General features: G+C 51.1%; 3 protein-coding genes across 3 annotated transcripts in view; 1 reads left to right on the forward strand and 2 right to left on the reverse strand.

Moving 5' to 3' along the window:
• The first annotated feature begins 1,361 nt into the window (after positions 1-1,361).
• HJURP (Holliday junction recognition protein) lies at positions 1,362-17,908 on the forward strand. Its single transcript, XM_022568012.3, has 9 exons — positions 1,362-1,612; positions 1,822-1,888; positions 4,305-4,360; positions 7,736-7,829; positions 10,040-10,104; positions 11,294-11,386; positions 12,852-12,930; positions 15,001-16,595; positions 17,800-17,908. Exons 1-8 carry the CDS (start codon positions 1,517-1,519, stop codon positions 16,572-16,574), a joined length of 2,124 nt encoding a protein of 707 aa, XP_022423720.2. The 5' UTR covers positions 1,362-1,516; the 3' UTR covers positions 16,575-16,595; positions 17,800-17,908.
• A 3,605-nt stretch (positions 17,909-21,513) lies between these two features.
• Positions 21,514-56,446, reverse strand: MROH2A (maestro heat like repeat family member 2A). Its single transcript, XM_089916074.1, is given in 36 exon segments — positions 21,514-21,653; positions 22,186-22,251; positions 22,512-22,614; positions 23,233-23,364; positions 24,820-24,975; positions 25,505-25,687; positions 25,756-25,899; positions 27,092-27,206; positions 27,639-27,776; positions 28,138-28,331; positions 28,403-28,562; positions 30,525-30,676; positions 31,094-31,246; positions 32,047-32,165; positions 32,680-32,803; positions 33,933-34,037; positions 36,694-36,789; positions 37,582-37,691; positions 39,588-39,666; positions 40,688-40,810; positions 41,961-42,019; positions 42,022-42,112; positions 42,904-43,227; positions 44,809-45,086; positions 45,214-45,244; positions 45,247-45,294; positions 45,524-45,576; positions 45,579-45,615; positions 46,721-46,864; positions 47,366-47,517; positions 48,130-48,228; positions 50,913-51,075; positions 51,251-51,385; positions 55,015-55,195; positions 55,428-55,523; positions 56,367-56,446. Coding segments are annotated over 36 exon segments (4,533 nt in total). The 3' UTR covers positions 21,514-21,543.
• A 5,133-nt stretch (positions 56,447-61,579) lies between these two features.
• LOC111171956 (UDP-glucuronosyltransferase 1A1-like) overlaps positions 61,580-70,042 on the reverse strand; it is a 12,755-nt gene continuing 4,292 nt past the window's right edge. Inside the window, exons 2-5 of the mRNA XM_022568014.3 lie at positions 66,241-66,372; positions 65,482-65,569; positions 64,974-65,193; positions 61,580-62,647 (exon numbers count right to left, since the gene is read on the reverse strand). Of these exons, the coding sequence (XP_022423722.1) occupies positions 62,350-62,647; positions 64,974-65,193; positions 65,482-65,569; positions 66,241-66,372 (738 nt within the window). The 3' untranslated portion in view covers positions 61,580-62,349. The remainder of the gene's footprint in view (positions 62,648-64,973; positions 65,194-65,481; positions 65,570-66,240; positions 66,373-70,042) is intronic.

The raw sequence follows: 70,042 nt of genomic DNA on the forward strand, positions 1-70,042 counted from the left end.
GAGACAGAAAACTGGGCCTATTTGTGACAATTGGTCAAGTTACAAATGGGATGTGTGGATTCAGTGGCCACTTGCAGCAAGGTCCTTTGTTACAGGTGGGATTCTCCAGGGAGCAGACAGGGGGACGGAGTTACCATGCAGGATATTATTAGGGAATACCCTGCAGATTGGCGGCTGTGAAAGGAAGGGAAAGACTGGGTGCCCATTAGATTGTCCTTCACTGGCTGAAATGGCCAGGGCTTCAGGCTCCCACCTGGATCTGTCGTTGGATTTGGGCCGCCCTGGGGTTGCAGGATCGTGGGTGAGGAGCTCTCTACAACTGAGGCAATCCTTGAAGAGGCCGACAGCAGAAGGCGCCGGGGTAGAAGCCCTCCCGGCAGCTGCGGCCTGAGGGTGGCCTGGGAATTAGGCAGCATCTCTGTGTCCATCACAATATATTTCCTACATGAGCCCTGATGTTCTAACACCCCCCCTTCTCCCCTAATTTCCGCTGGATCGCATGATAGGATTGGGGTGCGGGCTGAGAGGAGGTGAAGAGCCCCATCTAAGGGTCCTAATCATGCTCAAAGTTATACTCATTTTTTATCACACATTGTGGTAACCGCACAAGCACATAAATACGGCTCAGTGATGGTGCTGAATCATCCATTCTCTAGAGAAAATATTACAAAATTAATACCAATGGAGCCGAGTATACAATAAAAATTATGTACCAAAAAGGTGTGCCAGGAGGTTAATAAAAATACCGTATTATGGGCTTCGCTGGTGGCGCAGCGGTTGAGAGTCCGAGCGGCTGGGCCCGTGAGCCATGGCCGCTGAGCCTGCGCGTCCGGAGCCTGTGCTCCGCCACGGGAGAGGCCACAACAGTGAGAGGCCCGCGTACCGCAAAAAAAAAAAAAAAAAATACCGTATTATATTCTCCTGGATTCAGTGACGTTTATCGTATTGCTCCTCTCTAAATGCATGTTCACTTTCCTGCCTCCTTTCGTATTCGTTATTCCGTGATGTCTTTCTCGGCTCTCCGCTCTCGTAACTGCGCAGAGACCAGAGGCGGCCTAGGCGAGAAAGCCGGCCCGGGGCAGGCCTCAGGGCGACATTCAGGTGAGGGGCTGCCCCCCACCGGCGGCGAGTCCCAGCGCAAGTCACCTGGACATCTCCGGTGCACGACAGGGGAAATCATACTCGTGTGGTCCTGTTGATTAACAAGCACTGGACGTGCGCAAGGAAGGTCACGCCAAACTCCTCCCAGCGTTAGGCGGCGGATCCCCGCCTCCCCTTTCCGCTCAGTGCGCGCGCCCCGGGCAGGGCGGGGTCGGAAGCTCGGGCACGGATTGGCTGGGAAAAAGCTGCGCCAACCTGTTTGAAAGGCCCAATCGGCGCCCGGCCTTTCCGAGACAGCCAATGGAAAACCGGAGGGGCGGGCCGGAAGGGCGGGAGTCGCTATTTGAACCGCGGCGCGGAGAGCAGTCCCCTGTTCGGCTTCCCGTCGAAGTAGGTATTTGGCTGTCTGCGAGCCATGGAGGGCGAGGTTCTGGGAGAGGACGCGCTGCTGCGGAAGCTCAGGGACAGCCGCCGCCGCTTCCAGAGGCGCATGCAGCAGCTGATAGAGAAGGTGCGGCTCCCCCCGCTGGAGGGGAGGGGGAGCGGGACGGAAGGGGAAGGAGTAGGGGCGGGAGGAGGAGGCAGGGTTGGGGACTGGGGGGCAGAGACGGGGGTTCGGGACCCCCGAGACTTGCAGCCTCGCGCTGGCGCCTTCTCAGCCCGGGTCAGGGGTTCCCCTCGGCCCTCCGATCTGACGGGATGCCCCTTCCTCTCCCGCAGTACAACCAGCCCTTCGAGGACGCCCCGGTGGTGCAGATGTCCACGCTGACCTACGAGACGCCCCAGGGTACGAGTCAGCCCCCCTTTCTGAATATTTACGGTTAAGAGTGTAACTAGAATAGTGTCCTACTAGAGTTTGAAATGCTGTCCCTGTTCTCTTGAAAATAAACCTTGTTCACCTAGTAGGTACTAAACCGTCACTAGTTCCCCTGAACGTATAAATTACTTATTTCCAACAGAATTACTTATTAAGACAGAATTCTGATGACACATAGATGCATCCTCATTAAAAATGTCCCCGCCTGGGTTGGTATCCCCGCTGGCTGTCTAATAGCCATGTCAGCTGGGGCCCATTGCTTTAGCCAGGCTGTGACTCAGTTTCTTCACCTGTAAAATGGAAAGATGATGACAATAATATTTACTTGGGGTGGAGATTGTGACAGTTACAGAAGATGAAGCTCTTGGAACAGTGCCTGGCACTAGTAAACACTCGTATTGACTGTTATTTGACGTTCTGAGTACTTTGGAATTTGACCTGAATCTAAGGAGAAGGACCCATTCTGTTTAATGGTTGATGCTGCAAACTGACTTAAATCTCATGGATTCTCTTTGGTAAATAGCTGGAGAAAGTTTGCACTGGGTGAGGTCAGTGCCTGCCATTCAGCCTCATTCCAACTCAGTATTACCTACTAAGGAAAGTGAATCTCAGAGCCGGTTCTGCTGTGCACCGGACAGACAGACACCAAACAGTTCGTAATTAAATGAAATCCTATCTCTGCTCTTTCAGCTGGCCTAGCCATACCCTGGGTGAAAATTTTATTCAGGCAGAAGCTAAGGTATTCCAGTAGTAGGTTTCTGTTACTCTGGCCTCTGTCAGGTGGTGACAAGTCTAACCCGGATGCAGGACTCAGGAGTGTGTAGGAATCATTCCTAAGGGTGCTGTCAACGGGCTTCACAGTGTCCTCACGGCCTGTTCATGCAAGGATGGGCAGTGTCTGGAATGTTTTGGTCAGTTCACATATCTTGAACACCACTAATTTCACCAGTGAAAACTCATTTCAGACTCCAGTTTGATGAGGACAGTTGTCAAGCATCAAACACTTTAGCATGTGGAGGACCTGCTGAAGAGCTTGTGGAAACAGATTCCTGGGGCCACTGACAGCAATGCTGGATGTGGATTCAGTGGGTCTGTGTTCTAACAAATTTCTAGCTGATGGGAGTGCAGCTCCCTAGACCCGTAGCTTCCCCTGGAGAGGCACTCAGTTAGGAAGTGGACTTTTTGATTAAATGCTAGCTGGCCACTCTTACAGGGTGAATTCCTGCAATTTAAGGCAAAACCATAGGGGGTAGATTGGAGCTAACAACCACACTGATTATGGTGAAGACAGCAGGTGAGTAAGAGTCATTCACATGTTGACAGCTAAGCATATATCTGTGCTTCTAAGAGTCTCAGGTTTCTCAACACCCTGCGAGGTGGGCGCTGTTAGAATCATCAGTGTTTCCTAGCAGAGGACACAGCAGAGAGAAGTTAAGGAACTTGCCTGTGGCACTTAGCCAAGGTGGCAAAGCTTTGGTTTGACTCCAAGCGCCTCTGTTCAAGCGTCGCTCTGTTCTGGAAAGGCCACACAGCTCAGTGGTCAGGACCCCAGAGAGTCACTCCCCTGGGTTCACAGCCTGGCCTCACCACATGGGCAAATGGCCTGGGCTGGTTATTTCACCTTCTCCTTGCCTCTGTCCCCATCTGTACAGTGAACTTCATGAGTATCTATCCGAAAGGAATTAAGAATACCATACAAGTTATATGTCAGTGAGTTGTAAATGAGGTGTACTTGGAAAGGGATAGACTGGAGCCTGGAAGAGTAAGCACCGTGTAATTATTGCTGCTGTTACCATCAACAACCACCTCAAGCCTCGCAACCCAATGATTGAATTTACCTGGAAGCCAACGGAGGTTTAGGGAGAGATTAAGTATCTTGCCCAGATTCTGCTAGCTAGTAAGTGTAGGACTCCAAAACTCAGTGTTTATCCCCTGTGCCGAGGGCTTGCTCTGTAACGTGTACATTGTCCTGAGAAAGCACTTGCATGGTACATGGGGTAGAGAGGTTGCCCTCGAAAAGTGATCTCTCTCTCTGTAGTATATGGATTACTCTCAGTATATGTATTTTGAGGACAGTACTTGGCATACATACGTTCGTTGTTTCCATTTAATTTGTGGCTTAATGCTGGATTCAATGAGCTGCTTGCTGCCTACCAGGTAGGAGAGATTTTCATTAATGACAGATTTTTGTCTAGTGTTGATTTTTGAAAAACCTTCAACCTCACAAAGACGAGAAACAGCAGAATATCAGGAACGTGGCTTGGTTATGTCTTGGTTATATTAGATCTTTCTGTTGCCTGTCACTTTGGTTTTCTTTGAATTCAGATTGAACAGAAACTCAGTGTTCATGATTACTTAAGTAGTCATTTTTATTTCTTTTCTTAAGGATTGCGAATTTGGGGAGGAAGATTAATAAAGGAAAGAAATACGGGACAAATCCAGGTATTCAATGTCAAATTTTATTGCCCCCATGCCTTGCCGTGGAGGAAGGTTGATGTGAATGAAGGTGGAGATGAGCTGGAACTGCGCCCAGGGCCACTGCAGGTTGTCGTTCCACAGTTTTCTCACCCTGACTGCCCTGTTTTCTTGTGTGTAAGGATTTACTGAGACGCATGTCTTCTGTTGCTTGTCAAGTGCAGGTAGGAGCATGTGATGCTTATGCCCCTTGCATCCCCCTGTGTTTCCCCTGCCATGGACCAAGGGGCTCTGACAGCTGGAGCCCACCTGTAAGGTGGAGCCAGCTGGATAGACCTCCCCCATCCCCAGCTTCAGCCACAGCTACCAACTTGCTTTGCCGGGTCCTTACAGGAAAGACCAAACCCAGGTCCTTCCGGGAAGGAAAAAGGCATCTTTCCCTCTTCTGAAAGGAGCAAGAGATTAGGGAGAGGGTGCCCTGTGCCGTTCACTACCTTTTAAAACCCAGGTGTGTTTTTCCCGAGTTTATCCATGGACACAGCAGCTATGTGATCTGTTACCTTCATGGGAGGGGCCTTCCTACTGTGAGACCCAGGGTGTCTTGTTTTTTTTGTGGCAGTGACTTTTGTAAGGATGTCTGGTATCTTCTTAATCACCATTTCTCACCATGTGGTGCTTCCTCGTGGCCTGTTGGGGAGCCAGTGCCCAAGAATGAAAACATCAGCATTAGGGTTACATAACAATTAACAGCAAATCTGAAATCAAATTTCCTCCGGATTGGTTATTTTAACACATAATACATTTAGTCATAGAAATGTTAGAAATACATATAACTACTGAAAATTAACCTGACATGTATATGCAGAGATAAGAGATAGTCACTAATAATAATAATATTTTAGTATACTGTGACACCTGTATATGTATTTATAAATACACATTTCTTTATCCCCTTTTTTCTTTTAAATACACTTTTTTTTACCCTCTTTTTTCCACTTAATACATATTGTGAAAACTCCTCTTTGTCATCTGTTGTATAATTCAATCTCCTTTTTAAAAATAAACCTGCTCTCTCATTGCTAGTCATTTAGCTATTTTCACTTTCCTTTATTATAAGTCAGGATCAGCGCTCTTTTCCTGCAAAAGTCTAGATCAGGGGTCCCCAACCCCTGGGCCATGGACCGTACCGGCCGCATAGCAGGAGGTGAGCGGCAGGCCAGCCAGCGAAGCTTCATCTGTATTTACAGCCGCTCCCCATCGCTCGCATTACCGCCTGAGCTCTGCCTCCTGTCAGATCAACGGTGACATTAGATTCTCATAGGAGCGCAAACCCTACTGTGAACTGCACATGCGAGGATCTAGGTTGCGCGCTCCTCATGAGAATCTAATGCCTGATGATCTGAGGTGGAGCTGAGGCGGTGATGCTAGCGCTGGGGAGCGGCTGCAAATCCAGATTCTCATTAGCAGAGAGGTTTGACGGCACAGAGACCATAATAAATCAGTTGCTTGCAGACTCATATCAAAACCCTATCAGTGAGTGACAAGTGACAATTAAGCTGCATCTTATGGAGTAGACTGGACATAAGCAACACACTTCAAGTGTCACTGTCTCCCATCACCCCCAGATGGGACCATCTAGTTGCAGGAAAACAAGCTCAGGGCTCCCACTGATTCTGCATTATGGTGAGTTGTATAATTATTTCATTGTATATTGCAACGTAATAATAGAAATAAAGTGCACGATAAATGTAATACACTTGAATCATCCCCAAACCATCCCCCCAACCCTCCCGCCCCAGTCCATGGAAAAATTGTCTTCCACGAAACCGGTCCCTGGTGCCAAAAAGGTTGGGGACCGCCGGTCTACATGATAAATATTTTAGGCTTTGCTGCCCACGTGGCCTCTGCTGCAGCTACTCAGCTCTGCATCGTAAGGGGAGGAGGCAGCCAAGGGCAATAGGCGAACAGACAGGTACAGCTATGTTCCAATAAAACTTTATTTATAAGACCCCTGTTATATACAGAGACAGAGAACCGTTCTTATCTCTTCCCAGTGCTGTCACCCCTGTTCAGTAAATGCCAAGAAGTGGGATCATTATGTCAAAGGATATTCATTCTTTAAATTATACATAATAATGGTACCCACTGATCAGCCAGTGCTTGAATGGTCTTGGTGGCAAAGTGTTCTCATCTGGACATTTATTTAATGTTTTTACTTAAAAAATTAGGAGGAGCCCTCCTTGGAATCTACGGAATTTTAAGCCCCTTTCCTGGGATTAGAAAACTGGGCGTGGTCTGTGATGACAACTCTGAGGTCTACAGCCTCACTCAAGTCACCACCTGCTGCCTGCCCTGGGGCAGTGGAAGCCGTAGGCCCCGTGGGCTGTGCATTGACTCAAGGGTTTGTCCTATCACGTGGCCTGGGTTCTCTTTCCGACCCCAGAGCTGCCTGTAGTTAGACGCTGGTGTCGATTGGCTGCTTCCCCATGATTCTCAGGCCAAGTTCTTCGATGCCTCCAGACACAAAACAGCTCCCCCAAGGCAAAGGTGGTGACATCCCCCAGGCAGGATTCACAGACACCTAGGAGATGATGCCTGGGCGCTGCCCCAAAAGGGACAGGCCTCACCACGTTCTCACTCCTGTTCTTGCAAGCCTGGGGTGGTCCTAAAAATATTTTAGCCAATCTGGCATCTTGAATTCTCCAGTTTCCCTAATGAGAGCCCATCCATGGCATTCGTTATGGTTGTTAGAGAGGCCAGTTGTGCAGATGAGGCTCTAGAGAGGGAAGCACGGCCTCCTCGGGGGCGGTCCACTGACTGCCCTGTGGGCTGAGCCCTGGTCAGGACAGCTGACCACCCCGTGGCCAGAGCTCAGGTTGAAAGTGGCTCCCCAAGCCAGGGTCCCACCACATGCTGAGGCTTTTAAAGGCATTGTGGGTCTCGTGACATGGAGATAAATTCACTGTTAAGATAAAAAAGTAACAGAAAGTCCCCCAGGGGCCTCTTGAATTTCCGGATTCTACCTGAGGATCTGGTGACAGTTGTGTTCTGTTTTGGCCTTGGCCCTGTGCTCGCCTCCAGGCCAGGGCGTCCTGGGCCTGTCCACTCGTGCCCCTGTTTCCCCACTTTCCCTGCTCCATCACTTACCATCCAAGTGGTTTCTGAGGCAGCAGCCCTTGGCACGGCCAGAGGAAGAAAGCTCTGTTCTTTTTCCAAGGGAAAGGCTTGTCTATCTGCTAGGAGTTTTGAGGCCTTTTGTACCATAATATTCTAGAAGAGAAGCCCCAGGAAACTTCCTGTTCTCTCATACGCTAAAGGAAGAGGAAGGATTGTCAGTGTGTTACTTGACAGTGGCTTTGAAATGTGTTATGACCGAATCAAGCGTATCTTATCGACTTCAAGGGCTCCCCGGTGAAGACGGATGACAGGACAGATGGACCCACGCGAGTCCCAGCTGGAGGTCACGAGCTTCCCTTGCCCTGCACACAAGTTGAGGGTGAGTGTCCTGGCACTAGAAAGCCAGGTCCGGAGGGACGTGGGTTTTTTGTCAGAACGTTTCAAGTCTAGATCCCTCACTCTGACTTTTTCCAAGGTGTATTTTAAAAACTAAAACATTTGAAAGTGCCCTGTTACTTCTTTCTAAGCTCTTCTAAGGAGCTGTTTCGCTCACAGTTACATTGTGGTACTTGACACATAAAGGGTACTCAAATATTCTAGAATAATAAAGCCCTCACCCCCACCCACCCATTTTGTTTTGTTTTGACCTTTTGCCAAAAAATAAAATTAATCTCAAGAATTTATTAACAGTAAGACTTTGATGTGCCCTTGCGGGCTGGTGTCATGGACCACTAAGTCCTACGTGCCCTGCAGGCATCCTTTTTCCTGCTTCCTGTTTCCGTGGGGCCTCCTTTCCCTTCCTCAGACTAGCCGTGCTGCTGAGCCCCTGGCCCAGTCTGTTTTCTCAGAAATCCACCCATCATCTTTCTTTCTGTCCCAGCCTCTCCCTCTACCCTGGGTACATCCCATCAGCTCTCACCTTGAACACACAGAACAGAATTCGTATCTCCCGTCTTGGGCCCCTTTCTAGCTGCCTCCCTGTGTTCACCTTCCCTTCACAACCCAGTCTGTACCAGTGGCCCGTTTCACCGCCTCTGGTGTTCTTGCCCCCGTGCACACCTCAGCTGATCCCCTTCTGGCTTCTGGCTCCGGCTCAAAAGCACACCTTGTGGTGAGGCTCCCGGCGGCCCCGTGGCTGAATCTGGTTGGCATTCTTCTGATTTTTATCCTGTTGTCCTCTCAGTAGCATTCAAAGCTCCTGGAAAGTCTGGCCGTGACCTCAGTGCCCCTGAGCTCCCCGGGCTTTCTCCCTCCTGTCAGCCCCTCTATCGTCCCACCTCCCACCTTCGCTGGTGCCCTTTCCCAAGAGTTGGGCATCTTTTTCCCTCACTCCAGTGGAATCCCCTGCCCAGACCCGCTCTGGGTATGTTTATTGCCAGCGGCCTCTCGCTCCTTGAACTCTGTCTGCACTCTGCATATCTCAGCTCAAAAAGCCAACCCAACAGACCTGTCCTCAGGACAAGGCCACCACCGTCTTCCCTGTAGAATGAGCCAGAAACCCAGCATCCTCTTGGCCTCAGCCCCTCCCTCTTCCTCATACCTGAGACAGCGCTGTTCCGTGCCTTTGCCACCACCGTCTCTCTTGCCGGTGCCAGCTCCTGTCTCCACCTTGCCTCCACCCCGCTGACACCTTTAAACGTGCGAATCTGGTCACATGGCTTCTCTGTTCAAAGCACTGCAATGGCTGCCCATTCCTCTGAGAGTGAAAAGAGTTCAGACCATGCCTGACCTGCCCACTGTCTTTTCGCTGCCCCCTGGAAGCCCCCTGGTCCCCAGATCGGAGCATACTCCCACTTTTACCTGTGTGCTCCACACCTGGCTCTTCCCCTTGTGGCAGCTAACCAGCTGAGTAATTACAGACTTTGTAATTGTTCTTGAACACCCATGTCCTGTGGGACTGGCCTTTCTGCGGCCTTTGGCCGCCCTGCCCAGGCCCTTGCCCACACTGGGCAGTCAGAAATATGGGTGGAGTCCTAAAGGGGAAACCGGTGGTCTTTCAGATCAGAACTAGAAAGAACTTGATGGAGATGTTTACTCATGGGTGTTATTTGTATCAATCCGAATTTTAACTCCATAAAGCCTTGGGTCCATGAATTTCCTGCACTGCTTGAAATCAGTAGAAATAGTTCTTCTTGAGCTGAACTGTCCAGTGTGGTAACCACTAGCCACCTGTGACTATTCAGATTCATTGAAAATTAAGTGAAGTTTAAAATTCAGTTCCCTAGCCTCCCTACCCGCATTCCACGTGTTCAACAGACACGTGTGGCTAGTGGCTGACATCCTGGACAGCAGCTGGGGGACCTTCCGCCATCACAGAAGGTTCTACTGGACAGTGCTGGCCTAGAGGGACTCAGCTTCCAGGATCAGAGGCCATGGAAAGAGCCAGAGGTGATACAGAAGTTGCTTTCCCACGTCTCCCCGACTCTGGGCGTGTTCCTGTTCTGATGGTTTCTCTGCATGGTGACAGATGGCCATGTCCCTATTAAAGGGGGCCACTGTAAGGTGTACTCAAGCAATGCAAAAACTATCCTCGAGAGAAAAATGCAAGCTTTCTTTAAAAATTCTGATGGAAATCTCCTTTGCTTTTAGATTCAGTAAGCAGTGATACTGATACAACTTTATTCCAAGAAGATGTGGTTGCTGGTAACTTGATGGTAAGACCTGTCTTTTGTAATGAAGGGACAGAGTTGAGGCTTGGGGACAAGTACACATTCTCATGACCTGCATCTTCCTGTAAGTCCCCTTCTGAGGCTCGCTCTTTGCTGACATCGCCCCTCAAGTCTCTGTCCCCACGTTCAGATCCCCTAAGGCAGCAAGTCACCCCTTCTCGGTTTAGCACGTACTGCCCCAGTTCAAGCCTGATTTACTGAACTTACGTAAATGTTGGGTGACGTTCCCTCTGCAAATAGAACAATCCCGGTGTGCCCTGGGCCTTGACCGACCTCACGGTGTAGAAAGTTGGGTTCTGAGTCGGTCTTTCCCCATAGAGACGGTGTCATAAGGGAGGCGCTCTGGGGAGCATTTCCAGGTCAGCCCTTGGGATGGACGGGAACACACAGGACAGAATCCACCCGAGCCTCTGACCTCACCCCTGGGTCAGACGCCAGAACAGCTGGCGTGGGGTTTTCTTCTAAAAGCACTACTTTTGTACAGAGGTTTGCCCACACACCCGTGTGTGACTTGTAGTGTCTACCTAGAATTAGGTGGTGGCCCTAGGGGAGGAAAGGGGTGCGTTGTGAGGTGTTGTGTCGGGGTGGCAGTGAAGGGGAGCAGGCGGCCCTGACAGTAAAGGGCCAAGGTGTCAGCCATTCCCCGGTGTGTTCCTGTGTCTCCCCGGTCTGCAGCCCCAGGCCCTGACTAAGCCCCACCGGGGTGCACAGTGGAGGCTGAGGTCCCCCATTTCCAGTGTATGGCAGGTGAGGGATAGGAGAGGCAAGGGTTCCTGCCCCCTGAGTTGGACACTGAACTTCTTTTCTTAGAAACATACCAACTGGGGTCAATTCCAGTAGTTGTGTCCTAAACTCACCGAAGAATATTGTTTCTTTTTTTCTCTTGTTCTAGTAATATTGTCATAAACTTCTCCAAACTGGTATGTTTTGTCTTTCTATTTTCTTTCGGATTGTTACCATTGGGTCAGTTCCCTAAAGTCGGATTCCAGGGTCAGGTAGATTTTCAGAGGGGGCTGGACCACTTTGTGCTGCTAACAGTAGGAGGTGAAGAAGTGACTTCGAGGAACTTCATTTAAAGACATGTACACTAACGGGCTTGCCAGTGTGTCCCAGGATCCCAGAGCTCGGCCGTACCCAGCAGCTCTTACGAATACTGACTTCTCTTTGGTGTCAGCCTGCAGTGCCCTGGAGCCCATTGAAAACTGAGCTAAGGAGGAAGTACTTGACACAAGTGGATATCCTGCTGCAGGATGAAGGGTGTTTGGAGGTAATGTTTCCTAGGGCGTGTCTTCATATAAGTAAACCATGAACAAGAGACACACTGAGGTGTCATCTCGTCTTGTTCACTTGCTACAGAGCCTGCAAAGAGCATTTCAACGGCTGCTTCCAAACCGTTTCGCTCACAGGCTCCCCAGTTCCTGCTCTTCCTGAGTAAACACTCTGGGACCCTCGGACAGCGGGATCGGCTGCCCGCTATGCTCTGGGCAGCTCACAGGATCTAGTAGGGCCCCCACCCTCAGGCAGAGGGCTTTTAAGCCACAGAATTAGGGAAGCTGTAGCGCCCACCTCCCTCCTTCCCTGCCGTGACCGGGGCTGCCACGGGCCACAGGGCACCTGTTCTGCCTGCTTTGGCCGTGATGTTGGCGAGATCGGGGGCTGCGGTGGACCCCGTGGGAGGTGGGCAGCTCATCAGCCCCTCTCCCAGGCCTGGCAGCCAGTTTCCTGGAGCTTTGCCTGAAGGAGAGCAAAAGGCTAAAGGTGGAGTTCACGCAAGGATGCCAACTCTTTAGTTTTCCAAGTTCTGTCAGTCTCATCTAAAACAAAGGACATTTTTTTAAAATTAATTTTATTTTTTGGCTGTGTTGGGTCTTCGTGTCTGTGCGAGGGCTTTCTCTAGTTGCGGTGAGCAGGGGCCACTCTTCATGGCGGTGCGCAGGCCTCTCAACTATCGCGGCCTCTCTTGTTGCGGAGCACAGGCTCCAGACGCGCAGGCTCAGTAGTTGTGGCTCACGGGCCCAGTTGCCCCGTGGCATGTGGGATCCTCCCAGACCAGGGCTCGAACCCGTGTCCTCTGCATTGGCAGGCAGACTCTCAACCACTGTGCCACCAGGGAAGCCCCCAAAGGACATTTTAATACCAAATAACTAGGAAGTATGTGTTCTGGAATAAATAATTCATCTCAGAGGCAGCCAACTCAACAGGAGCGTGGATATTTTCTTACGCTGCTGCTGACAGAAGCCTGTATCTGAACGAGTGGATGTACGGGAAATGCCTTTTTCCTTAGTCTGGAAGCAGCAAGCGTGGCCTTTTGGTCGCCCTGCCTGTCGGGGAAGGAGGCCAGGGCTGGGACCAGCTCCGTTGTCCCAGCAACAGGTTCTCCTTCCCTCCATCTACCTGGACCGGCCGTCCTTGCTGTCAGAGGATAACGGTGGAGGAGGAAAAGCCGCCAGACCTCCCGAGAGAGATTCTGGCAGACGTGGGGCAGTGGTGGCCCTTGGGCGGTAGGGGGCGATACCTGGAGGCCATGGGGGCAGAACTCCTGGATCTTGCTAAGACAGCTCTTCCCACCACTGCTGGAGGCCCAGCCAGCCGCTGTCTGTCATCGTGGTCGCGCATGTCACCACTGCAGCCGCAGATGGATGCGCCGTCAGTGGTTGGGAGAGCAGTTGGGGCAGGAAGCCCGAGCCAGCACCTGACAACTCCTTTGTTAAAGTCATCTGCTTTGATTTCAGTGTGCCAGTTACGGAGAGGGAAAGGACACCCGTACGACCCTGGTCCCTTCATTGGCCTCGCCCGCCAGGCCTGCCCGAGGTGAGTGTGACGTAGAAACTTTGCACGGACCATTCACTTGTGGTAGAGCCACAGTGCCCTGAGCTGGGTATGTTTCATCACCACGAACTGTGAGAGACACGTGCACGTCATAGGTAAATTATTAAGTGTTAAGAAACAAAGTGCTCCTTCCTTCTGGGACTCGCATGCTAATTGCTAATTAGCTCTTTATCCCAACTTAACATTTTGAAAATTTTTGAATCTCCAGAAATGTAGGACTCATACAATAAACATCCTTTCCCGACATTTAGCAATTCACATTGTGTCACGCTTGCTCTATCGCTCCCGACATACACGCACGTACACGTGTATGTATTTGCGTTCGTGTATATACCATCCCTAAATGCTCCAGTGTCTCCGAAGAACAGGCTGAGTCCCCTCAGAACCACATTAAACTTGGCACACGTTGAAATGTCACAGTGACACGATACAGTTTTACCCAGTCGCGCCATCGTTGTCATTTGCAGCCTTTTTTGTTTGTTGAACCAGCTCAGGACCCACTGGGGCACCACCTGTCGTGCTGACTGTCTCCTTCAGTCCAGAAGGGCCCCTTGGCCTTGCCGTTGTCGCCATCATAATCTTTGCCATCACTGACTTTCTTGAATAATCCTGGCCTCCAGTAGATTTGCAGAATGTCCTTCAATTTGGACTTATATGTGGTTAAGTTTATGTTAAACATTTTTGGCAAAAATACTACACAGGTGACGTTTTTGTCCTCTCGGGACGTCCTGTCAGCCTGTCCCATTGTTAGTGACTTGAGTCTGGTTGCACAGTTGAGGCAGAGGCCCCACCAGTTTTCTCACTGCAGAAGTGCCTTTTATCCTTGGAATCATCTGTGGATGACCCCTTGAAGTTGCCTGGTAGCCTTTTCCCCAGAACCCTCGCACCCCATGGTTTTTAGCATCTCGCCATGACCGTTGCCTGAGCTGCGGCCGAACACAGGCCTTTTCTGGTTCTGCCATTCCCCCTGCCTGCATTCGTTGGCATTCTTGTATAAAGAAGGTTGAGCTGTCTCCCTTCCATTTCTTTTTTTCCCTTCCTTTATCCTCCCCAACATGCTTTTTCTTTATTTAACTTTTCCAGAATCAGTAAGAACTCATGGACTCTTTTTTTTTTTTTTTAAATTCACATAAGAATCTGTTGACAGTTTTCATCACCCGTTAAGCCTGGAGGAGCCCCTTCCGTGCTGGCTTCTGCGTCCTCCGACCTGTCCCCGTGGGGTTTTGAGCTCTTCCTCCCCCACCCTGATTCCAGAGTTTTCCCCCAGCCCCCGCTGGCTCCTCCTTAACAACGAGGCTCATTTGGCCAGTCGTGCAGCACAAAGTAGCCTCAGAATCACAGCACCTGGTACCACTCTGCTCAACAATGCTGAAGAAGGTTCCAGATCTCCAAGCAACATTGTCATCCTCAGATAATATCCCACTGAGGGAGCACGTTCAGAGTTATTTGGATTCTATTTTCTCTTTTGGTTGTTGTCAGTCTGACTTACAGTCAGGGTCATGTTCCCTGTCTGTATTCAGTTTTAGAGTTATCCCCATCTTTGTTGGTTTAATTTTATTTTTCTAATATGTAAAACATTTAACATGATGCAAAAGTCAAAGCCGTGTGAAGAGGTGTGTTCAGGAGTCTTCTCCCTTCCCCACCCAGCCCTGTAGGCAAACAGGGTCATTATTTTCTGGTTTCTAATTAATCTTTGACAAGGCAACCGATTTCCAAACCATCACACAGGGAAGGAGGACTCCTTTTAGGAAGGTCAGTGGAGAGTAAATTGTTTTGGTAGCTAGAAAGAAATCTCTGAGAAGAGTCTATTCCCAAATATTTGTGAATTTTTCTTTTGCTTTTGTTTTTCACATTGCTTAAAAAGAACTCACAATGTTATGTTATACTCCTGAAACTAACGTAATGTTATATGTCAGTTATATCTCAATTAAAAATAATAATTAAAAAAAAGTAAAAACCCTGGTCCCCATCCAGCCTTCGGTTCCCTGATCTCTGCATGTGGTCGGTTTTAAATGGTTAACGCGCCTTTGCCTTGTGTGTGTGTTTCTCCAGGATACTATGGTGACATCTCTGAAGAGAGCCCCGGTGGCCCATTTCAGCCAACTTCATTGCCCAGAGAGGGTGATGCTTTGCGCTCTAGCTCAGCAGGCCTGGCCCTGGTGCCGAGGGGTGATGACATCTCCTTACAGGGAGGGACGGGTGGCAGCAGCTTCTCAAGCGGCCCATGCTCTGAGGCTGAGGACATCTGCAACGCGACACTCAGCGATCTGTACGCGGGCATGCTGCACTCCATGAGCTGCCTGCTGGGTGTGAGGCCCTCCTGCGTCATCTCCACCAAGACGTTCATCCGCCAGAACTGGAGCTCCAAGCGGAGGCACAGGTGTAAGAGCAGAATGGACAGAACGAGCTGCAGAGGAGGCGGGCGCTCTCGGAGGAGCCCCCGGGAGAGACGTCCACCCGGCTGCGAACCTGCGAAGGACGTGGCAGTGTTAAGAGATCGCGAGAACGTACTCAATGTTTCTGGCCATAAGATGGGTTTAAAACTGGGAAGGGCTTTTCTTGAAGTAAACCAACCCCAGATCCACGCATTCGCGTCACATTGGAAGGAGCTTCCGAGAACGCCTCAGAAGCATCATTCTTCATTGACTTACTTAGACTCCAATGCAGTGTATCATCTTGATCAGGAAAATAGATTCATGACATTAAAGTGGTTGATTTCTCCTGTAAAAATAGGTTCTAGACCCAGAGTACCGCCGGGCGAGGGAGGGAATCGTTATAGGGAGATCGAAATCAGATTTGACAAGCTTCATCAGGAATATTGCTCGAATCTTAGGAAGCAGCCCTGCCTGACATACCTTCCCGGCTCCTCGGCTGTGGATGTGTACAGAGGTGGTCCAGCAAGCCCTGGGAGCCCCCAGGGCATAGAAGCCCACAGGCCGAGTAGCCCTCTCCGCAGAGCAAAAGCTAAGAGGTTGAGTGAGGCTTTTGAAAGCCTGGGCAAAGGATCTATCAGAGAGGGTAGCTGCCCACCAAAGAGTGACTCCTTCCCTTCACTTTCAAAGACCAACTCCACACGTAGCCCGGGCCGCTCAGAGCAGACCTCTGACCTTGCTTGTCAAGGAAATGATCTGGGAGGATTTAGGAAGTCGGTATCACTCAACAAAGCCATTTCAGTACCCAGGGTACAGCCTCCAGGCTGTGCCAGGGATCGTTACGATGACATTAAAGAAAAATTTGACAAGCTTCATCAAAAGTATTGCCAAAAATCGCTTCAGCAGACGCAGGTGCCTTCATGTACCAGAGCATCTCCAGATAAAGCAAGTGTGGGAGTTCGGTATCAAAAAGAAGACTTCTCAGGAAAATTCCATCCAGACTCTGGCTCCCAGGACCCCCCAAACTTGTCATCATCACCCCAGCAGAGCATTAAAAGTCCCCTCGGCTCAAACACAATTAGGGCCCCTCCATCTACAGGTTTTGCTCTCGATGCCAGCTGGGGCCATCAAGTCCCCACAAAACGACGCCGATTATCAGACCCTCAGGTGTGCAGACGGTGGACTGGACCCTGGGATTTCTCACCTGTGGGCAGAGCCATCCCGAGGCCTGGGGAAGAGGCTGGTGCTGTATAGGCCACCTGGGAAGAGAAGAAGGTACGTTTCTGTTTGTCGAATGTGGGTGTTTTGCAACAGGATCCTTAGGTGTTAATTTTCCGAACTTTCTCCCAAATTCTTTTCCTTCCTCTAAAATCAGCATTTTTACACGTTTTCTATTGGAATGCATTTAGGGGATGTTTCTAAAAAGCTTCCCTTAAGACACTCTATCCCATCCTTGTCAAACTGTCACTTCCAGCCTCTTCACCTCACACTCAGAACGTAGCTGTTGCAGGCAAAACTGATCTAGAATTGACGACTCTGACCCCTTCTGGATCCCTCCTGGGGACAGAGCAGGAGTCGGCCCTTGGAGAACCCCCAGCAGCATCCCACACACGTGAGGGGCCGGACCACACGCTGCTGCTCGGCCCACGGTCTCCTGTCCTCCCCACTGAAGTCCATCTGCTCCCCAGCCTTGGCCACGGTTTAGCTTGTGCAGGTGCCTTAAGCTGCGCTTTACCCTGCATGCACCATTGTATCTTCTCCAGAGGGAAGCCGCCCTGAGTGGTTAAATTTTCTCACATGGGTGCCAGCTTTCCCAGCGTGCATTTCAGCGTGTCGCACGCAGGGATTTGGGCGATGTATCCCGAGTCCATGTCACTTGTCCACTGGCTGATGGGATCTGACTGAGTTTGGTTTGGCCGGCTCCTTCTGGAACTACAATATAAACATACTTAACCATTTTTCTGTATTTTCTTTTCTTTCTCTACTTAACATTATAAATTTCTTGAGGAAAGGGACCGAATCTGCATGAGCTGTGAACACAAGGAATTTTAAGGGCTAACCTCTGAGTGCCCTCTGTGCTCCAGGCCGTGTTAACCCTTTTTCACACCTTCCTTCCTTAATCCCCATGTGAACACTTTGATTGGATAGGCTCTGCCCAATAGGCAGTGCTAGCTCTTCTTCTTATAAATGAGGAAATGTAGTCTTAACCGCTGAATCCACACAGGCAGTGCGTGGCTGGGCCGGGATTCCAAAGCCCGTGGCCTTAACCACCAGTTTGCACGGCCTGCCTGAGGAGTTACCGTTACTTTTTTTTTTCTTTACGTTCTGTAGGGTATTTATTAAGCATCATAGCATTCTCTATAATGGCTCAAATATTTATATATATTCGGTGGAGTTGAATACAACAGTTAAGCTTTTGGGGGCAGGCAATGGGAATTATAATGGAATTATACTGAAATCCTTTTTTTTTTCTTTTTAGAGGAAAGAACCACACATCTTTCAGGATGGAAGAGAAAAGTGATTTTGTGTTAGAAAACCTCAAAGCTGAAAATCTACTGCCAAGTTATTCTGAAGTATTCCCTCTTTCCTCTCTGATTTTTGTGTATTTTTTTAAATTCTCAAGAATATGTGACAACTTGCTTTGCTTATCTGCCCTTCAAAGCAAATTTCTATGAAATTGGTTCTGTTGAGATGACTCTCTGGGTTCTTGGAAATTATTTGAATAAAGTTGACCAGTTAAAAATTTTAATGATATTCTTTATAGGCCGATTTTTCTCATGTTTTCTTTGTTACATTTAGACGTGACCAGAGAATCCTCCCTTACATTTCCTATTTCCTTAGAAAAATCATTTGCTATGAAACCTAAGTTTCAGCCCTGGGTACAGTGATCCTGGAAGGAAAATACAGCTGCTTAGTCTTTTAAATTCAGACTCATGGGACTTGGTATCTTCCATAATAGGAGGTAGCAAATTGAACCATCATACAACTTAACCCATAAAAGTAATTCCTAATATTTTTAGATGAAAACATAAACAGTCCTGTGATGGTCCCAAAACACACTTGTAGCCACTCAGCACCCATGACACAGCACCCATGACACCTCATGATTTTTATTGGAGCTGTTTATAATAGAATATCACAGTGACTTGCTTTTTTGTTTTTGGTTTTTTGACTGTTTTAACTTCTATGCCCTTTAATTTTGTCTATATTTTTGATACACATAACATTTAAATTTTTTAATTCTTGTTTTCGTTTTTTCAGTTGTAGAGACAGTTTCTCATCTGGGCCACCATAAGGTCCAGAGGGCTTATTGGCTTGTACTGGAATGGGCCAAGGTAGACACTGGGAACGTAGGGAGCTCTGGCAATTCACTGGTTCTCGCATCTCTCTCTGGTGGAATTTCAATGATCTCCAAGTATAAATTCCCCCCTTATAACTTGGCCTTGGACAGTGACTTTTTTAGATAAAATATTTCAAGTACTCAGAACACAGTGACAAAACCCGTGTACCAACATCCTGAGTAAATGGTTAATACATTGCTGTGTGTAATGGATTTTTTAAGTAGAAGTTTAGAGATGAGATCGAGTTGCACACCTTTCCTTTCCACCCTCCGTCCCTAGGTGACCATTCTCCCTGTATTGATGTACCTTTCCGCCCACACCTTGTTTCACTAGGACATTACCTGTGTGTTTTACTAAGCTCTGGCTGCCGTAACAAAATACCAAAGACTGGGCACTTAAACAGCAGGAGTTCGTTTCTGGAGGCTGGGAGACTGAGATCAGGGAGCCAGCACGGTCGGGCTCTGGGAGGACCCACTTCCCGGCCCACAGACAGCCACCTTCTTGCTGTGTCATGTGGACAGAGGAGGAGCTCTGGTGTCTCTTAGGAGGGCACTGATCCCATCATGGGGGCCCCACCTTCGTGACCTCATCCAAACCCGATTACCTCCCAAAGGCCCTGTCTCAGCTACCATCACACTGGGGGTTAGGGCTTCCACTTGTGAATCTGGGGGACCATGTTCAGCCCACAGCCCTGTGAACCGGGAGGGCCTGCACTGCCTGGAGTCGAGAGCCTGGCCGAGAGCCTTACACCTTGCAGGAGGTTCATTTTCCCTCAGTACAGGCTGGCAGGGGACTGCTGGCTCAGACCGGATGGGTATGGCCCTGCAATTCTACACCTTTCCCGCGTGCCTGCGGCTTCCTGAGAGCACAACCCCCGTTTCTCCTTCATCAAGAAAACTATCATCCTTGCCCAAAACTGCTTGTGCCTGGCCTCCCTCCCCCGCCCTCCATACCTAGCAGTCGTGCGAAGTCTCACTGGCCAGGCCTAGCTGCCAGAGGCTGGAAAACTGAGTTTGTGATGCTCTATCGTCTAGGGGAGGAAGGTGTGGCAGAAGGGCCTAGAGGAAGTTGGGTAGATCCTCTCAGCCAATTTATAGGATCTGCCAATAAAGGACCCAGTTAACTATACAGAATGGTATGTGTTTTTAACTTTCACATAAATAACTCGGGACTGTATGCACTGTGCAACTTTGTCTCACCAAGAGGTGTTTGCATTTGACAGGAGCTGACTGATGAACATGGGTCTCATTGTAGAGTTCCTTAGGTAGCTGGTGTGTCCCACTGTCCCACTGGGTGTTTGCTGCTAAGAATACTCTTCAGCCACCATCCTTGTGCACATGTGCAGATCGACCTGCAGCCCCACCCAGAGGTGACTCGGTCATGTCTTCAACTTCCATAATTATTGCCAAAGTCCTCTCCCAAATGCCTAATCCCATTTGCACTCCATCCAGCAATAATAAAAGATCCCATTTCCCCACACCGCTGCCACTAGCCAGCGCCACTGCTGTGGGTGTGAAATGCACAGCATTGCAGTTCGCAGGCCTTCCTGGGGGGACTGGCTTTTCAAGCACTCTCTAATGACACTGCTTTTTAATTTGCTGTATTACTGATGTGGGCATATTCTGTATGCCAATTCAATTATATGAATCAATCTAGTTTTAAATAAATTGCAAGTAACTTCTTCCATCTGCGACTTGTTTAACTTTACGATATTTTATCGTACGGAAGATATATTTTAACATAGAAAAGTTGATGCTTTATTTTTGCTGGCTTCTATTACTTTTAAAGGAAAACCTAGGGTAGGTTTAAGACAATACTATGTTGTCTTAAATTTTTGCTTTCTGAGTTTGGGTCTATAAATCATCTGGAAATGTTTCGCAGGGGCATTAAGGGAATTGATCAGAGACCTGATTTTACAATTGTATGGCTTCCCCCAGGACCTGTACCGAAGGGCACATCCCTTTCAACTGTGTCAGTGGGACTCAAGTCTTCCGGCAGCAACGATCTTCATCACTTGGCAGGAAATAACTTCACTGTCTATTCCACGGGAGCCGCCAAACAGTGTGAGAGCACGCTTCCCAGAAGCCTCTGGTGCAGGTTGATTTCCGGGACTGCTCAGCAGCACCTCCGCCCATGGTGCCCAGGGTGGTGCCTGCTTGTTTCTTGGGCTTGGAGATAATTCCTCCTTCTTGACCCTCTGCTGGGCTCTGCTCCAGGCCTTGCTGGGTCCCTCCCCATCCTGGTCCAGCAGGCCCTGATGTGGAAAGGGTGAGGGTAGAGGGTGTGGTGTCACTTCCTCTCTGAAACCGCCCCCCCCACCGGATTACCTCCTGGCTGTGAACACTCCCTGTGTGCTGCACGGGCACCAGCACTGCCCCCACTGGCGGCCACCCTCCCTCACCATGATGCATATCATGGTCACTGGTAGATGCCTCCTGTCCCTTTAAGAGCGGGGTCCCTGGAAGCAGAGTCCAGACAGCAGCTGGGCTGCTCTGGTTACCCCAGCACAGTGCCTGGCAGTGAACACACCATCCGCATGGGTGGAACTGTGGAACTGAAATGCGATGAAGGCACAAAGGGGGCTCCAGATCCTCTGGGCCGAGAGGAGCTGCCGGACGTACACACACTCGGGGGAAGCGGGAGTGAAGTTGCCCTTTGTTCCACTGTCTTGGCTCTGGGGCGACATCACCTTACAGTCAGGAATCTGCTCTCCAAATGGCAAGGGAGGTTTATTTCAATGGGAGGAAAGAAAGGGACACTGATTATTTAAGAACAATGCTTTTCTTACAAACTAAATTAAAAGTGGTTTGCATCGCCGTGGTGGGGTTGGCACGCTGGGGAGAGGCAGGTACATTCCGTATTCAGACCACCTAGGAAATTCCTTAGGGTGAAGCCAAAAGCCAGTGATGACTACAGGTATCCAAGATTTTGAGAGTCTCCAGGGATGCCCTCCGGACCCCAGGATCCGAGTCCAGCTGTAGCTCCTGGAGAGCTGAGAGCGAGCTTAATCAGGAGAGGATGGGGACCCTCGAGGCCAGGCCCGCGCCCTCTGCCTGCCCTGGGCAGTGTGTGCTGATGAAAGCCCTGCCCGGGGAGCTGACTGCGGGTCGAGGGGCTCACAGGGGCTCTGGACTTCACCCCCCTGTGTGTGAATTCAGAAGGTGGCAGGTGCAGCCACGTCTCCACACACATCTCCCATCTCTGGGGGCTTCCGTTACGTCAACAGGGACAGAAAGACCACCCACAGGACCCAACTGCTGTGTGGATCGGCCATAGGAATCAGGGCGAGTTATTTCATCAAAGTGTGTGGCAGGGAGGGGGCAGAGAGCACAGGGAGCCCTCAGAGCTGTCTTGCTGGAAAGCCCACCGCACGTCCCGTTCATCCACCTCTCTGTGCCCTGGCTACACCCCTACCCCCAAAGACAACCAGGGTCAGCTGCCTCTCCCCTCAGGCGGTTTCCCTAAGCTCCCAGATGAGCTTAGTGGACTCATTTTTGACTCATACTTGAGTCTCCATGACTCACAATTCCGTAATGTAGGAACGTCCAGCTTTTTCAGGTAACGTGCAGACATCTGCTTCATAATGATTCCTGAAATGAGAGCCAGGAAATGTTCATCACACGAATATTAGGTCAGTGAGAGATTTGGTTTCACCTTATGAGGGTCCCTGTTGAGGGTTTAGTTGAGGATGCTTAGTTGAGAATAGGGCATGTAGGAAGCTCCTTGGGACACACAGACAGGGACTTCCACCTGAACCCAGGTCCCAACACCTGTCCCCCTGCTCCAGTTCTGGGTCTGACCTGATGGCCTTCAAGCTCCCTCCTGCATCAGGAAACACTTGCCTGCTCACCTGCCAGGTTACATGCAGCGATTCTGATCCTTGACAAGTTATTTTTAACATAGGTCATTGTTTCTAGCAAGAAGCTGTAGAGAACGGCAGGCTTTCTCTGAGTCTGCAAAAAACAAGTGGCACCCAGAGCCATGGAGGATGAGATCCTGGAGACCAGCTGCTCACAAAGAGCAGTCCCATCTGTCTGAGGCTGAAGGGTCTGCCCAGAGAGGGCAAGTGCACATATCAAAGTCACACAGCAGATTTGTAGTTGAGCAACTTAAGGACCTTCAGTCTTCAGTTATTCTTCTCTGGCCCAGAGAGATTACATTTGCTCACAACCTGCACTGTCCAATATGGTAGCCGCTGACCACACCTGGTCCTTGAGCACCTGAAATGTGGCTAGTCTGAATTAAGTGTGAAGTGCCTCCTGGATATTGAAGACACTACCCCAAAAAGGTAAACTATGACATTTATAATTTTATATTGATTGCATGTTGAAATGGTGATGATTTGGATCTACTGGGTTAAATAAAATCTACTACTAAATTTGGTTTCACCTCTTTTCACAGTTTTCAACAGAAATCTTCAAAATGGGTATGTGTGTGGTTTGCATTCTCTTTCTGCTGGACAGAGCTGGTCTCAACACCTCACATCCAGAAGGTGAGCGCAAGGCCACAGGATGAAGCCCCAAGCCCCCGGGGGCCACCTCCCATGGAGCCATCCCCCTCAGCTTCTTCACCAAGACAGAGCACAGGGTTATCTGGAAACTGGTCATGTCCTCGGGGGCAATGGCATCACTTTGGTCCGAGGAGCTCTCCCGGGCCTTCCAGCCCCAGAAGTGCACACACTGAAACATGGTAGCCACACAGGCCTAGAGGGACACAGGACAGGACAGCAGGGGAGGTGTCAGGCAGACCCAGGGGGTTCACACAAGGGGTGGGGCTGCCAGGACTGGCGTTCTGTCAGTAAACTCGAGGGCGGCCCCCAAAAGCCTCAGAGAGCCAAAGAAGGGCAGGCTGGTGGGCCCTGGGAGGATGCCTGGGACCCAAGCCCACCAGCCCACGTCACGCCTGTGTGCATAGTTACTAAAACCCCTTGGGAGCAGATGCAGCCACACTCGCCCCCTCAGCCATTAGCCAGCACCTTGGTGCCGTCAGCAGCCCCACCGGGGACCTGCCCCTCCAGGAGACTGGGGGTCAGGGGCCTGGCTGCGATTGCCACGATGGGAGTGAGCTCTCTCATCCCCCCAGATCCCCTCCACCGGTTCTGCCTGTCCCTGTGCCCTGCAGCAACCAGGCCCCCCAGTCTCCGGCTTCCGGTGGGGTTAGGCCACAGGAAGATGCTGATTGGAGGGCCGGGAGGGAGACTGGGGTGTCTATTCCCCCGGGAGTAGGACGGGCAGCACCCGCTGGGGTCCCAAGCCGTGTTGGTCTCTCCTCTCTGTGGCCCCCTCATTAAACCCTCTCGGTCACCTTTCTGGGTGTGCTGTCACTTCCTCCCTCAATCCCCACCCCTACGTGGAAGTCTCAGCTCTCAGCAGCAAGATTGAGGGGACTAAGCTTGTGGCCCCAGAACCGGGGTTAAGACAGTAGTTGAACACACTCTGTTGAGGACGCCTCGTTTGGGGCCAGCCGTATCCCCACGGCTCCTGAGGGGCAGCAGGACCACCCCTCATCTCAGCCACCATCCCCTCCCCAGTCCACAGATGGAGACAGGGAGCAGGGAAGACAGAGGTCAGGGTCATGGACGGCACAGGGGGCGAGGGGCTCCGTACACGTGTGTCCCCAGGCAGCCAGTGTTAGCCTGAGAGGCGGGAGCTAAGCAAGGGGGTGTGGGCCTCCCCCAACCCCAAAGCAACAGAGCAGCCGGGCCTCGGAGAAAGGGGAGAAAAGGGGTGGGAAAGCTAGGCACCCTCCAGTCCTCCCGGCAACCTCAGCACGAGCGTGCCCCACAGGGAGCCAGAGAGGACAGATTTAAGGGGAGTGTTAAACCTGACCAAGTCATAATTCCCAAAAGGGAAAGCAACTTATAGAATCTGGTAAAAGAAAGGGCGGCTGGTGAAGGCCCCTGGAGAAGAAGGAAACTCCACCATGCTTCCCCCCGCCCCAGAGCCCAGATTCCTCAATAAGCCGGTTTGTGGGTCATCTCGACTGGTGCCTTTCCCAGCCTGGTGCGAGGAACCAGCAGATCATGGCCTTTGGGGTCTCGGGAAGACTGAGCGAGGAAGGGGACACCCCAGCTAGCCGGGCTGGCAGCCCCAAAGCGTGTGTTCCTTTTGGGGACAGCGGGCCCTGGACTTTATACACAAAGCCCAGGTGTCTCTCACCTGGGCTGCATTGGAGCAGGGATCCTGGCAGTGCAGCATGAGGGGGACCCAGGCTTTCTTCACTTCCTCTTTGAAGAAATGCTTCTTGGAAATCCTGACCACCTTTACCAGCTTCCCGAAGAGGACGAAGGCTTTTAAACGCAGTAGCTCGCTCTCCTACAGCGGAGGTGGACAAACAATTTCTGAAACTTGGGAAGCAGGAAGCCCAACAAAACCACAGCCATTAAGAGGTGGACCCTCTTAAATGCCTCAGGCCCTGCGAAGCCTTCTGGGTCATTCCATCAGGATGGAGTCTCTCTTGCAGGGCTCTCGGGACTGGGCGTTATTCTGGTGTTTGTGATCTTCTCTTCCCTAGATGAGGGCTGCGCTGGATCTGATTGCCCACCGCCGCCTAGCGGAGTCCCCATCTCGCATGCCACAGCTGTCCAAAGAGCATTTGTGGCTGCGAGGAATTAAAATCGGGGAGAAGGGTCCCATGGGCTCTAAAACAAGATCTTTTATTTTTTATCGGATGCCATGATCAGCCAATCGAAACATCAGCAACAAGTTAGACCTTGTACCCCTTTTTGTTCCAGGGTGCGTCTCTTCTTTAGGGGATTAGAAGTGGCCACTCGTCCACTCAGCAGCCATTTCTGAGGGGCCCCCATGAGGGTCAGGGCTGAGCAAGGCTCCAGTGCGGACTCACGTGGTCAAAGAAGGCTCTGCACCGCTCGGAGATGGCATGGAAGTCGGACCCCACGTCCCCTTCCCGCAGCTCAGCCAGGACCTTGGCCAGGGTCTCCATGCCCTCGGAGGTCACGCTGGTGCTCACAGGCCCCCTCAGGGAGCACAGGCACTTCTCCAGTAAAAGCTTCTGGTACTGCCTCACCTGGGGGGCACGGGAGCCATCAGCCCGAGCCTGGTTCCCCGGGACACACCGGCATTGGCCCCTCAGACCTTCTTGGGGGCACGGAGGGCCATGTTGCCGAGGGCGCGCAGGGAAAGCACCCGCAGGGCCTCGTCCTGGTCCACGCCCTTCTCCAGCATCAGCAGTGCCGGCTTCAGCATCTTCTCCTGGTACAGGATCGGGACACTCATGAACTGGAAAGAACTTCTTACAATCACCCCTCAGAGAGGCCCATTTCTCAGCCACAAAACAGGACGTGTGATGACACTCAGTGCGCGGAATTGTCTCTCTGTGAACAGGAGAGGATTCTGAGCCCCAACTCCCAGGACCAGCTCTGGGCTCCTCCGCCTGCCCCCTGTGGGGCCCTGGCAAGTGCCTCAACCCCTCTGAGCCTCAGTTTCCCCATCTGTAAAAAGAGGGCGACACCAGTACCTGCTTCATAGGGTCGCTGTGAGGATCCGATGAGGAAATACGTAGGAAATCCTAGGTGAGTGTGACCTATATTAATACACTCATCCGTCATTTATTTCTTCAGTTAACATGATGGGAATGGCCACTGAGCACAAGAGCCATGCCCACTGTGTTTGAGCAGAAAAGCACAAGAAGCATGGATTCCACTCACCTGGGACTCAGAGAGTCACTACTGTCCTAGCACCCAAAATGCCAGGGACTCAGGCCTACAGGGAGCCCTCTGGCATGCGTGTGTGCATGCGTGTCAGTGTGTGCACGCACACATATGAGTGTGTTTTATTAAAACGTAAGAAAGCTTAACACCAAATTGGTGGCCCCAAAATTGAAAATTGATTCTCTGGCCCTTTACAGAGCATGTCTGCCATCCCCTGCAGCAGGCCAAAGGTTGGTTCTTACGACATACTGGGCATCAGGCAGCCAAGAAAATTTCTCCTAAAAGGTTTCTGGCCAGTTCCCTCAGGACCCCATAAGTGCCCCAGCTGCATGGAAGGGTAGCTGGGCCCCAGTGGCTCTGACTCCCTTCCCGGCCTTCCTGCCTGGCAAAGCCTGGTTCACAGCTCAGAGCCCTCCTGCAAGGCCTTCCCCAGGGAAGACCTCCTCTGGACCCCGGGTGTTGCTGGCACTCACCACGTCACACATCCCTTGGTTGCCATGCTTGAGGGCACAGGCCGGGTCTCAGCCCTTCTTTCCCCACAGTGCCCGCCCCGAATTATCCACGTGATGAACGAATGAAGGAGTGAATGACTGAACGAACACACAAATGATGGATGTTCGCCTGCCCAACTGCCCCTCCCCCCCGACCCCTGACTCAGAGCCTGTGCGCCTGCCCTGAGATGAGCCCCCAGGACAGCCCCACCCTAACCCGGCCCGCCCCGCCCCCCAGCCCTCCGCGCCGGCTCGGCACCGTGGCCTCACTTCCACGCAGACCGTCATGCTGCTGATGCGATAGCTCAGGGCCTCCGAGGCCACGCCCCTGAGCACCAGCTCCGACAGCCCCTGCCGGTAGCCCTCGGCGTTCTGCACGCACAGCCTGCAGGGACAGCACCGCAGTGGGGACTTCTCAGCTCCTGCCGGGCACAGCTGCTCTGCAGCAGGGTGCCCAGGGGGCAGAGCTCCTAGGCCAGGGGGTCACTGAAGTACTGACTCTCCATCTGCTTTTCATAAAATGGCACCAGAATGAGGGCCACTCAGGAGAGCTCAGGACCCGGGAAGGAGCTCCCAGTCCTGCCATCCTGGCCCAGCTCAGAAGCCCCGTGTGGCCTCGGGCATCCCCACCCACCTCGGACCTCACTTCTTGCCTTGGAGCAGGAAGGGCTGGAAGAAAGATTCCCTCTGCCCTGCACCCTCCTGCCACCCAGAGCCTGGGATGCAGGTCAACGTGGCAACCCCCCGGAGCGAGGCATGCAGCCACGACCCAGATCTTCCATCAAGGACATGGAGCCCCGCGGAGCCGGGCGCCCACCTGGCCAGCAGGCTCACTCCCTGCAGGAATGTGGAGCTGCTCTCCAGGAGTGCCCACACGCCCTGCTCTTCCAGGGTGCGAAGCAGCGGCTCGCTGTTGAGTTTCCGGAACAAAAGCTGCATGGATTTGATCGTGATCCTGGAAGAAGGCAGGGCCCCATCAGGACACGGCTACCCCGCCGGGAGCACCCACAGAACCTCAGACAGGTAAGCTCCGCACCCAGGTCTGTGAAGGGGCATCCAATATACGCAGGGCCTCGGTCAAGGGGCCAAGAGCAATCCTGTGAGACGGTGGTCTGCAAACTCCAAAAACCACACCATGCTGGACTCGTGGGAAGGAAGATCGTAAGATCAGCTTCCAGAAAGTTCTCCCCACCAGGAGGGGAAGATGAGGGCCTCTGGGTGGAGGTGACGCTTGGAGTTCAGTGACTTCTAAGAGGCTGCGTCCAGCCCAGGCCCTCTGCCTTACACCCCACGCATGCCCCCACCCTCGAGAGCACCTTTGCAGGTTGATCTCCTCAGGGAGGGTCCCCGTGTGGACGAGTCTCCACATCTTCAGGACGGGCGACATGGCCTCCAGCCCCTGGCTGCTGCCGAGCTGCAGCAGGAGGGTGTAGATGAGGTCCGGGAAGAGGTCCAAAAGCTTGTCATCCTGGTCCATCTTCTCAATAAGAAGGTGGATGGTGCACAGGGTCTGCAGATAGAAGGGTGGGAGGCATGAAGACTCCTACTGAGGCGCCAAGGAGGGCCCGCCCCGTGACTCACCATCAGAGGGTCCACTGCGGCCAGGTGCCAGATGTCAGCCTTGGAGGTGGTGTCGGCCCTGGGCGTGAACCTCGACTGCAGCCGACCCATCAGTGCATGTAGCATCATCCGGGCAAAGGGCAAGTTCTCAGCCACAGTCAGCCACACCTCCGTCAGGTGGCTAGCCAAAGACAGGGGGCAAGGACTGTGGGTTTGGGGCCATGTGCCCTGGCAGGTCAGAGCCCCTGTGGACTCCCAGGCGGCCCCTTGAGTAGGGGCTGGACTCTGAAGACTGGATCTCAAGGAGGTGGAATGAGCCGCCAAAGACTGCACAACCAGAAGCCTGGTCCCGACTCCACGCTCAGAGACACGCCTCCGCCCACGGTACTCCCGGGAAAGCCACAGCCCCTCTCTGGAGCCCCAGCTCTGCTGCTAGGTGACCCCGGGAGTCCCACCGGACCTGTTGTGTGATGACTTTGTGGACATGTCCGGTCATAGCCTCCCAGTGCCCAGGTGTGTCAGGCGGGCACCAGGCAGCTTGCTGGTGTGCATCACTTACTCCTCCCAACACATTTGTGTGGAAGGTGCCTTCATCTCCATTTCCATAGAAGAGGAAATGAGGCCCGCAGAGGTCAGGTAACATGCCAGGCTACAGCTTGAAGCCGGCTTCCCGACCCCCAAGTCCAAGCGCACGGCCCTGCTGAGAAGGGAAGGGCTCCCGGCACAGTGATGCAATGAGCCTCTGTGCACGGGTACAGGCAGGTGGGGTCTGGTGGGCTCTGAAGGGCTAAAACCGTGAGTCCAGCAGGATCAACCTGCCTGTTTGAATCCACAAAACCAAATACACAAGTGCGGAGGTGAGTTTTGTTGAGGGGGGAAGGGGAGATGCAGCTGGGGCCTGGTGGCAGGAATTGAATGGAAGGGTGGGCACAACACGCTCGTTCACAACAACTTCTCAGAAAGAAAACAGGAGTGTAAGGAAACAAGAAAGTGGGGACCTCAGTCCTGTAACTCAAGAAACAACCACGTGAGCTTGAAGGAGGACCTGGGCTCCAGAAAGGAACGCAGCCCGGCCAGCACCTTGACTCGGGCTTGAGACCCTGAGCAAAGGCCCCAGCTCAGCTGAGCCCAGGCTCCTGACCACACAAACCAGGAGATGATAAATGGCTGTTAACAGTTCCAAGCTCCCAAGTTGGTGGCAGTTTGTTACACAGTGATAGCCAACCAATACAGTGAAAGCCAGCCACCCAGAGGCCCCACTCAGCACTGCTATGAGAGGGGCTAACTCTCCTTCAATCAAGCCACCTGCTGCACTGCCATCCTACCCGGACCCGGGGCAGGGCTGACCTTATGAGAGGCAAGTCCACGGCAGAGCCAGGCCTGCATTTCACACAGGGCAGCCTGGGAGGTTCTGGATCTGACACCTGTGCTCAAAACTTTTTTCTCTGCTGTGCCATCTGCCACGTCTCTCTCCACCAAGTCCCAAGGCTGCCCTTTGCTCCCCGGTCTCTGCTGCTCTGGGGACGCCTGCCCACCCCTTATGGGCCCTCCCCAGGGAGTTCCGGTTCCGCCCCAGCACACTCACTCCCCAGACTGGTGAGATCCTACCAGCTGCCTGTGCGGTGCTGGGACAGAGACACAGGGACTGGGCACTGTTCATCAAACTGCCGCAAGAAGGAGGGTTTGCACTGCTTTACTGTGAGGCCACCTGAGGGGCCTGAGGCTCTGTCATTTCATCCCTTGGGCACCTGGACTAGTCACTCCCCTCTCAGGGCCCCATTTGGAAAGGAGGAAAGACAGAGCGGAGCTTCTCCAGTGGCCTGCTCGGGCCTTGGGGCCCATGTCCTGTGGTCTATCCGGCCCGGAGCTCTGTCCTCTTCAGGGAGGAAAGGGCTGCAGAGGGGAAAGCCCAGAGTCGGTGACCAGGACATGTAAGACGCTGCGGGATCCTAACTCCAGCTTGATGGGATGGAGCTGTAATGCTGAGGCTCTGGGTCTGAGGTTCCAAGAGGCTGCACCTCCCACGGAGACGCAAGGAGAGAGTTTGACCCACCCCAGGGTCGGACGGGCCCCGGTCTTCTGGGACACGCCGGCGGTGGCGAGTTGGGCACAGTCTGGGTGACCCCACACCCAGGGCACCCACCTCTCCATGGGCAGGGGCTGCCGCAGGAGGGACATGAGGCCAGTCTCCTGGTGGTAGTGCGCCAGCAGAAGGATGCCCTCGATGAGGAGGTGCTGCACCTCCGGGTGATCCACTACTGGCAGGACCAGGATGGCGCCCAGGATCTCCGCCACCTGGGAAGGGGTGGGGCATCACCGGGCAGCCCGGCCCTCATGGACCTCCTGCCCTCACCCCACCCACCGTACATCCCTTCTCTTGCCCAAGCGGATGCTGGGTAGGTTAAACCTTCAGCACCCATTCCAATGCATCCTCTCTGGTCCCTTCCAGGATTTTATCCGATTTTCAGGAGGGGCTGTGCTCCAGGAGAGCAAGCCTCAGGCCTCCAGCCCATCGTCCACTTACTGACCGAGTCACCTTCAACATATTCTTTCTTGTTCTAGAACCCTACTTCCTCCTCCTCTTTACAACCATGGACTTGGGGGTGGGGCTGGAGAATCCTGAGCACACGAGGCTGGGCCCCTGCCCGGCCCTCTAGGTTGGGTGCACCAGGCAGCTGCAGGCCCCAGATGACCTGGCCACAGCCCTGTCACTGTGTCCTCCAGCTCCTTGGCCCGCATCTGGAGGAAGGTGCCTATCCAGGTGACGGAGGCCTTGTCATGCTGGAGGTTCATGGCCCCGATGTTCTCACAGAGCTTCTGGACGAGCGAGGCCACCTCATCGCAGCTAAACTGCAAGCACGCCACCTACAACCAGAGCAGGCTGTTCCCGGGGTCCGACAACCAAGCCCAAGGACTCCCCTGCCTGCCAGTCTCCGCTCTTCCGTTCCATGTCACAGCCCCAGCCCAGCTGCATCTTCTCTCAAAGCGCTGCCCCAGCCTCCTCCCCGCCGCCCAGCCCCCCAGCCTCTCGCGTCTCAGTCACAGGCCTGCTTGGATGTCACTCAGCGTCAAGGCCACAGGGACGCACGCCAACACCTCCCTTTCCTCGTCCCCTGCCCCCACCCCATCTGAACTCCACGCAGGAAGCTTCTCCCCAGATCCTCGCTGTCCTGACTCTACAGCCCTGCAGCCTTCCCTCGGGGTGTGCCCTGCGCCTCGCTGCCGATGCACAAGCCTTCCACTGCACAGGGCCCCCTCTGGCCCCTGAGGCAGAAGAGACCTCATCGCTCTGCAACCCTGAGAGTTTGGATGGCTCTGGACACTTTCAGTCACCAGTGTGCCATCAGCCTGCCCGTGTGCTGACACCTGTGGGCAGGGTCTCGTGTTCAATTCTTTCTGGGGCCCCCTCAGTGTAGCACATGCTAGGGACAACGAGAACACAGCTGGGGTCCTTTAAGCACCTACCGTATGCCAGGCACCACAGTAGGGATCTTACACATCACAGGCCATTTAAATACATATGGCGTGAGGTGGACCAAGGGCCGTGGAAGCCATGACCCCCAGAAGAGGATGGGGGCTGAGCAGCCAGGCTGAGCAAGGTCCCACCCCCCAGTGATGGCCCAGGCCCCCAGAGACTATGGCCCACACAACCTTCCCCTCGTCACCTTGGCGATTCTGGAAGACGCGCTGAAAATCTTCTCCACGTCCGAGCCCTGCAGCTCCGCCTTACATTTCACAAGCTCCAACTCCCTGGAAGCGCCCCAGGAGGAGCAGTTCTGGCTTGCTGGTGGGAATACAATTTCAGACACGATCGGTCAGGACAAAGGGTCCCCATCGTGGTGGCCTCCTGCCCCAGCCCTCGGGGCGCCCTGGTTCCACAGGCCTGGACCACCCTCCAGCATCTGGACATCCTAACCCATTGCCTCGCCCCTCTGTGCACAGGTCAGGTGGATGCTCTGCCAACTTCCAGCTGCCACCGCAGAGGTCAGCTCTCCCCGTCTGAAGGTCTCCCAACTGCATCCCCCTCTGAGCTCATCGCTGGCCAGTTCTGCCACATCCTTGGTATCTGTGAGCTGACCCTGTCCCACTGGGGCCCCTCAGTGCCCAGCACATGCCCTCAGTGAGTCGAGGTGACCCAAGGAGCCTCTCCTTCCAGAAGCTTCCATGGCTTCCCAGTGAGCTGTGAACCCCCTCCGCCATCCCTGCTGGTCACACTTGTTTGTCTACACAGAGAGACCACACTCCCCTCCAGGACAGCCCCATAGCCGACACCCCTGGTGTCGGCGCCCTCTCCATACCATGAAAATCCAGGAGGCTGGAAAGGACTTCCATGGAGGCCAGGCGGGTTCTTCTGTGCGAGTCACAGGTGCCTGGGGCGATGAGTCCGACCAGAGTGCCAAACTGCCCCAGCTGCAGAGGGATCTGAGGGACGGGAGACCTCAAGGCTCACACGCTCTGTCCAGCCGAGCACACAGAGGGCAGTGCGACCAGTGGCCAGAGAGGGTGAACCCTGCTCTGAAAGCACCCCTGTCTGGGAAGCCCGAGCTTCCATCCCCAGGTCCCACAGCTGGGCCCCGGGAGGCCGAGCAGCCAAGATCTGAGGAGTCTGCCCAGGACGCACCCTGTCAGGCCGGGGCCAGGTGCTATGTCTGGGCACCCCTCTCATTCCTATAAATGAGGCCTGGCTTCAAATCTGGACTTCCCCGCTCACTAGCTGTGTGACATGGGTAGGTTCTTAGCCTCGGGTCCTCTTGTTCCTTATCTGTAAATCAGAAGTGATGATGGTGCCCCTTCTTTCAGGGAATGCCCTGAGAATTGCGACAGAGAATCCAGGTGATGCACTCGGCACAGGACCTGGCCTCAAATGTTACTTAGCACTAGTCTTGGCCCCAGCTTCGCTTTACTGGGCCTGGGTTCCACCTCAATGGTGCTCCAGGACTGGAGTCCTGCCCACCTTGCTCTCACTCTTCACCAGCCCCAAGATGCGAGTCCTGTCCCCACACCCCAGCCCCAGGACACCATCGTCCTCCTGCCAACGCCATCCCTGATGACCAGACAGTCAAAGAGTATGAGGCCAACAAATGTAGGAAGAGAGGTCTCATGGAGCTGTGTCACGTGCTCTATCAGCAAAAAACCTTGTTGCTTTTCTAGATTTCATGATGTTAGTGGTATTTGTCAAGCTTTGTGAAATTTGTGATTTTGTAGTGATTTATTTTCTCATTCTAGTAAATACTCACTTTCCTAAGCAGTGTGGCATTCATAGCTGAACCCCTTTTCCTTACAGAGTCCTCACCCCGTGTGAACCTCAGGCCCCACAGAACCCGGAGCCACACCAAACCCGGCCCACCCTCTTCCTCAGCACCCCCGAGCCCCAGGGCCAGCATCTCCCAGGGTCTCCTTCGCCATTGCCAAGTGAGGCAGCCTCTTCCCAAGGGACTCTCTGGGGGGCAGAGCTTGATTTCCAAAGTGTTTCCTCTTCTGGGATACAGACAGGCATTTCCCTGTGGGTGTCAGGGCGGCAGGCTGGGGGGTCAGGGGCTCCTGGACTCACGCAGACACCGACGCTTTGGACGTAGATCTGCATGAGATGGAGGTGGAGGTTGATCGCCTTCTCCCGCTCCCATTCCTTCTCTGACAAGATCCACTTTTCCAGGAGCTGTGGGGAGAGCCCGGAACACAGAAGGGGACGTTAAAATCCTGAGGCCAGCCCTTTCCTGGCCACCACTGCTCTCCTTGTCTTTCCCACTCAGAGTGTGACTTTCAAAGCTCTGAGAGGTTCCAGATACTTCTGATTTCTTCCCAGCCCACCCCCACCTCCCCGCCCCACTAGGGAGATGAGGCTATGAGCAAAGAGACAGAGGCCCCAGCATCCTCACCAAGAAGCTGCTTGGCTGATGTGTTTGGCTTTGTTCCAAATGTTTGTCTGGAGGTAGAAAGGCCAGGAGCACAGCCCACCCTGCACCCCAGGGCCTACATGTTCATGCACCTAATAACACAGCTTAACAAAACACGAAGCAAAAACTGATAGAACCGAAAGGAGAAATAAACAAATCCACAATGATAGAGACTTCAGTACCTCTTTCTCGGTAACTGATGATCAAGAAGACAAAAGCAGGGGCTTCCCTTGTGGTGCCAATGCAGGGGACACCGGTTCGAGTCCTGGTCCGGGAAGATCCCACATGCCGTGGGTCCACTAAGCCCACGCGCCACAACTACTGAGCCTGCGCTCTAGAGCCCGCAAGCCACAACTACTGAGCCCACGTGCCACAACTACTGAAGCCTGCGCGCCTAGAGCCCGTGCTCCACAACAAGAGAAGCCACCGCAATGAGAAGCCCGCGCGCCGCAACGAAGAGTAGCCCCCGCTCGCCGCAACTAGAGAAAGCCCGCGTGCAGCAATGAAGACCCAACGCAGCCAAAAATAATAAATTAATTAATTAAATAAATTCATTTTTTTTTAAAAAAAGAAGACAAAATCAGAAAGGATATAGGAAACTTGGACACCACCGCCGGCCAACTTGGCCTAACCGATATTTAGCAACACACCACCCAATGCAGCAGAAAACTTTCCAAGTACACACAGAACATTCACCAAGATGGGCCGTACCCGGGCAACAAAATAAGTTTCAGTCGATTCAAAAGAATTTGAATTATACAAAGTATCTCCTCAGACTGCAATGGAGTTAAGTCAGGAATTAAAACCAAAAAGATCTCTGGAAAACTCTCCAATATTTAGAAATTTCTAGATAATCCATGAGTCAAAGGAGAAATGAAAGAGAAATTGACATGCATTTTGAACTAAAATAAAATTAGAACACAACATATCAATATTTGTGGGGTATAGCAGCAAAGAACAAAGTCGGTGGACTTATACTCTCTTGTCTTGATTCCAAGACTTATTATATAATATTGTAGTAATCAAGACAGGATGACATTGGTATAAAGACAGACAAAAACATCAGTAGTGCAGAATAGGTGTCCAGAAATAGACCCATACATATATGGTCAATTGATTTTTGACAAAGATGCAAAGGTAATGCAATGGAGAAAAGACAGTCTTTCCAACAAATGGTGCTGAAACAACTGGTTATCCATACGCAAAAAAATAAATAAAATAAACTTTGATCCATATTTAAAAACAACTCAAAATATATCACAGACGTAATTGTAAAACCTGAAAATACCAAGTTCTAGGAGAAAACTAGGAGAAAATCTTGGGTTAGGCAAAGATTTCTTAGACATGACACCAAAAGCATGATCCATAAAAGAAAAAAATGATAAATTCGACTTCATCAAAATTAGAAACTTCTGCTCTTCAAAAGACATTGTGAAATCAATGAAAAGGCACGTCACAGACCAGGAGAAAATATTTGCAAATCATATAGATGATAAAGGGCTTGTTTCCAGAATACGTACAACCTCTGAAAAATTAATAAAAAGAAAGCAAACAATCTAATTTTTTAAAAAAACCCACCCAGCACACTTCAAACATACCGAGATTATGAAGACAAAGACTGAGAAATTGTTCCAGACTGACGGAGAAAGACTAAAGACACATGACGATGAAATGTGATTCATAATCCAGAGTGGGTCCTGGGTCTGGGAGGAAATAACTGTAAAGGACATAATTGGGACAGTTAGTGAAATATGAATATAGAACGTAGATTAGAATATAGCATGGTATCATTGTTAAATTTCATGATTTTGAACATTGTGTTGTTATATGAGAACACTCTTGTTGTTGATGTCTACAGCTGACTCTCCATGATTCAAAATGGTGTGTGTGTGTGTGTGTAATGAGAAAAAAAAGAGAGAGAGAAAAAAAGAAAATGTCACAAAATATTAAGAATCATGGATCTGGGGACTTCCCCAGTGGTCCAGTGGCTAAGACTCCAAGGTCCCAATGCAGGGGGCCCGGGTCCGATCGCTGGTCAGGGAACTAGATCCCACATGTCGCAACTAAGAGTTCACATGCCGCAACTAAAAAAAAAAAAAAAAAAAAAAGGAAGATCCCACACGCGGCAGTGAAGATCCCACATGCCACAACTAAGACCCAACGCAGCCAAATAGATAGATAAATAAACAAATAAATATTTTAAAAATATTTAAGAATCGTGGATCTGGGCGAAAGGTATACAGGAGTTCTTTGTAGTATTCTCACAACTTTTCAGCCAATTTGAAGTTTTATCTAAATAAAATTACCAAATCAATTTTTAACGCATACCCCTGTTTCCCACTGAGAGTCTGGCCCTCAGGCCAGTGTTCTGGGAGGGGTGGCCCTCCCTGGCTCCTGGCCCTCTGCCAGGCAACTCACATGCACCATCTCCTGCAGCCCCTTGGGGTCCAGCTGCCTCTGCACGAGGCCCTCCATCAGCTGCTCCAGGGCATGCAGGGCATTCACATACAGGGTCTGCGGCCAAGAGAGGGGAGAACTGGGCGGCAATGGGGGCTCACACAGCCACACACCAGGACTCTGTGCCGGTCCACACCAGGGAGTGTGAGATGGCCTGATAACCGCCCTTTGATTTCTGCTCAGATTGAGTTCTTTATACGTAGCTTCTCATGTGACATGTAAGACAACCTCAAGAGGAGCCCATTTTGCAAAGGAGGAAACCGAATTCCTAGAGCCCAGTTCTCCTGACCCCTCACCTAGGGCCAGGACCTTGAGACACAGATGGCTCCCTGTCCACAAAAGATTCGTCCTGCTTTTCCACAGCCTTATTGGGAAGCAGCCATGCAGTCAGGGACTACATTTCCCAGGACCCCTTGCATCTAGGTGGAGCCATGTGACTGAGTTCTGGCCAATGGAAGGCAGGCAACACAGCTCATAAATCCTCCAGGCCCTCTCTCTCAAGCCGGCTATCACTACCCACAGGGACCTTTGGAGCCATGCACTAGATACGGTGAGGCCTCTGTCAGCCCAGGTCCCTGAAGAACTGCACGAAGCAGCCCCCTCTCCACTGCTGCTGCCAACTGGACTTCACTTGAGTGACAAATACACTTTCATCTTGTAAAACCGTGAAGATTTCGGAGTTTATCTGTTACAGCAGCTAGCATCACCTTACACTTACTGATAAAGCCTGCTGCACTTTGCCGCCTCTGACCACTCACAGGTTCAGGATGGTAGGCTCTCGGCACTGCTCATGTTAATGTAAACTTCTAAGTCCTGACCCAGCAGATGAGGTGGCCCAGAGGGACCTACCTTAATGGACCCATCGTTGTCCCATGGGGGCTGGAGAGAAATGACAGAGTGTATACTAATCTCCACCAGCTCACTGTTTTCCTCTGTGGAGTAGAAAGGCTTCAGTTTGCCAGGGAAAGAAGTGACAAGAGGAGTGGTCGGTGGAGAGGTGAGACCCTGCCACCCGCTGCCCAGTCTGGGGTGTGGAGGCACGTCACAGAATGAGGGAGAGGCCAGCTTCTCTGGCTGGGGGTTCAGGCAACCATCTCTCCCCAAGGGCCCCGGCTCCACCCACTGGTGGCCAGGGACTGTCTGTGATTGAGCGGGAGACTCAGGGGTCCAAGGCCACCTCTCTCCTTGTTGCCTGCTGTAAGCCTCCCCCTCTCCTATTCAGAACCATTCCATTGGTCCTCATTGAACCACAACCATAGGCTCTGCCTGCCAGGCTGGTCCCGGCCCAGGAGTTTTCAACTGTAATTCCTGGACCACCAGCTGCAGCCCCTTGAAGCTTTTATTAGAAACGCAAATTCTACGGCTGCACCTCAGAGCTACTGAATCAAAAACTCAGGAGTGGAGCCCAGCCACGTGTGTCTTCATAAACCTTCGGGGGTGGTAGCTAGCTGCTTGATGCACACTAGCTCATTCTCTCTTTCTGTCCCCTTCATAGATAGATCTCAAGCCTACGTGCACGTTAGACTCCTAGGAGGGCTTTTTAAGGGGCCCAGGGGCCATGCCTGGCTCCAAGAATCCTTATTTAAAGGTCTGCAGTGGGGCAGGGTATCGGAATTGTTACAGGTTCCCCATCGGCTCTATTGTGCCTCCTATATTTCACCCTGCTGGGACCTCCAGCTCCTTCCCAAATCCAGTAATCTTTTTAAAGCCCAGGTCAAACGTCAAAAGCCAACTCCCACGCTAAGCCCCTTGACAGCCCATCAGCTGAATCACATCTTGTTAGTAGCCCCCTTTTTGGTCTTAGATTTTTTCCTTTGTGGTTCACCTACAAATACTCAGCTCTGACCTATAATTCCTTGTGTATGCGTTTCTTATCTCCAAGTCCCTAAACGGATGTATGTGAATTTTATTTAAAATCTGCCTAAGGCTTCCCTGGTGGTACAGTGGTTAAGAATCCACCTACCAATGCAGGGGACAGGGGTGCGAGCCCTGGTCTGGGAAGATCCCACATGCCGCGGAGCAACTAAGCCCGTGCACCACAACTACTGAGCCTGCGCTCTAGAGTCCATGAGCCACAACTACTGAGCCCACATGCCACAACTACTGAAGCCTGCGTGCCTAGAGCTCATGCTCTGCAACAAGAGAAGCCCCCGCTCACCGCAACTAGAGAAAGCCCGCACACAGCAACGGAAACCCAACGCAGCCAAAAATAAACAAATAAAATCTGCCTATGTACACCCTTTTAAAGCGACACATAGTTCTGCTATGCGCCGAATATGAATATGAATATGAATCTGCCCCAATAGAAGAATTCCTAGCAACGACCCAGCCACCTCAAGTACTCATTTTACAAACGCCTAACTTCTTCCCACTCCCCCTGCCCCACCAGTGGATGGACAATTCCAGGAAGGCAACCGTCAGGCGTTCTATTACTATGTATTACCTGTATCAATACCGTATCAATAAACAGACTTCTTGACTGAGCCCACCCCGGCCTGAAGGATGCCATCTCCTGGCTGTGCTAGTCTGTGTCACTGTGTGATTTCTAGCTCAAAACATCCCCTGATGGACCAAAGGACAACCCACCCACCTGCCATTCACCTCCCAATCCAAGGAGAAGGGCCCAACTTGAAATACTGCTGAGAATTATTTTAAAAAGAGCAGGTGGAAGCAGACCCCCATCTCCTAGGAAGACCCACTCTGCCCCAGGAGCTGCCACCCAAGACTCCAGCTACAAAGGCAAAAAGGGAGGGCAAAGGAGGTGCAACCTCCCCATAAAAGCACTGAGGGGTTGTCTCAGACTTTACCTCCACCCCAGAGAGGCGCTTGGGGCCTGGTTAGGGGCCCAGCTCACCTCAAGTACGAGAGGGCATCCATGGCCATGATCCGCACTGGAGAAACCAGTCTGTCAGTTGGTTCTGCCTTGATGATCGCCTGCCCAGATAGCAGGGCAGTGAGCCATCAAGCCACCCAGAGTCCCGGGATGGGCAAGAGAGGGGCTTGGGCCAACAGTGACCACGATGGCAGCCGCACTCCCAGGGTTAGAGCCAGGAGGACCTGACATTGTATGACGGGCTCTAACACCCCATATCGCCTCCATTCTTTTTACCATCAGTTGGTCTTTGACATTTTAGGGGAGGCAGCAAAGTCTCGTGGAAGGAGTGGGGCAAAGATGGGCCGATGCTTCTCACTCAGGTCTGGCATTTACTGGCTGTGTGCCCTTGGGCAGGTCACTTCCCCCGCCTGAGCCCTGATGTGTAAAATGAGGACTTGGGGGCCTGGTTCACAGGGCTGGGCCAGGCTGGCGTGAAATTACACGTGCGTGTAGCGCTCAGCCCCGAGCAGGAATGTTTGTTTCCTTCTCAGCGCCTCCTGTTCTACCTGCATCTCTCTTCCGTCCAGGCTGCTTCCAATGCAGCTGGAGCAATTTCCAGGGGCCAAGACATTGCAAGGGAGTGGGGAGGCCTGGGGACGAGGGACAGTGGTCGCCCCACAGTCTCATCGGCCCCTGCCATCGCCTCTTGCCTTTGGACAGTTGACACTTTCTAGATCTTAACAAAGTTCTGTGCAAAAATAGCTTTGTCCTGCTTACAGCAGAGCCCTGTCCCCTGGTCCCGCCTATGGAGAAACCTCAGGACTGAGCCCGTGGGCCTCTGTCTCCCAGCCCTGAACCAGCCACCTCGGTGGCAAATCAGGGCCCAAGAGGGGAAGGGTCTTCAGCTCTGGCTTCCGGAATGTTTCCTGGCCGTGAAACCCTTTATCGGACATACGAATGTCATACCCAGAACTCCTTCAGTTGGATCAAAGCAGAACTGAGACAGGAGGGGCTTCAGAGACCCCTGCCTGCCGCCTTGTGCCTCAGATGCTCTCAGGACCTCTGACCAGGGGGAAGCCGGTCGGCAGAGTGAGACCCCCAAACCGCCCAGGATGGAGGAAGCCCCCCGACCCAGCTTACCATGATAATGCCAGTAAGGGTCGCCTTTGGGGCAAGTTGGAAGTCCTCCAGGTCTTTGATGTTCTTGACAGCGTCGGTGACCTGCACCACACTCTTAATGAAGGCCATTTTGAGGCAGATGTCCTGTGCCCAGACCATGACGAGGGACAGGCTGTGAGGGAGCCCCGAAGACCCCAAGCCCCAGCCTGAGCCCCCGGACCCTGCGGCCACATAGAATGCTCCTTCCCCACGCCAAAGAAGAGGCAGTGCCAGGAGTGCTCTGAGAGATGGCTAGCCCCACTCTGTCTTTCAGCCACCTGGCGGAGACGTGGGCCAGGTGCTGGACAGGGCACAGCCCTCCAGTGCCCCCCAGCAGGTGCTGCCTCCCCGAAGCCCTCCACGCTGTGCCTGAGGACAGCAAGCCAGTCAGGGGACACCTTCACTGACCAGGGGCTCTGCGCCCTGTGCGTCACCACAGAGGCAGAATAAGTTATGGACATCAAATCGTTTTTGCTTTTAAGGCAGGAATGAACCCTGAGGACATTATGTTAAATGAAATTAGCCAGTCACAAAAGGATGAACACTGTGTGATTCCAGTTATACGAGATACCTGGGGCGTCAAATTTATAGAGACAGGAAGCAGAAGGGCGGGGGCGGGGGCTGGGGAGGCGGAATGGGGAGCTGGTGTTAGGGGGACAGAGTTTCAGTTTAGGAAGACGAAGAGCGCTGGAGATGAATGGTGGTGATAGTTGCACAACAGTTTGAACGTGCCTAACACCAGTGAACTGCATGCTTAAAAATGGTTATGATGGCAAATTTCACGTGATGTGTACTTTACCACAGTTTTCAAAACAATAATAATAAAGTCACTTCTCCTTTATTCTCTGTGTTTTCTCCTCCTTGCCTTTCCAAGAAAGTAGCCAGTCCCTTTGCACCTCTGAAGACAAGCCCATTCTTGTCCCTTATGAAAGGGCTTGGGTCAGGTGTCAGGGTGGAGGGCAGAGGTGAGGGACGGAGTGCGAGGGGCTGGGAAGAGTGGAGGGCTTGTCTTCAGGGACCCACAAGCATCCCGCCCAGTGCTCGCGGGAGGGCTGCCCCCCCTCCCACTGCAGCAGAGAATGGCGCAGATCGGGGCAATGGGCTTCCCAAATGCTGGGTGTCCGGTAGGACTCCTGGCTGTCTCCTGGGTAGGGCTGGCAGTGCCCAGATAACGATGCAGAGCGACTCTCCGCCAGCCTGGCTCAAAGAGGGCATCCCCTGGGCACTGTGGGTCCATGGCGTCCCGGGGTTATACCTGGCAGCTGCTGGAGTAGTGGTGAACGATCTTAGCAGTGATGGGGTTGTCCACGTGGTTAGGAGCATCTGCGGGTGGCAGTACGAGGCCACGCAGCTGTACATCACCATGAGGGCACCCTTCACTGTCTCCTGCCTCCAGGGATGGTCCTTCTGTGAGGCCAATGAGAAGGGGAAGAACAAGTGTTGGCGGGGCGGGTAGGGTCTGCTCCTTCAGCTTTTTCCTGGGTGCCTGAAATGCTCACTCATTTATTCATTCATTCAACACATCTTTATTGAGCACCTACTATATGCTTCGTCCTGGCTGTACAGTAATGAGCAAGTCAGACCAGGGCCATGACCTCCCATTAGCAGGGGGTTTGTGTGGAGCCCCTAAACAGAGGCTGTTGTGTCCTCCTTCACACCTTCACCTGACAAGCGTCTACTCTGGGCCAGGGGTTCCTGTGTCGCTGGGGATCCAGTGGGAACAGAGAGCCTCAGCCGTGCTCTCCTGGGAGGAGGTGCTAGAGGCCGCCCAACCTACCGTGGAAGGAGGGGCAGGGTTGCCCATGCTCTCCAGGCCTTGAGTAGAAGAAATCCAGGCCTCAGGTCCCACTCTGTGGAGAAGCCGAAGAAGCCTGGACACTCCCGACTCTCTCCTTCCAAACTACCAGACCCCCAGGACAAGGGTCCGAGGTCAAGGCCAAAACCTCGGAGGCATCGGTGACTCCAGGCGGTTGCCCACTGGGGGCTCAGCCAGCCCAGGGCACTGTGCCCCGTGGCTGGGAGGGGCAGCCTCCAGAGGCTGGCCACTGGCTGCCTGGGTCCAACTCCCCACTTCACTTTGGTGAAGGAGACACAGAGGGCAGCTTCTTACTGAGATCTAGTAAGAGCCTTGGTTGGGGGCTGAGAACACTGCTCCAATAGGCCCCCGGAGACCTGACTATGGAGCAAGGGTGTCTCACCCGCCAAGCGCCTATCTGCCAGGACTGCTCCGACTCCTGGATCCTCTCCTCAAAGTCGTGGAGCACGTTCAGCACCGTCTTCACCTGGCCCCGGGCACACAGGCCAAAGCACAGAATCACACCCTGCAGGGAGACCCGGCCAGGCAGGGTAGGGTGGTGGGCCAGGGGGCCGGGGAGGACCCCCCATACACACACACACACACACAAGTAAACACACATGCATGCACACATGTACACACACCCATGTACACATGCACACACCATGTCCGCCGAGGGTCCAGACGGAAATGAGGTTGGGGTAGAAGGTGGCAGGCACCAAAGAATCTAAAAGAGTGGATATATGTATATGTATAACAGATTCATTTTGCTGTACACAACATTGTAAATCAACTACATCCCGATAAAAATTATAAAAAAGAAAAAAAGAAAGGGAGAATGTTACAATTTAAAGTTTTTATCTCCAAAATGGAAAACTTTTTTTCTGATTATAAAAATAGTATTTGTTGGGCTTCCCTGGTGGCGCAGTGGTTGAGAGTCCGCCTGCCGATGCAGGGGACACGGGTTCGTGCCCCGGTCCGGGAGGATCCCACATGCCGTGGGGCGGCTGGGCCCGTGAGCCATGGCCACTGAGCCTGCGCGTCCGGAGCCTGTGCTCCGCAACAGGAGAGGCCACAGCAGTGAGAGGCCCGCGTACTGCAAAAAAAAAAAAAACAAGTATTTGTTCATTGTAAAATCAAAATAAAAGATAACCACCCTTAACAGTTTAGGTGTATCCTTCTAAACTCATTTATGCATAAACACCTAGACTTCTTTCACATAACTGAGGTCATGCTATATATACTGTCTCATACTGTATTATTATACTTAATATATAAAGGGCAGTGTTTCCATGAAAAAGTGTGGATTGTATAATATTCCATATGTTGCTATACTATCATTAATTCCACAAATTCCTTATAGAAGAACATGTAGGTTGTTCTTAATGTTTGGCTTTTATGCCCAACGTTATAATGAACATCTTTATCCAGTTGCTTTGGGGCAATTATTTCCTTCAGACAATTGACAAAATGTTAGATCTTTGAGCCCAAGTTTTGGGCCCTATCCAACTGAGAACCCAGAAAGGTTTAATCAATCTACACCCCCATCAATGAAGTATAGAAGCCTGGTTTTTTTGTATTCTAGACCAGTGATTAGCAAAGTACAGCCCTAAGGCTAAATCCAGCCCAAAGCCTGTTTTTGTGGATAAAGTTTTATTGGAACACCACCACTCTCTGCAGTCTATACAGACCATGCTTTTGCTCTACAATGCAGGGTTGCATAATTGTCACAGGCCATGTGGCCTGCAAAGCTGAAAATGTTTTTGTTATCTGGGCTCTTACAGAAAAATGGCTAGGCCAGCACTAGTCATTATCTTTATCATCTCTGCCCATCAGATGGGTAAAAAGGGTCTCACTGTTGCTTAAATTTGCATTTCTTTAAGAAAGGGGCTTACTGGCAGCAGAAGGTGGTTCACGTACAGTTGCCCAGTTTGTGCACTGTGCAAGAGCACCCAGCTGAAGGACTGAACTGAAGCCACCCATGCTCTTCTCGAGTCATGCAAGACCACATGCTGCCAGTAGGGGGCACCTTGTTCAAATTCACGCAAAGGTGCTCTCTGAGCTGGTGCTGTTGGGGACAGTATTTCCCTTTATCAAGGCCAGGTTTAGGATTTGGGCTTAGGGATTTAGAATCAGGGGTTCAGACTAAGGTTCGGCACTGGGTCAACAGAGCTTTAGGGCTACGTCTATATGGTGTAACTAGGCTTTATATTCAGCCTTTGACTTAGCTTTGGGGGATTCAGGTAAACAGCCTGAAATTCAGACTCAGGTGGAAGCTGGGATTCGGGATTTAAGGAAAGGGGTGAGGGTGTGGAGGGTGGGCTATGTTCAAGGATAGAAAACATGAAGCAACCCAGAGCTGTGATTTCTTGGCCCAGCCAGTAGTGTCTATAAAAGAGGAAATGAAGGAGGTGCAGATGTGGCTGAGACCCATCGCCCCTAACCCCTGTACTGCTTCCTGCCCTCGCTCACCATGTGTGCTCACCGCTGCCCTAATCAGGGTCAGGGTCCCCACGTGGATGGCCTCCTTGCTCATCTCCATCTGGCTGAGGAAGAACTTCATCAGCTCCTTGGGGTAGGAGCGGGCTGCAGGGGGAAGGACCGCTTTAGTCGTGCCCCCTGAGCCAGAGCAGCAGGACGAGGCAGCCCCAGGCCCAGTGCTCAGAGGGGCTGGGACTCCCGTGGGCTCACAGTGGAGCTGCGGGAGCCTCACCAAGGGCTATGAAGCAGTGCACGACCTCCGTGTCATGTTCCGGCTGCTGTACTGCTGCTGGGCGGGGGCCTTGAAGCACAACTAGGGCGGGGTCACGCAGGGAGGGTGGGTGAGATCTCAGCCGGACAGGGGACGCAGCTGCAGGAGCACCACGGCCTCGCCCTCAGAGGGATGTAGGAGACACGTGAGCGGGACGGGGGCCCCACCACTGTCTCACCCTTCGCCCTGGTGGGCCGCGCCACCTGCCGCAGCCCCCTTCCCATGGACCCACCCTGATCAGGCCACGCCCAGCACAGCCTGCCAGCCTCACCTGGACATGCAGTTCCGTGAAGATGGTGTGCAGCTGCATTTGGGGGACAGGGTGTTAGTGGTCACTGACATTTCCAGGATCTGCCTCAAGACCTGCAAAAGGTGGGAAGTGGTGGCACGTGACCTTCTACCGACTCAGGGTCAAACTCCAGACCTTTGCTACTCTGTGTTTTCCGTCAACCGGATGTATCAGCTTTCTCTGGGAGCTAGTTAGAAATGCCACCTCTCACGCCCTGTCCAGACCTCTGAATCCAACTCTGTTTCAACCAGCCCCCGGTGATTCCCGTGCACAGTAAAGCTTGGGCAGGGCTGCACTAGGGCCACCAAGCGTGACATTCAAGGCCTTCTTCCCCTTTCTCTCCTAGTCACTGGGAGGTGAAGCCCATCTTTAGACCGAATGATCTACACATGGTTCCCCAAACCCGTCCCATTCATTTCTGCTCCCAGCTCTTACAGCGAAGAGCCTCGCCTCGTCTGTAGATGAGTGACCCCTTGCACAATATACATCAGCCCAGGTCACGCCTCCACTCAGAACCTTGCAAAGGCTCCATCTCACAGGAGTTCAAGGCTGGCAGGGGTCGAATGGTGTTCCTCCCAAAATTTGTGTCCACCCAGAACCTCAGAATACAGACCTCACTTGGAAATAGGGTACTTGTAATTAGTTAAGGATCTCGAGATGAGATCATCCTGAATTTAGGGTGGGCCTTAAATCCAATGACTGGTGTCCTTACGAGAAGTGGAGAGGACACAGAGAGACACAGAGAAGATGGCCATATGAAGATGGAGGGGGAGGTTGCCGTGATGCAGTGCCTGGGGCCACCAGAAGCTGGAAGATGCAAGATTCTCCCCTAGAGCCTTCAGAAGGAGCACAGCCTGCCAACACCTTGATTTCGGACTTCTGGCCTCCAGAACAATGAGAGAATAAATTTCTGTTGTTTTAATCCACCCACCTCATGGTTCTTTGTTACAGCAGCCCTAAGAAACTGACACAAAGGCCGTGACCTCACTGCGGCCTCCAAAACCCTTTGGGATATCATCCTTTCCACCTGGAATGGCAGCGTTCATTTCTTGGAAATCCTACAGGTGCCAGGCCCCATGGCTCTATCTCCCACCCAGATGACACTCCCCACCCGGGACACTTGGGAGCCCCAAATGCCTCAAGCCTCCAGCCCAGGCCGCTACCCACTCGGCCCCTCACCTGTGTGATGAAGAGTGCCTCCAGGTGGGCCTGGTACTCTGCCAGCAGCAGGGGGATGTAGTCGTACACCTGCTCACGCACGTTGTTGCCGGGCAGGATGAGGTTCAGCATAGGCTTCAGGGACTTGATGAGCCCCAGCTTCACCTACCACAGAAGCAGCGTCTCCAGACCCCTGGGCCCAGGACTCAGCAAGGCCCAGTGATGTCAGCCCCATCCACAAGACAGAGCTGACCTTGGAAGTAGAGTCCAGGCCTCCCCCAGGCCCCAGAGGTGGGCAGTGAACCCAGACTTTCCCCCAAGTCCTGGCTCTGTCACTTAGGTAACTGGGCAGACACTTGACCTCTCTATGCCTCACTTTCCTCAGCTGTAAAACAGTCCTATGGCACAGAGTTGGCATGGAAATCGCTCCCATAGGTAAACCGCTCAGAGAGCGCCTGGCAGGCATGTGAAAGGGACCCTCATCTAGCACCTCCAGGGACCTTTATCAAGCCGCCTTCTGACGCTCCGGGCCCACGTGGCTCCACCATTGATCAGTTCCTCATCTCCCTGGACCATGTGGTATCTCAGCCCCACCAGCACCGCAGGCTGGGGAGCCATGACCCAGGGACCATGTGGGCCCCCCACCCCCGAGCAGGGCAGTCTCACCTCGGGGTTGTTGTCCCTGAGCCACAAGGTCACAAAAGAGCGATACATGGGGAACAGCTTCACAGCAAACTGCTCCTCAGTCATCACGGGGTACACACTGTCCTCTAGGTGCCTCAGGTAAAACTGCACGTTCTCGCAGAAGGTCTCCATGGCTGTCCGTGGGGATGTGCAGTGAGCCCAGAGGGGCAGGAGGAAGGACAAAGGCTCCGCAGGCCACCTTCTCAGGAGGGAGCCCTCGTGCACTTCCATAACCAGCAGGTCACTGAGATGGCCAAGGACACTGCTAGAAAAATCTCCTGAGTCCCTCCCTCTCTGCCCTTCCAACTCCCTCAGAGCCCCCTAATGTTTACCCTGCATGTCTGTGTGTGAAAGACTCCCCGGAGCGGGTAGAGCGCGCAGGTGTGACTCGGCACCAGCCCTTGATGCTCATGTGCCGAGGTCAAAGCTGGGGCCTGGAATAAACCTCTTTTTACTCACATCCTGGGGATTCCACTGCAGAGGGTGGCAAACACATTTTGCCCTAATTTTCTCAGGTATTGGGGATTTGGGTCCACAGAAACATTAAGTTATCAAAACCTGGGGCAATGTGATCAGATGTAAATGGCATCAAAGACCTGCCCAAGTCAAGCCGAACCTGGAAACATGTCCCTGGTCACCCCCTCCTGTGAATCCCATCACCCTTCCATCTCTACCTGTTTACTCCACCTCCCCAGCCCCCAGCACCCCGACTGGGCCGGACCTGCGGGCCCAGGTGGGATACGTACCACTGCAGATCACCTGGCGCATCTCGGCTTCATCGGTGAGCCTCAGCATGGTGAATATGGTAGCCAGGGTGATGCCCATGTATGGCATGAACTCAAACACTGTGGGGCATGGGCAGAGGTCACGAGGCGTCAGGGCAGGAGAGTCAGCAGAGAGGACAGCCCCGCCAGCTGCACCTCCAGCCCCGGCGCAGAGCCAGGGAGCCGCTTTGTGCCGGCTGGGCCACAGGGGAGAGTGGGAGGCAGGGGAGGTAAGAAGAGATGGAAGCCGGTGAAGGGGGAAGGAAGTGGGAAAGAGAGGAGGAGGGGAGAGAGGTGGAGGAGGAGGAAGAGGAGAAGGAGGAGGAGGGAGAGGAGGGGGAGGAGGAGGGGGGAGGAGGGAGAGGAGGAGGGGGAAGGAGGGGGAGGAGGAGGGGGAGAAGGGAAGAAAGGAGGTAAAGAGGAAGTGGAGGAGGGGGAGGAGGAAGGGAAGGAGGAGGAGGGGAGGAGGAGGAGGGGAGGAGGAAAAGGGGGAGGAGGGGGAGGGGGAAGGGAGGAAGGGGAGGAGGAGGGAGGAGGGGGAGGAGGAGGGGGAGGGGGAGGAGGAGAGGGAGGATGGAGGAGGGGGAGGGGGAGGAGGGAGAGGAGGGGGAGGAGGAGGAGGAGGAGGGGGGGAGGAGGAGGAGGGGAGGGGGAGGAGGAGCAGGGGGAGGCAGGCAAGGGGGAGAGGAGGCAGAGTGTGGGCTCTTCCAGCCTCTGACCCCTCTGGGTGTCCCACAGACGTTCTGGGATGAAGAACCAGAGGCTGTGAGTGAGAAAGTGAAAAGGCAACAGGCATCAGGAGAAAGCAGAGAAAGAAGGGAAACTGCAATGGGAGGGGGAGAGAGAGAGAGGAGCGGCGACAGACCACACTCACCTCCAGCCCCGCTCCCACTAGCTCCCCTTTCAGATCCGTCACCCGCTGGACCCCCATTTCTGCCCCTCTCCTGGCTCTGGCATCAGCCCACACACAGGCCCCGCCCGCCCTGCCCCCAGAGCCCCTCCAGCCATGATCTCATTTCTTTCCCCTCCTGCCTTCACTGCCTCTGCCCCCATCCCTCGCCTGCCCCCCTCTCGACCAGCCTCCGTCCCCAGGAAGCCACCGCCTCCAGCCTCATCTTCCCAGGCGCCCCAGGAGGATGGGCCACGACTGGCCCCTGGGCCCTTCCTGAGTCCTTCTCCTTCTCGCAGGCTCCAGGACACCACACTGCCCTCAGCTTGCTCCTAGATCTTCCGGTTCAGTCCCCCCTGAGCCTCCTCGGGTCCGGGGTTCCTCAGGGCTAGGTGCTGGCCCTCTTCTCTCCTCCCTGTACTTTCACCCCCTCGGTGACAACAACTCTGGACACCACGTACACTCGAGGCCCCCTGCCCTCTGCACTCTGCTTCCCGCTTGATGACCTTGATGACCTCTCCACCTGGACATCTCTCAAGGGATGCAAACTCAATCCACGCAAAAGAAATTCATCTGAGCCCTAAGTTCTCTCTCCCCCAGTGCTTCCAGTCTCAGGAAATGAACACACTATACATGCAGCTGTTCAAACCTGAAAACCGAGTGTCATTCTTGGGTCCTCCTGTTCCTTTGTCTCTCACACACACTCCATCGGCAAGTCCGCCGACCAGAACCCCATCTACTACTCACGTCTGTCCACTTGCCGAATGAGTCCCAGCCTGAGCCACAGACACCTCACAGTTACACACCTCCCACCCCCTCTCCGTCCACACCACAGCAAGAATGGGCTTCCTGGGAGGCTTCCCAGGTGGCACAGTGGTTGAGAGTCTGCCTGCTGATGCAGGGGATGCGGGTTCGCGCCCCAGTCCGGGAAGATCCCACATGCCGCGGAGCGGCTGGACCCGTGAGCCATGGCCGCTGAGCCTGCGCATCCGGAGCCTGTGCTCCGCAACGGGAGAGGCCATAACAGTGAGAGGCCCGCGTACCGCAAAAAAAAAAAAAAAAAAGAATGGGCTTCCTGGAAGTTTCGGCAGGCAACTCTGCAGCTTAAGATCCCTCAGTAGCTTCCTGGTGCCTTTAAATAGAGTCCAGACTCTTCGCCACGCCTAACTCTCCAAGCTCATTTTACACCCATCACAGCCCTCTTTCTAGCTCCGGGCATAGTGACCTCTCAGTTCTTCAGAGAAACCAAGCTTTCTCCTGCCACAGGGCCTTTGCACATTCAGTGCAGGATGGCTCCCTCATCTACTTCTTCACACAGATAATCATCACCTGAGTCTTCTGGTCACAGTTGAAGCATCGCCACCTTAATGAGGGCCCCACAGAGATGAGGTCCTCTTGCCCTCATCCTGATCTCAAAAAGCCCCCTGGCTGTCCTCTTCATAACTGCCATCTCATATTATGATTATCTGTTTTCTTGTTTACTGGTTTACGGTGTCTTACTCACCTGTGGCCCAGCACCCACCCCAAGGCCTGCATGGAGCAAGCACTCAGCACATGTTCGTGGAATGGAAAGGGAGGGAGGGAAGGAGAAAGTGAGAGAACGGGGCCAGAGAGGGAGAGAGGAGAGAGAGATTTCGAAGAGAAGGGATGACAGGAATAAAGATACAGAAATGAGAGGCAGAAACACAGAGAGAGAATCTTGGCAGCTGAGAGGGACAGAGAGACACACAAAGATGAAAAGGAGGAATGCCAGAGAAAGGTAATAAGAGAGAGAAATGTAAGGGGGTGGGGGCAGAGACAAGGGCAGAGGCCCGGCAGGAACACGGGATGGTCTTAAAGGGGTCAGATACTGGGGCTGAGGCCCCACGGGCCCTACCATTGCCATTGGCCAGCTTCGCCAGGGTGACGATGACAAATTCTTCGGCGAGGTTGAGGGGTCTGAGGCAGTGCTGTAGCTCATACACGACCAAGCTGAAGTGGTTTCGGGACAGGGCCACCAAGGTGTCGCTGGCCACCTCTGCCCTCACGTAGCCCTCCACCTCCAGGGGACGGGAGAGGGATGTGTGGCGTCACCACCTGCTCCAGCCCTGTTGGGCTCCCCTGGGCTTGCTCAGCGTACTCCTGCCCCGGGAGGTAACTGGACAAGGGCCTCGGGCATCCCAGGCCGCACCTACCAAGGCCCAGCCCCTGGGTCGGTGGGCAGCAGGGCTCTACTATCTGCAGCATCTCCCTCATCTCCTTGGAGGCGATGGTGACCAGCCTCTGGACGCAGCACTCCTCCAGCTCCCCCTGCTGCTGGAGAACCTCCTGCAGGACGCTGTAGATGTTGACTTTGCCCTGAGTGAAAATCTGGGGAACGAGTATGGCGGGTGGGAAGGTCCTGGACGGGGCAGTGGAGGCTGCGAGGGACCCGGCCCTGCCGGAGCACACGAAGTCACACATCCTCCCTCCTACGGGTCCTCCTCCCAAACAGTGCGAGATTATGATTTATAATAAGAAATTTATATTTGGTCTTCATCCAGTTTCTGGCACAGAGCTCCTAAAACCTTTGGAATTTCCTAAGTGATGAGAGTGACAAAGGTGTCTTTTGTTATATTGAGGTGATTTTTGGTCCACACCTAAGGACGGGGACTGGTTGGCAGGAGAACCAGTCATCTGATTAGAGGATTGGAACTTTCATTCCCACCCACTTGACCTCCGGGGAGAAGAGAGAGGCTTTGGAAGTGGAATCGATCGCCAATGGCCAGTGATTTCATCAACCATGCCTAGATAATGAAGCCTCCATAAAAACCCAAAAGGACAAGGTTCGGAGAGATTCTAGACTGGTGAACAAACAGAGATTTGGCAGGAGTGGCGTGCCCAGAGAGGCCCTGGAAACTTCGCGCCCTTTCCCAAACCCTCACCCTATATGTCTCTTCCTTCTGGTTGGTCCTGAGTTATATCCTGTTAAAATAAACTAGTATCTAGTAGGTAAAATGTTTCTGTGAGTTCTGTGAGCCACTCTCATAAATTAATTGAACCCAAGGAGGAGGTCATGGGAACCTCCAAACCATAGCCAGTTGGCCAAACTTACGATTGGCATCTGAAGCAGGGGTGGGGGTGGGGTCGTCTTATGGGACTGAGCCCTTAACCTCTGGGATCTGACACTATCTCCAGGTAGACAGTGTCAGAATTGAGTTAAATTGTAGCACACCTAGCTGGTGTCAGAGAATTATTTGGTGGCGGGGGGAACACCCACACGTTGGATTTGGATGCAGAATTATCATTGCCTCATCTGGTCGATGACCCCACCATCCTGAAACTGCCTAAGACTCTGACCCCGATTCCGCCATCTCTCACGCCACCCGCTCCCTTCCTCCCATCAGGCTCATCCAACTGGCCCTGTCAGTGTGGCCTGCAAATCTGTCCTCTCTCCACTGTTTTCAGCCCAGCATACTCAGCTAGGCAGGTGTCAAATGGTCAGCACACAGGGTCCTCCACAGATTTGGCACTGACCCTCTTGCAAGTCCAAGAGGACATCATCTATTTTGCTTCTTAGATAGCTCTTGTCACAAGGGTGGACTCCTCTCCATGGGGGCTGTTACCTGCAAAACGCTCTGGGAAGATGGCCCCCTCCCCTGGCTGGTAAGGAGGTCACTTACCAACAGTCAAGACCTTAGCAAATTTGGGGACCTCAAGAGGAAAGGAAGTCAATGAAATTTATACGTTCTATGAATGACATCCAGTACAGAGAGTCTTGGCCTTTCTTTCCCAGTCTCGATATAGCAAGTAATAGAGGCTTGTAAACCCCAGTGAGAGATTCCTCATGAAAACTCCTGGACCGAAGAGAACCGTGTGGCCTTCGCTGCCTAGTCCGATGGCCCTTGTTTTCTCAACCTCTTCATTTTTTTTCTTTTTTATTGTCCCCTAAGGAGCCTTCTTAAGTGTTTTTTCCTAATTGCCCCCACCATGAAAATGTAATACCACAAAGATATAATATAGCTGAGTATACATATCTGTGCTTTGTACATCAAAAACTAAAAACACGCCAACCCCCACCCCCACTGCCGCAAGAACCAATTTTACCTGCTTTGGAGCAGTATCACCCCGTTGAGAATTCACGCTCTAGATTTTCAAGGCAAACTCAAGGAAGCCTAGATGCGTAGCTAACACTGTTGCTGCAGATATGTAAACAGCCAGGCAAATTATAATACGCCCAGCCTAATTTCTGCGATCGAAATTAATCTTTGGAGAATATTTACGGGCGCAAGAGAAAAACTGTCAAAGACTTGGAAACTGGCATAAAACAGGCATGGGTGGCTTCCCAGAGGCGGGCTTGGTGCTGTCTGGCTGCCCCTGCAGGATCATCCGGCCTGTGGGAGTGTGTGCCTTTGATCGCCTGTGATAGTCTAGGCTATGCTACGTCTCCACGGAGATAGAAGGTAAGTTTTAGGAAACTGACGCTGAAAATGATTCCTGTTCGTGACAACAGGAACTTTGTTTGGTAAAGAATGTAAATCTCTATAAGTAAAATTGTCATTTTAACAGATTTTAACTCTTACTGGTTCCTTCACTAGTTAAAGAATAACTAAAATCTTGAACACAGGTCAAGTTACAAAATATGCCTACTTGTTTATCATCTGTTTATTGCCACTGATCATTTATCGTGGCCTGGGTATTAACCGTGGTTTTTAAATTTTTCTATATTTCCTGATGCTTTGACTTCTTGCGGCCTTGTGGGCCCTGGAGAGACTGCCCAGGGTTAGTCAATTCCTAGAGATGGCAAACAACTCACCCACTCACGAGCAAGCTTGTCAAATACAAGCAAGCAATCCAGGCTCCACGTACCAGCCACCACCTCTTCTATCAGGCTCTCACGCTCTGGACCACTATACACCTGCTCTAATCACCCCAGGGCCAGGCACCAGACGACTCAGGGCGGCCCCTACACCCCAGACCTCACTGAAATTATCCACACTAGCCAATCCGACGTCTGCTCATCCTGCCTCGCCGGATCTTCCCCTACAGAAGCCACAATAAACGCTCCTGCGTACATTTCCCCCTTGCTCCCTCTGCCTCCCGCCCGACTCTGGTTCTTCCTTGTGGGCCTGCATGGCATGGCGTGCCCCTGCCTCTTGGGATCTGTGAGTAACAGACCATCTTTTCAAGAGCAATCATCTCCTGGGCTGTTGGTCTCACTATACCTGAATAATAATAAAACCTATGTTTTAAAAGACTTTTGCAAATTCTTTGCCTATGCTCCTGGACCCCGACTTCCCTCAAGGCTGCCACGTAGCTTCTTTCTATAAAATAAAACTTGCTATTAAGAATTCCTATAAGGACCTGCTCTTCTATCCACTCTCAAAAGCTCAAGAATAGTCTAAAATTCAACAGCTCTCCAAGTGTGGTCCCCAGACCAGCAGCAGCGTCACCTGGGACCTTGCTAGAAATGCTGATTCTTGGGCTTCACCCCATACCTACTGAATCAGAAACTCTCATGATGGGCCCCAGAAATCTGAAGTTTTAACAAGTCCTCAGGGGATACTGATGCTCTGGTCCAAACTCTACCCTGTCGTACAAAGCCCACCATGATCTCGGTTACATTTTCCATCACTCCCATCAGTATCTCTACCCCAGCCTCTGCCCCAGTAAACAGCCTCCACTGGCCAAGCACCCCTGCACCTTGCATCTGGTGTGTCTCTGTTCCCCCACATCCACCTGCTTCACCCCTGCTCAACATCTTTGCAACTCAGCTCACCTGCTCTAGAACGGTGACTCCCAAACCCACTGCGTCAGAATACCGAGGAGCTTTGAAAACCTGTGAGTGGCCCAGGCCCCATTTGGGCCTCCAGGGCTGAGACCCTCATAGTCTGGTCATTGTCTGTACCCCAGAACCTAGCCTACATCCACAACAATCAGTGAATGTGTGCTGAGCAGGGGACGGACACGCAAACAGGTGGCCAGGCTCAGAGGAACGGCTGAGGGAGAGGAGGTCCTACCTCTGGTACCTGCAGGCAGCGGATGAGAGCGTCCATCACCACAGAGGGCTCAGTGGCGGCCCTCTCCCTGATGATCACTGAGGCCAGCATCTTCCGCATGTCAGGACCTGCCCCAGCAGCGTCCGTTTTGGTTGACTCGCTGTCCATGATGTTGAGGAGGTTTGTGACTTGTTGGAAGGTATGTGAGACAAAGGTGGCACAGGTGTGATGCCGAGATGACCATTACAGGGCTTGTTCCTTGTGCTCTGGTCTCCCTGATACCTGCACAGCTCTAGCTCTGCCTGGGGCATGATTGGGCAGGGACCTTCCTATCCACTGTACAGATGGAGAAACTGAGATCTTGACCAAGACTTGCCCTCCAGGAGTTAGTGGCCGAAATGAGGCAGGAGTGCAGGGAGGGGGTGACTTTCTTACCACTGTCGTCTGGTTCCAGAGGTTCCAGGTCCTCTGTCTCCTCTGACACGTCCTCATTTGACTCTGTTGATGCTTCTGCCAATCTCTTCCTCAAGCTATTTTGAGATAATAAGATTTGTAAAATACTTGGTGTGTCATCCAACCATAAGACGACCCCCCATGAGTCACACCCTGCATAACCCCCTTCCCTAGAGTGTGGGAGGAACCCATGACTTGGTTAGACCCATATTCTAGCCAATAGAATATGGCAAAAGCAATGGGAACCTCCCATGATGCGATCACTGCCATGATTACATTATGTCATATAAGACTACATCTTAGCAGACTGGAGAGAGATTCTCATGCTGGCCTTGAAAAGTAAACAGTGGTGATATAAGCTGCCTATGGAGGGGGCCAGGTCACAAGGAACTGAGGGCCTCAGTCCTACAACTACAAGGAACTGGATTCTGCCAACAGCCACATGAGCTTGGAAGAGGACCAAGCTCCAGAAAGGACGCAGCCCAGACATCTTGAGTGCAGCCTGTGAAACCCTAAATAAATGACCTCGCTAAGCCAAGCCTAGACTCCTGACCACGCAAACTGTGGCATAATAAACAGGTGTTATTTTAAGCCACTACCTTTAGGTAATTTGTCACACAGTGATCGACAGCTACACTTGGTTAGGAAGGGCCTTTCCTCCCTCTTTTCTGGACACTGAAAACTAATGATTAATGAGAAATGCCCCTCGGCAGGTCTCACCGCTCCTCTCAAGGGGCTCTCTCGACATCGGCAGCTTCTCAAGGGCTGACAAACACCAACATAGACATCAACACTGAGGGATAAAAGCTCCCAGATCCTTTTTCCTCCTGTCCCAAGTTCCTCAAACTCCATCCCAGGGCCCTTCACCATCCTGTGTTCCCTTCCTCCTCCTTTAAGGAACAAGTCTGGGACCTAAACACTGACCTTTTCTCAGAGTTTTCTCCTGGATGGAACAAAAATACACCACAAGAAAAAGCTCCATTCTCTGCCTGATACCCATCAATGGTAACGTGGACAATGGCAGGTTGGGTTGACAAAGGAGTGAGACCTTCGGGCTCCTCAGTCGTAACTCAGACAGGGAACAGGTCCCCTGACAGGGTGGGAGGGTTTCACTAGAATCATCACCGTTGGGTCCCAGACCCTTGGAACCCTCAGATCCAACTGTCTCCCTGAGCTCTGTGAACCCAGGGCTTTGAGGAGTGCACAGGGCTCTGGGATTTAAAAAACCCACATTATGTTGTTAATCAACATTTCTGTCACCCATATGTGGGGTGAGGTATGGTGGTCTGTTTGGGGAAAGGAAATAGAGGGGGGGATTCACAGCTAAGTCCCCTGGGGATGTAGTGATAGGAGCCCAGGGTGGGGAGGTATGATCTGGGCAGCTGGAGGAGATGGGGGTGACAGAGAGGTCCTGAGAAGAGGATTTCTCTTCCCCAAGGGCTGGACAGCTTGCGGGATGGGGCAGTGTGGCCCTACTGACAGCCACTACATTTAGGTAATTTGTCACACAGTGATCGATAGCTACACTTGGTTAGGAAGGGCCTTTTCTCCCTCTCTTCTGGATGCTGAAAACTAATGATTAATCCCCCTTGGCAGGTCTCATCGCTCCTCTCAAGGGGCTCTCTTGACATCAGCAACTTCTTAAGGGCTGACAAACATCAACACAGATGTCAACACTGAGGGATAAAAGCTCCCAGATCCTTTTTCCTCCTGAAGATAAAGAATTTCAAAGAAAGACAGGGCAGTGACACTGTTTCCCTGAACCAAAAGTGGGGCTCAAAGGATTTTTCTGTCAGTTGTAGCTGCGAGAGACAGTCCCGGTCAACAGTCTGAGCAATAAAATAATGAATTTCTAGGCATTACAGGACAACAGATCAAGACCCAGAGCCACCTAGGTCTAAGACTGCTTAATTAAAATTCCCACTTAACTTCCCATTGTCCACACTGCCAAGAGGGAGCTCCTCAGCCTCTGCTTGTCACCTCTCATACCCCAGAGGTCATGACCCTCAGTAGCCCGTTTCTACTTCACCGAATCCCGGTGGTTAGAAAACGAGCTTCCTCTATGTAGTTAGTGCCAAACACTCATCCTCGCAAAATTCACGCATTTTTCCTCAGTCTGCCCTTTGGAGACATGTAAACCATGATGGAACAGACACCAGAAGGCAGTTATAACATGCCCCTTCTTTCACAGTCCCCTTGGCCCTACCTCCCACTCCCTTCTGGGCCTTCTTTTCTGTTTCAAAGATTACTCAGTGAAATGGCTGCAATTCCATCCCACAGACTCTGACTGTGTGCCTGCACCATGCAGCTAAGCTTGGCTCTCCATGTTGTGGTGGATACAGAGGTGGGTAGGACACATCATTGCCCTCTGAGAGTCTGAAGACACAACACATGAAAGATTGTGGACTCAGAGCCAGAAGTGAATGTATCAGTTAGCCGTTGCTGTGTAACAAACTACCTCAAAATTTAATGACTGAAAACAACAGTTTATTATTGTTCACAAGTCTATGGGTCAGCCAGGTGTTTCCGTTGATCCGGGCTGTGTCCAGTCAAGCATAACTGGAGTCACTCATGCCTCTGTGGTAGCCAGTGGGTTAGGTGAGGGTTGGCTAGTCTAAGATGGCCTCACACACATGCCTAGCAGTTGGCTTCCTATTGGCTGAAGTGACTAGGGTGATCAGGAACCATGTTTCCCATCATGCAACAGGGCTGGCCCAGGTTGTTCTCAGAGCATCTGGGCAGGTTTCCAGGAGAGCGGGCAGACACACCAAGGCGTCTCAGGGCCTAGACTTGAACTGTACCTTTCACCTCTGCCACCTTCTAACAGCCAAGGGAGGTCACAGGCCAGTCCGGCCTCAAGGGGTGGGGATATAGATTTCCCTCTTGATAGGAAGAGCTGCAATGTGACGTTGTGAAGAACATGGCTATCAGAAGGGGTGGAAGAAGGGGTCCTTTTCTATTATTATTACATATATGGTGAGTGTACGCCATGGCCAAAAGTGAGGTGCCCCAAACACGTTATCTAGAGAGGATGCTAAGAGGATGAGATCCAGGAGAATGAAGTGGGTTCTGCTTGGTTTTCCAAATGAAAATAGTTTTTTTCTGAGTATGACAGTAATATAGGACTCACATACAATGCACTCATAAACTCAGCCACTCTTAGTGCTATCACTCAACTGAGCTTCCCACATCTGCTTCTATGGGAACCAACCTGAAAAAAAGAAAACACGGTATTTGTAGAAACCTGTGAGCTTAAGTGCATGGAAGGGCCTGTAAGAAAGTGGAAAAAATGGAAATAGAGTATGTATACAGTGAACACATTTGGGGGCACCTTACCGGCTCACAACACTCCCGCTTCCCTGACCCACAGAGTCATAGTTACGGGGTCCTGGCGGCCGCGTTTTTCCGTCTATAATCCCTCCCCCACCACTCCTGATTAGACAAGGAGTGGACACGTGATCCAGCTGGGCCAATCAGGTTCTTTCTCACAGGAATTCGGAACTCTGGGCAAGAGAGAATGCAGTCAGTCCCCTGTGGGGTTTTGGGGATGACGGTTCCCGGGAATGAGGAGCAGGGAAGGCCGAGAGGAGAGGGAGCCCTAAAGCCGGCGCCCAGAGCATGCAGCGACGGGAGGGGGCCAGAGAGGCTCCACTCAGCTCAGCTCCTCTGGAGGCTTGCTTGGCCGTGAGCCTCTCACCCTTAGGAAGCATGTCTCCTTACAAAATGACCTCTTTTTTTGCTTAAGATATCCCAAGTTGGGTTCTCTCTCTTGTAAACAAGACGGTCTAAAAAGTAAAAACACGGGGCTTCCGTGGTGGCGCAGTGGTTGAGAGTTCGCCTGCCGATGCAGGGGACGCGGGTTCGTGCCCCGGTCTGGGAAGATCCCACATGCCGTGGAGTGGCTGGGCCCGTGAGCCATGGCCGCTGAGCCTGCGCGTCCGGAGCCTGTGCTCCGCAACGGCAGAGGCCACAGCAGTGAGAGGCCCGCGTACCGCAAAAACAAACAAACAAAAAAAACAACTAGGAACACAGAGGTGCACAGGAGCATCAACTGGGGGAGGTCAGAGCAGCTCGGGGTCCCTGGGGCTTGGGGGGGTGAGGGGTGGAGTAGCAGGGAGGCGTGGGCAGTGAGGCTGGGAGGTGGTACCTGGGTCGACCGGGAAGGACCTTGAAGGAGGGGGGACATAGTCTACGAATCAACATGGGGCTCAGAGGTGTGGGATGGAACGGGTGTGAATGGCTTGTGTTCCAAAAGCCACCCAGGGAAGGAATAAATTGGGCTGGGGTCAGGAGAAATCCTAGCTAGCCATGACCCCAGTCTTCCAGTTTGAAGCCCACACATTTGAAAGTTCTACATGTAACACAAAGCAAAAAACAAACCAACAAACAAAGGTATGGACAAAATTAAAGAACAAGTGGAAGAAAAAAATGCACGTGACAGGAGGGTATTTTCAGTGATTCAGTAAGCACTCAACAAAGCATCAGGGGCTTCCCTCGTGGCTCGGGGGTTAAGAATCCGCCTGCCAATGCAGGGCACACGGTTCGAGCCCTGGTCCGGGAAGATCCCATGCAGAGCAACTAAGCCCATGCGCCACAACTACTGAGCCTGCGCTCTAGAGCCCGTGCTCCGCAAGAAGAGAAGCCTCCACAATAAGAAGACCGTGCACACCGCAACAAAAAGTAGCCGCCTCTCGCCGCAACTAGAGAAAGCCCACGCACAGCAGCGAAGACCCAAAGCAGCCTAAATGAATAAATAAATTTACTTAAAAAATAAAAATAAAGGGAAGGAAAACAAGAAAAAAGTTAAAAAAAACTCATCAGGGTAATACACCCCACAGGAAAACAGGCAAAGTATACTCTCCAAAAAAGAAACACAAATGGCTCATGAGCTTGAAAAAAAAAAATTCAACCTTTAATAATAATAACAGGCAATTAAAAACAAAATCCCACTTTTGCCTGTGAAACTGATACTTTCTTTTTTCAAGATAATACTTTATACTGAAGGGAGTGTGAGAACCTGGCTCCTTCATTGATTGAACCTCTCTGGCACAGTTTGGGAATATCTCAAACCATTTGCCCAAGGTAACCGTGCATCAGTGCCCCACCCAGATCCCTGTGTTCTTATCTCTTAGTGCACAGGGCCTGACCTCCAACACCACACCTGCATTTCTCTCCGGTGGGATCTCTCTGGGTTTTAAAGCCCTCCTTGCCTGCTCTTGTGGCCGACTGGAAGCGCAGGGAAATTAATACCACCTGGGAGCAGCCAATCACTGACAGGGGCAAGTGCTCAGATCCCCAAGGGCCTTGCCCCTCCGGTCTGGGTAAGTCTGGCATGTTTTCTGCACTGGCTCCCAGTGTCAACCAGCAGGATTCAGTTCCCACTGCCCACAGAGAGCTGCCTTCTTGGTGGTCATCACTCCCCATCCTGCTCTCCACTCCCCTTCAGGGTTTCCTTCACTTCCCAGATAAACTCCTTGCCTGTGGATCCTCACCTCAAAGGAACCGAAACAAGGGCTTCCCTGGTGGCGCAGTGGTTGAGAGTCCGCCTGCCGATGCAGGGGACATGGGTTCGTGCCCCGGTCCAGGAGGATCCCACATGCCGCGGAGCGGCTGGGCCCGTGAGCCATGGCCGCTGGGCCTCCGCGTCCGGAGCCTGTGCTCCGCAACGGGAGAGGCCACAGTAGTGAGAGGCCCATGTACCACAAAAAAAAAAAAAAAAAAAGGAACCGAAACAGACAACCATTTATTTGTTGTAAGGCACTTTCCCATGGAAATAGTCATGAATATGTACAAAGACTTAGCTACTAGGATATTCGGTGAAGTCTTTTTTCTCAAAGAAAATAAAAGTGAATACACCAGGAAGTAGTGGTTAAATAAATCCTGGTATATTCATGCAATAGAATATTCCTTGGCCACTTAAAACACATTAAATATTATACAAAGACCTGGAGAGAACATTCACTATAGGATGAAGTGAAGGAAGAATGTTAGAAAACACTAGATATATTTGGTATCTTTGCAATATTTTATAACTATATACATTTACCAAAATATTTACTAACTGTGGTTACTTGCAGGGAACATGGTTAATGGTGAATTTAATTTCCTTGTGTGTGTACACCTCTATATTTTTCCAGTTTTCTGTCAGAATCATGCATTACTTTTGTAGTTAGAACATGTAGTTTAACAATAAATAAATGCAACACCCATGAAGAGACCACCTAATAAATATAATTTATACGAGTTTATTAATGTGTTTTTAGTTATTACATCAGAGAAAATATACTTGCCAGTCTCTATAATTTAGGCTCTTGTCAAACTCAGATCCATTTGGCTCAAGCAATGATTATCTGCTCAGGCATATCACCCATCAATTTTATACATCATTCTTTCCCCCCAAAGTCAGAAATCTATACCATTCATTCATATCATATCAAGTACAAGGAATAAACGTTTCCTTACTTAAATGCACAAAGTGACATCTGGGAAGCATGAGCATAATTTAGAACCAGCCACTATTGGTAAAGGAATCTATCACAACCACCTACAGATGCAAGAAGATGAGGTTACAGCTCATCCGGGGGTGAGGGGGGAGCGGTGGTGGGAAGCGGTGGCTCCCAAACAGGCCCCATTTCTGAGTAGGTAAAGTACTGCAGATTGAAGGAGGGACCTATCCAACCCTCTTTGCAAGTGATTTGAAAGATGACAAATGTAGTCCAGATTAAAGATACTGGAGGGAGCAGAAAAGATATTTAACTATCTCTACCTATATGTGTGACTAACGTTTAGATCCTTTTTATTTTTTAAGACACACTCTGGGGTGTTATTTTCTGGCAAAGTATTTCTTGAATAAGCATAACATGAATTTAACCTGACTCTTTTTGCAAGTTTCCAACCCAGTTCTCAGTGTGCCTTGGATTTATGAGATTTCTTCACTCGCTCTTTTTTCCCGAAGCATTTCCGGAAGGCAAAGGCACAGCCCTTAAAGGTGATGAAGATGACTGTCAGTACGACCGCCAGGAGGAAGCCGATCACATCCAAAGAGTAGTACTGGTACCAGGTGAGGTCATGCGCCGCAGGGCGCAGGTGTGGCGCCCCCTTGTGCCTCATCACAAACTCCACCCAGAATACAGCCAGGTCTAGAGGCTCCACGGGGCGGTCCTTGTGAAGGCTAGAGAGGCGCATGATGTTTTCCTTATAGCTGAACACACAAAGACAGTTATGTGAATGCCTGGAACACCAACAGTAGGGAACCGTCCCTCTCTCTATGCTTGCTTCCAGTTAGGAACGCTACCAGATTTTCCAAACTTGGCAGTTTCCATTGTAATCAAAAAAGAAAACACACACTAAATATTCTTTATGAAAGAAAGAAAGGAGGGAGGGAGGGAGGGAGGGAGGAAAGAAAGAAAGAAAGAAAGGGAAAGAAGGAAAGAAAGGAAGGAAGGGAGAAAGGAAGAAAGAAAACTGGAAGCCAAAACTATAATTTTAAATTATTTGAAACTTGCTTCCTACTTTTCTTCTTTTCTTTTTAGTGATATCTTTGTAGGCAGTTGATCATACTTTTTTGGTAACAAGATAAAGAAATAAAGGAAAAGGTCATCTCAGAAATTATTAATGATTTCCCATTCAATGAGATTGTAAACAATCACTTCTAGCCAAAGTAAAAGCCATTTTTAAGTGCCATCTCCAAGACAGTGCTATACTTTCAATTCAACTGTCGAAACATCAAACCTCCAAGTGCTAAATTTTGCATGAGGCAGTGTCTTTGCCGCCTGTTAAAGAAAAATGGATTCCTGTTTATTTTGGACTGTGTTGACAGCTGAGTCAGAATATCCAAATCCAAAATGGGTTACGTACTTCAACCCTTAGTATGGATGCACTAAAAGAGGAAGGAGAAGGAGGACGACGAGAAGGACAAGAAGAAGGCAAAGGGAAAGAAAAGAGGGAAGAACGAGAAAAGTGAGGCGCTTATCCAGGAGCAGTTATGATCATTGCTTTTCTTGAATATGTCCATCATTTTATTTGGATATATTATTATAATGTACTATTAATATTTGGCCATAAATTGTTAAACATCTTCCTTGTATATAAATCTTCTCTTATAAAATAGATTTTCTTGGACTTTCATTCATTCATTCAATATTTAGTGAGCACCTGATATGGCCTGGTTGTATAATCTGATGTTGGAAATTTTTCCACTTTTTTTTATTTTATGTAGGTCCAGTTCCAGCTTAGAGTGTTGGAAACATGGAGATTCACAATCGGAGATGGCTCAGAAATGAATAGATGAAGTTAGTTAGTAACTTAAGCTGACCGATTAGTGTTTTTTGGTTTTTGTTAATGATAATGTACCAGAGAATTTCTACCAAGTCATTTTTAGGTTACAAGTAGTCGTCCATACCACTGAACGAAAGGTCAAAATTACATCACTAATATGAGCCTCAAGAACGAGTTTCCAGCATCTGGAAAGAAATCGGGCTTTAATTGTGCTATGTGAGCAGCATCGCCCGATGCCGACATGCTGGGCTGCAGAAGCCAGTCGGAAAGATGGATAAGAACCAGAGCAACTGCTCTGGGAAGGCTGTCACTGACACTGTGAGCACTTTACCCTGGGGTTATGCAGACAATTCTTTTTATTCACAGGCATCACACACATGCGAGCACCATCGTTTCTAGCACGTTTTCCTTGTCCAGGCTCGGCATCCCCCTGTGTAGTGTGTCCTCCCATCTGAACACATTCCAGTCTTTCCACATCTATCCTCCTTCAAAGTGTCCCCCTGTGTAGTGTGTCCTCCCATCTGAACACACTCCAGTCTTTTCACATCTGTCCTCCTTCAAAATGAAGCAAGTATGGGTGAAGGCTCCAGACACTGTCATAGATCCGTACACACGTGCATGTGCACACGCACATACATGATTGATCATTGGATGAAGTCCACTGCTGGCAATCACTTCTCGTAAGGTTTTGATCGGCCTATCACTTGTAGCAATACAATAAAGTTCGTGCAGAGATAATCTGATCTAGTGGCTTTTTGCCTTTTGAATTGTTTCCATAGCCACATTTGAACAAACTTGACTTTGCTTTTATTATAAGCCTTTGTCATATCACATGACACACACACACACACACACACACACTAATAAACCCCACGGACAAAATTTCTCACAGGTTTCAGTGCTCGGAAAAGCCTTACCTCTAAGCACCTGGTTTGTTTTTATCTTACGGACACTATGTTTCTTGTAATGGAATACTCTCTTTGCAGGAACTTATAGATCAGACATCTATTATATTGACATTGTTTTTGTTTTAATTGGAGTTTTAAGTATACCAGGGGAAATAATATTTAAGATCACTTCTGTGATAAATTCCCTAGGAATTAAAGCATCTTTTTCTAAAAGGAATAATAATAACCCCAAATCATCTTACTTATAAATTAGATCTTGATGTATTTGTTTTCACATCTGAAGATTTATTGTGAAGCAATGGCCAAAATATAAGTAGTATTCCTTGGTAGCTTCTCTCTTACCTTTTGTCACTGATGACAGTTTTCAGGGCATTTTCTAAATCTTCTGAACTCATTTCCAGGATGTCCAAGGTTACTCCGGCCCCCCGGGTCTCCATGCGCTTTGCATTGTCCATCTGATCACCAAACAAGGGCATCATCACCATCGGAACACCATTACATATTCCTTCATAAACACCGTGGGAGCCGGAATGTGTGATAAAGGCCCGAGTCTTTGGGTGACCTGAGAAGCAAAACAGGGAGGGATGCCAGCAGTCAAGCCACTGAGTTTCACAACCTGACATCGTCTAGGTTCTGAAAGCACTCTCAGGACCCAGTGCCATCCACATGTGGCCCTTGCATAAATGTGCAGAAGAAAATGTGGGTTGAGATGTCCTACTTGGTAAAAAGCAACGTGAGATACATTGGCCATAATATTTTCCAGCTAAACAATTCTTTAGAGTAGCCCTGCCTGAGCCACTTTCTTAATTTAACCTTGGTTTTACCTACACATCAAATCCTCCCCACGTACCAAGCAGATCATTTTGGGGCAGCCACTTGACAAGTTTTGTATTCTTCGCAAGATTCGGTGGTGGAGTCCCAGTGTACCGCCACAGGACCTTGCAGAAGCAAAAACAAAAAAAAATAAAGTTTAGGAACATAATATGATTTTTAAAACAAAGCAAGACATCTGCTATAGTAGCTAGAAAGTGGAGTCTCTCTGAATGAATATAACCTTGGCAAGGGTGGGAGGTAGAGTGACTAAGAAGGCTTCTGGGGATGGGTAACATTCTGTGTCTTGTTCCAGAGGCTTGATTCCACGGGTATGTTCACTTTGTGAACTTATGAACATTCATCAAGCTGTACATTTACGAGTTTTGCACTTCTCTGCACTTCAAGGGAAAGTTTACTTAACAAAATGAGTGGGCATAGAACTATTAAAGCAGAAATATAAGAAACAAATCCAGGGTTCTAAGCAAGAGCTTTTTGGAGAAATATTCTTATGCAATATGAAGAAACACTATCCTGCCCATTTTATTTTTAAAAATAAATTCTAATATACTTTTGAGTCACTTAGAGAGAAAGAGACCTCCTCGCGAAGTGGATCGTGTTTTAACAGAGTAGTTGACAGTGAAATTGCAAAAAAAGAACAACTTTGGATTAATAATTGGGAAGTGGCAGGGAAACCCAAGCCTAAAGCCCAACTCATAGAATTAATTTAGGTACTGAAAGCCTGGGGTTAGAACTCTTGTGAAGACAGATAAAAAGAAATCGTGTAGAATCTTCTTACTGTCTGAGGTATTTTGCCCAAAGCATCAGCAATTTCCGTAGCTTTCTGCTCCGGAATCTCTGAGACCATTGAGCCCAGAGAGAAGACCACAATTCCATGTTCTCCAGAAGCATTTACATAGGCTTCAAATTCCTAGGACCAGAAAAGAAATTTCCAGTTAAATTTTTTTCTCATGTTCTTTGGCGACAGCATACATTCAGCTATGAATCAGGTATCTTCCTCTTAAGAATGTGATTAAAGGAGTGTGTGTGTGTGTGTGTGTGTGTGTGTGTGTGTGACAGAGACACAAAGCATTAGTGTGTGTTAGAGCATCCCTCCCTCCCTAACTGCCTTCCATCCCACAGGAGGAAGGCTTCCTGCTTACAGAGTTATCACTTGGGTTCTTCTTTGAGATACAGAATCCAGGTAATGTGCCAAGTTTCCAAAAGAAAAGTGATCGGAGGTAAGACCAGATCCACTTCCCCAGGGCTTCAGGCAGCTGGGAAAGTCTGGGACGTAAGCAGGCCTTTAAGGGTGGGCAGGGCTGAAGCAGAGGGTTGAAGGCAACGGGGTGGAGGGAGGAGAGGGAAAGGGGCATCCTGGAGAGAGGAGAGAGCCTTTCAGCAGATTCTGGGGAAGGAAACATTGGAGGAGAGGAACACCGTCCAAAGAGGACTTCGGAAAGCTTTCTATGGACATTAAAGCTCCCGTATTGCCTGTCTAAGAAAATCTACAGTAAAGACCTGTATTACTTTTCAAGGTTTCTAGAATATTCTTTCATACTGAAAGAATGAATGGAGTCAAAGCAGAAAGCTACAGACAGCATTAAGGATTAGACTCACGATTAAGGAAAAAGCCTCAAATAGCAAAAACATCCTTTCACAGCTCTCGCTTCCCTGCCGCCTATGGCAGTTTCCCATACGGCAGCCAAACACACTTGGATGATTAAAGATCATATTCATGTCAACTCAGTGGTGAAATTCAACCAGTCAACCATGCATTTTTCCACCTTTCCTGGAAAAGAGTTTAAGTGAACTTGCCTGTGTTAGCAAGAACAGTATCCGGAAGTTTATTTGAATCTTTCTTTGCTGGTTCCTTAATGTACTGTGAAAAGTAAACTAGGTGAGAAAAATACAAAATAGGGGACAGGAACTCTTGCCAAGTGTGTCCCAGAGATCTGAGCCCCTTCTGTGGAGTTCAGAGAAGGTCAAGGGCATGTGAGAAACCCTGACTACCAAACTACCAAAGCCACTGGTGGGAAGGAGAAACAGGCAGAATCTTCACCCACCCGGCGTATGACCCTCACAGAGTGCTCACGTCCTGTCCCAGAAGCTTATTCCTTATATCACTATGTCCGTCATGGTCATCCAAGGAAGGCTGCACATGTAAGGCTGCTCCATTGTCTCAGGAGGCATCCAACAAGGACCATCCGCAGGCATTACGGCCTTGGCTATTTAAGGACGAAGCTCAAATGAGGCAGTGGGACTTTCTGAAGAAACTTCTGGGCCAGACGACACAGGGAATAAGGAATGAAGAACAGAGAGGGGGCCACACGCTAAGCCTTCTGCAGATCCCGTGCCCTCTGCACGGGAGACAGCATCATTCACAAACGGGGGCGCTGAATTGATTCCAAGTCCTTCCCTTTGCCAACGGCGTCCTATTGCCATTAAGTCGACTTTTTTTATCAAGGAATAATTTTTTTCTCTTTGGCCGCGCGGTGCGGCTTGTGGGACCTTAGTTCCCCAACCAGGGATTGAACCCAGGCCCTGGATAGCGAAAGTACAGAGTCCTAACCACTGGACCGCCAGGGAATTCCCAAGGAGTAATTTTGTTAATCAAGTGAGTTTTGGTGTATTTGAACTGTACACCGTGATTGATTTTCCAGTTAACAATGAATCTTACAACCACTAGAACACGAGCAATCTGTGGTTCCCTTGAATAAAGCAGGAAGACAGGATTTTAGAAAATGTCTGTGTGTATGGGGTGAGAATCAGAGACAGCAGGGATCCCAGCTAGTAAATACAGATCCTAGTTTACGACCTGGCAAAGGCCCTTCCCTAAAGTAATAAGGAATAGACTTAGAGACGGAGGTCAAACAAAAGCTCTGAAAGGATGCGACAAAACAATTCAATGAGAAGAACAGCAGCTTTAACCATTAGCATTAGAACCTGGAGATGAGTGGTGGGTGTGTTTCAGGAAGAGAGGAAGGAAGCTCCTAGATTCAGCCCTCAACAATAATCTTAGCTCAGCCTGATCTGTTCCCAAACTTCAGAGCCAATGCCAGAGTGCTCCAGGCTTCAGGAAATACATGCACACACACCTGCATGCACACACACGCAGGTGCACACACATACACAGTGGGAATCTGCTTAAAGGAAATAGAGCAAGGCATAAGCAGGGCAATTTTCCCCCAACTGTTGGTTATGAATGATCTAATTAACTCCCTGAGAGTCTCCAGACGGTTTTATATGTCTCCAAAGAGTGCCAAAGGCATTAGTGAGACTGTGTGATGTGGCTGGCTTTGCCCAGAACTGCGGGGTTTCCTGGGACTTTCAGTGTTAAAACCAGAACAGTCCTGGACAAACCAGGATGCTGGCTCCCCTGGATGTGAGCTAGGAGACTTCAGACGGGGCTCAGCACACATGATTTTCAGAGACGGCTGCCAAGCTTGATCCCAAGCATGCCAGTAAAGCCACTGACCAGCCCTACTGCCAGCCCATCCCACTGTCTAGTCTGCCCCCACCAGCCTCAGGCCCTGTTCTAGGCCCATGGCTCCTGGCAGCTGTGTCTTGGCCTTTCCCACTGGGCTCATCTGAAAGGTCAGGGAGCGGGTAGCATCCTCCCCGCCGACCATGCTGAATTTCCTAGGACCTCCTCTCCTTCATGAAACCCACTCTCACTTTAACCTTGTCTAGAAAGGGCCAATGTCCCCTCCTTCCATACCCTTCCACAGCCACTCAGCCACCATAGGATGTGATTAACACAGAAGGAACGTGCAGGGCCATAAACACCCAAAGTCAGGTAATATCACTTGGCTGGAGTTTAAATGCCGTGAAAGTCCGTTTACAGAACACAGAAGGGCAAGCTGCAGAGCTTGTGTTATCACAGCCAGTGTCGATTCTGGGCCAGTACAGGATTCAGTAATGGTAAGGTCTACCCCCTACTTGGCAAAAGTTCCCCTAAACCTTGCCCCGATTTCACAGTCTCTGGAATGGCCAAAGAGCAAAGCCATGTGATGACTGAAATAAACCTCGACCCCCCACCTCTTATCCCATTCCAAAAAAATAAGGCTCCCCGAAGCGAAAAGACTTGCCTACTCCAAGGAAGCTTTTAATATAAAAATCCTGACTTTTGCTGCAAGTTTAGTATTTTCAGTTCCAGGCTTTTATTAGATTTTTCCTTCCCAAATGCCTTCTGTTTTGCAAGAAAGCCTCGTGAAACCTTTAGTATGTTGGAAACATGTCGCTTTATCATTATACATTCAGAGCCACTTACAAACATTGCAGGCTTCCCTGGTCGGCACTCTTTCTTTTCCTCGTCATCTTCAAGTATGTTCTCACCCATCTTCTGTTTGGCTATTTTCCTTACAATTAATGTGGATGTATGGATGTCATCTCTGTAACCCTGCATGTCTGTAAAGGTGGTCTCTCACCCTGAGAGGGGACTGACATCTTGGAATTCTTGAGTTTCATGCCTTTGCTCTCGACACTGTTCTATCATCTTTATTCTTTCAGACACTCCAAAGGTATGCCCAACACCAGGCTGTGCTTTCTCTATGGACTCCCATTACCAAATAAAGATTTTATCTTTATTCTTGATAAGT

This window comes from Delphinapterus leucas, chromosome 8 (assembly GCF_059928025.1).
Source record: "Delphinapterus leucas isolate spDelLeu-1000000601 "Yukka" chromosome 8, BTC_Dleu_Yukka2, whole genome shotgun sequence".
Taxonomy (NCBI): Eukaryota; Metazoa; Chordata; class Mammalia; order Artiodactyla; family Monodontidae; genus Delphinapterus; species Delphinapterus leucas.

Bases quoted from the DNA above. Each gene is read 5' to 3' on its own strand.
- HJURP (XM_022568012.3), top strand. From the start codon at position 1,517: ATGGAGGGCGAGGTTCTGGGAGAGGACGCGCTGCTGCGGAAGCTCAGG. The intron at 7,830-10,039 runs GTGAGTGTCCTG...CTTTGCTTTTAG, and splicing joins GCCCTGCACACAAGTTGAGG to ATTCAGTAAGCAGTGATACT. The intron at 11,387-12,851 runs GTAATGTTTCCT...CTTTGATTTCAG, and splicing joins AGGATGAAGGGTGTTTGGAG to TGTGCCAGTTACGGAGAGGG.